Consider the following 70,078-nt stretch of genomic DNA (forward strand, 5'->3'; position numbering starts at 1 on the left):
TGTATAACGTAGTAGCGTAGTGGGTACGTCGATAAAACTCCGCCGGAAGATATACGCCAGGCTGTAGGGTGTCCGCTCACTGGAAGTTGCGCTCACGTAGTCATTATGGACTATGGGAACGGGTGTTTATGGGGGTTTTTATGGGGTAAAAATTGGTTTTTCCCATTATTTGCCCTAAAAACTCAAAATTTTTCAATTTCCTTTCAAACCATTTTGTAGAGCTTAAAAAAAGAAATTTTGTATACTGGAGCTTTGTTGTATGCCTAGCGGTTACGGAGATAATAAAAAAAATGCAAATTTAAAATTCCCACGCTATTCTTATGGAGAATAGATAAACTGTTGTAGTTTGCTTGTTTATGGATATATTTTCATCAAATTTTGCCATTATATTTATTTCACATTAAGCTATTAATATTTCAATAAAAAAACACACCTCAATACATTCCCTGTAGCAGCACACCTAAGTACTCATTAAAATTAATGTTATTTAAATAGGAAATAAATCTGACAGTTTTAAGGGAATATTTTAGTAGAAATCCAGCCAGGTAAATGGAAATTCGCTTAGTCTGCAGGTTTGCTGCGGCGGGGGTATTGTTATATCTAAGTACATATCTTCATTGGGCATTTTAAATCAGCATAGCCTAATAGGACTAATTATAGTTTAAGTAAATCAAGATTTACGTACTTCAAATTGAACTGTGTGATTCTAAATTTATCTTATCTTAATCTTATTTTATTACATTAAATTCAGGTAAATCATTTGGCATCTTTCTTTTGACATTGACATATTACAATACATATTATAATAAACTTAACCTATTTCAGAGCAACAATTAAATTATCTAAATTATGTGTGTTTTAAAGTTAAAACCTAATACTGTATGCATACCATTCGAACCGGCACGACCACCCCTCCAGATCAAAGAGCTTAAGTTTAAAAGAGGAACTATGTATGTATGTATGTACGTTATGGACTCCAACACCACTCGACAGATTGTAATGAAACTTTCAGGCATTATTAAGCATTATTCAAGGATGGTTTGTGTGAAGTTTGGTGCATATCCGTCAAAGGAGCGCCGCCCCAAAGGGTTTTAAGTGGGCCAATGTCAGACTTTTTTTAACTACAATGTTTACAAATACATATAACTAGCTGTTACCCAGCAACTGTTTGTAGGTTTGAATAATCACAACATGCTGTATTAGTCATTATTTGAAATAGTGCCACAATGGTTCCACAGAGTGCAGCACAGAAAACTATTTTACTTTTGAATAAGTCCAAATATATTAAACCCCAATCGCAGCACACCTGTGCACTTAACGACCTTTAAATTCTCCAATGTTAAATATGTAAAGATTAAATCATTTGTCAAAGTATTATAAACACTAAATGGGATGGCAATGCGTTAACATTTTTATCTTTTGTTCTATACCCACAGTGATGGTAGGTACGCCTAAAAACTTATGTATTTATACACCTAATTAAAAAACAAAAAACATTGTTTATCCACTGGCAATTAAGTAAAAAATTCTATTAGCGAATTTCCCTATAGGGAAGTAGCTATTACCGTAGGTGGCATGGTAAGACCTAGGCCCGGGACCGATTTACTTTTTCATTTTGATGTCCCCAGAGGCCAAAAACACCATTCGCTAAAATTTTGGAAATTTGGTTTAAAGGTGTAAGGCGGGATAAACTTGAATGAGTTCGCGAACCAGTATGATCGGACCATGGGAACGAGGTTTTACGGGGGGTTTTATGGGGTAAAAATTGGTTTTCGTAATTTTTGACCCCCAAAACACAAAATTTCCCAATTTCTCTCTAGACCTTTTTAAAGAGCTTAAAAAACAAATAATTTAGTATACAAAAGTGGTTTGTACGGTTATTGGTAACGGAGAAAATTAAAAAAAAATGAAAATTGAAAATTCCCATGTTATTTTTGTGGAGAATATTGTAAAATGATATAGTTAGCTTGTTTATGGATATATTTTTATCAAACTTGGCAATTTTATTTATTTTATACTAAGCTATTAATATTTTACTAGAAAACTCACTTTATTAGATCCCCTGTTGCAGCAAACCTAGGTACTCGTTAAACCTAATGTTAAACAGATTTAATTGAAAATCATTTCAGATAAATGGAAATTCGCTTAGTCGGCAGGTGTGCTGCGGTGGGGGTATTTTTATTTTTGCTATACACTTTTATTATTCATCGTAAAGAACAAATTACCATTTAAAATAATAACTGTTAAGCGCAGCAACGCGCGCCGGGTAACTGCTAGCATTTGTCTATGCTGCTAGTCACTTATAAGAAGAAACAGACACATGTAACACATTAAAAATAAAAATTTAACTCAAAATTAGAATTTCTGTCAAACTTAATCCAACCTTTGTTTCAGGGTCGGAACAACTCTGAAGTAGCTGTTAAACAATAATTTGGGCACTTCTTGAATTCTAATCAACAATTAGTAAAGTTTACAATTTTACTGCTGTACGATTTGGGTGAAATGAGGGGTATAGTGGATTCCTAGATAAACATTAATTTCCCTTTATTGAAACCATAGACAGATAGAATTAAAAATATACCGAAAACAGTACTGCAGTTAGCATAAGTTCTGGCGTCCACCGCTGGGAGTGCCGTGTAGTTACGTTTCTCGTGCGCAGCAACTACACGGAGCTCCCAGCGGTGGCCGCTAGAACTAATGATAAATGCTCACTGCTGTCGGTCTATATTTAATTCTATTTGTCTATGGTTAAAACGCACAGTATTATCCCATAGTGCGTTTTAACGAACAATTCAAAACTATATTTTGTAAAAAAATCCATATCAGCACGAGGAAAATCCATCACTTCAACTTGGAAACCAAAAATATCCGCCTTGATCTAAAAATATCAGGTAGCGGTTCGGAATTGTAAACGGTATTTTGCGTCATTCCAGATCTAGACCATGAGCGTATGTATAATGAGAATGCGTGGTGCGTTGGGAACAGCTGACACGCCACCCGTCCTCCTTACACTAGTTCCTACTTCTTTGTCCCGGCTATCACTATCATAGAGTATCTATACTTATAAAAGGCAAAGCCCTCACTGACACACTCACTCACTCACTCACTCATCACTAATTCTCCCACTTCCCATTTACCTAGGAGGCTGAAATTTGGCACACCGATTCTTTAGGTATTAAATAGGAAAACTAAGTTGTTTTTATTCTGATCGGACCCTCGGGCTCCGCCCCAGTGGCTCTGGAGTTTCCCATGTTAACCTTATGATTTTTCATATTTAAAAGGAATTAATGAATCTTATCAGCTGTTTCAATTAAACAAGTTGGTTCTGTTCTATGATGTTCAATAGCATTAAAGTTACAAGGATTACCAACAGGGTGCAGCACTATTATTTTTTTTAATTTATGACAACAGCTAATTTGCAACCAAAAGGTGAGTGAGCGTAGCGAACGAACTTCAACCTGGAGGCGAGTTATCGTAGCGAACGAGCTCCAACCTAAAGGTGAGTGAGCGTAGCGAACGAACTTCAACCAGGACGTAATTGAGCCATGCGAACGAGCTCATCTTGAAAATTAAGAAGTTAAACGGGGCAAAGCCCGCGGGTACAGCTAGTCTAGGTATATGTTACTGGTGTCAATCTGTATATTCTTATTTGTCATGGATATAAACATTTACAACACGCTAAAAAATATTTAAATTGACGCCACGCGTCCTCCTTATTTACAAATGCCTACCTCTTTGTCACGGGTATCAAAGAGTATCTACCTATCTGTCACTGATATCAACACTTAAAACATACCACCCACCCTCCTTATCTACAAGTGTCTAATTCTTCGCCATAGGTGTCAATTATTGAAATGTAAGTTAACCTGAGCAATGTGTTATCGATTACAATTTGTAACGTGCAAATGCTTGTATCGTGAAGAAGACAGATATTTTATTTTTGCAGTCCTCTTCCTATATTTATCGATATATTTGATGACATATAATGACAGTTAGTTATTGTGTCTCTTTATTAGTTTGGAATAATTTACCACCCCAATCACCTGCAAAAGTATAAAGTATAAGAATGGGTTTTCCTAAATACTACGGTGTGGATATACTTCCATACCTTAGCTTATGCTGTCTACTTCACTAAAAGTTCACGCCTACTCATTCATAAAGAGATCATAATTCATATAACATTCATACGTGACCTTGAAAATACAAAAATCCGTCGAGACGCAGGATATGAATTTCTTATTCTGAATAAGAATGAATCTTCCGGCGATTTTTCTTCCGCCTTTGAATGCATCGGTCACCTTGGCCATGACAGAACTGCTTCATATGTGCGACGGTTTTGGTAATATATAAAACAACGATTACTAATATTTGTTTTCAGACATATCAAAATTACTGAAAGTAAATAAAATAAACGTCTTATAACTTTTAAAACATATATTTAGGCCTACTCTTATGCTGTTTTAGTCACAAGACGGTAAATATACAATACCCCCGCCGCAGCAAACCTGCCGACTAAGCGAATTTCCATTTGTCTGAATTGATTTTCAATTAAATATATTTTAATAACATTAGGTTTAACGAGTACCTAGGTTCGCTGCTACAAGGAAACTAATAAAGTGTGTTTTTTAGTAAAATATTGATAGCTTAGTACAAAATAATTAAATTTGCCAAGTTTTATCAAAATATATCCATAAACAAGCAAACTACCTACAACATTTGACAATATTCTCCATAAGAATAACATGGGAATTTTTAAATTCACAATTTTTTTAATTTTCTCTTTTACTAATAACAAAACAAAAATACTTTTATATACTAAATTATTTGTTTTTTTAAGCTCTTTAAAAAGGTCTAAAGATAAATTGGGAAATTTTGTGTTTTCAGGGTCAAAAGTGAGAAAAACCAATTTTTACCCCATAAAACCCCCCGTAAAGCCCCGTTCCCATGGTCCGATCATGCTGGTTCGCGAACTCATTCAAGTTTATCCCGCTTTACACCTTTAAACCAAATTTCATCAAAATCGGACAAAAATTACTCAAGTTATCGCGTTCACGGACACGGATTTTTATTTATAAAAATTTGAACGAATAGTGTTTTTGGCCCATGGGGACATCAAAATGAAAAAGTAAATCGGTCCCGTGTCTAGGTCTTACCGTGCCACCTACGGTAATAGCTACTTCCCTATAGGGAAATTCGCTAAAAATATGGTAAGTGGGATATGAAAATTACGCATACGAGTATTATATTGTTTGTATTAAGGTCAAATCTAAGGGACAAGGTAAACGTTTCCCATATAGCCTATTAGCCAAACCTATTCTAATTCTTGGAATCCATTGAAGTCCACCAATGCAGTCCATCACTGTACTGAATCAAATAATAGCACATTAAAAGAATGGTGTATGCTACTCGTACATTAACCTATTGTGAATCAGCGTCGAATGGGCTGAAAGTATGAATGAGAGACATATGGCACTCTTGGACAGCCCTGGCCCCATTCAGCCACCCGTGCCGTGCCATCTTCTGTAACATGCAAGGAGCACTCATTTGCAACTCTGTGGCTGTTTGACAATCGCCTGATACCGCTTAAGCACCTGTTTACAATTGAAATGTCCAAAACCGGAGCCGACTCGTAGCACGTGAGCTCTCAGCACAGGTCTGGCGAGGCTCGGCCTTGGAGGCAAGGTCTGATCACCAACGCCTCTTGTATAATAGAGCTGATTGGCTTTCTATTATTGAGTTTTCCTCCTGCCAAGGTGGAATTCCATCCTGTAATGGCGTAAGTGATGACCCACTTACGATAGACGATAGTTCCCCAGTTGACCTTTTTTCTTTTGCTGGAGGGAAATCAATTTATTTTCCTTTTGGGGCTGGTAAGTCTGAACTAAAAGAAAATCGAGGCCTTTGACCCTGGCAGACCGTCAATAGGAGGAGACGGACCGTGGACTGAAGGGACAAAGAGCCGTTTTACTGCTTTGTCGAAGGAAGACTGCGTCTCAATCGTGATACGATGCGTTGAGGTGGTTGCTCCAAGGAATTCAAGCCCCAAATCCCTTATGTTTTCTCAGTGGACCATTAAGAATTAATTGAATTAAAATATATTAAATTCGTAGAATATTGAGAAAAATTATGACCGTCGAATTGTTGTGCACCTTTTTTGTTCTGACTGGACGTTAATCATAACTCCAGATGCAAAGCAAGGTTCGAGTGGATTATCACCATTAGTTGATTGAGATCACTAATTTCAAGAGATGTAATGTAGCATTGACTTAAGAACCTGCAAATATATTTTCCATTTAAGTGGACCAGGCTTAATTATAGTCATATTAATTGAGCGGAGTGAGCGAAGCTCTTATACTACACTCCTGATTTTGATTTCCACATACTCCTCCTGAACGGCTGAAGCGATCCGCATGAAATTTGGTACAGTCATAGTAACCAACTATGGGAAGGTATAAATCTGAAATGGTACAAATCGGACAACAGGGCTTTTCCCTACATGAATTCAAACTTTTAGAAATTTAACATAGGTCTTGTGAACTTATTGCGCCATGAAATTATTTGCAAGGTCAAAAAAGGTAAACAAAAGAGTCATAACATATGTTAGACGATTAATCATCTAAACTAGTGCATTACAAAATTCAGAACAAAAGAAAATAGCAATCGGATTAATATCTTTGAGCATAATTTACTACAAAATGAATAACTAATTATGGTCGACGGAATTAGGCTAATACACCATTGACTTTAAATACTCCAAATAGCCATTCCATTTTTGCATTTTTGTGAACCAAATATAGCCTTCCATTGACTTTGGATCCTGAAAGTAGATATATCTAATTTATGTGAACCAGATGTACCATTGACTTAAGATACTGCAAGTAGAGATCTCATTTACGAAAAACAGATGAAGCATTGACTTTGGATGCGGTACTGAAACCCCATCCCATTTATACACACACATCCCATTTATGTGAAATTGACTTGGATACTGTAAGGAGACATCTCATTTACGTGAACTAGATTTAGCATTGACTTATGATACTGCAAGTATAAATCCCATTTATATTAACTAAATGTAGCATTGACTTTGAAAAATTATTGGATTAATATGGTAGTCCAGCTCAATATATTGCAAACTGGCAACAGCACTGTAACTTACACCTAGTCTATTTTTTACAAAACATCCTCTCAGAATCAAGAATAGTCGTTATTTAGTTCATTGTCAAGTTAATGTTTGTAAAAGATTTTGACATCATAAAAGATGAGTAATCTCGACGAATAGTAACTTTGATGAGGTATAAATTAAGTTTACGAACAGACACATAATACTTTTATTTTACACAACACTTAATGGACAAAGCTTCTTCAAAACCACATTTGATAAGTAATACAAAACATACGCTAAAATGGGCTACAAACTGAAAATGTGATTTTAAAAGTTTTAGAAATTCCATTACAGAAACCCATTTTATAGGCCTAACACTTAACACTAAAAATAGGTTGGGATCCCAGACACAATAACAGACCCATCTTCACCAACAGAAACGACCCGATTGCACTCCGAGTTAAAACCGACACCCCAAACCTTATCTAGATGGTCACTGAAAGTGTGTAGACACCGATGAGTGGCGAAATCCCAAATTTTAACACATTTATCAGCACTCGCCGAAGCGTAGAATCTTCCATCGTTTGAAAACGCAGCCGACAAAACCCAAGAAGAGTGTCCACAAATAGATGTGGTATTCCCTGACACCATGTCGGTGAAGTTCATTTGATTGTCGTCTGAGCAAGTCAACAACAGTTTTGAATCTGGAGAGAAAATCAAACAGCGAATCGGTTTCGCATGCTTCGCCATTTTCTGCACAAGATTCCCTGTTACGTATTCGTGGATGTAGATGAACCCGTCCTCGTCTCCGGATGCGACGTGTTTTCCGTCTGGACTGACGGCAACGGCTAGCAAAAATCTTTCTCTTGGATTTACCAGTTGACGTTCCTGCAGTTTCGTCTTGACGTTATACATTCTAAGCTTCCCGTGATGGCTACCTGTCACGACGTATCTATCGTCGTGAGAGAACGTAACGTTGCTTGTGTCACTAGGAGCTATGTCCATCTTACTTACACAACTGCCTTTTGCGACATTCCAAATTCGAAGACTCGCGTCCATCCCGGTCGAGGCTATAAGAGTTCCGTCCTTGTTAAAATTTACAGACACAACTCCTAAACCGTGTCCTTCCAAAATGCTACGTTCTTTGAGTCCGTCATTGTGTAGTTCCCAAATCTTGATCAACCCATCGAGCCCTCCTGTGACGATGACTTCGGCCTGTTTCGATAGATAAGATCCAACGTTGGCTGTATTTGTGCCGTTTAACCGTTTGCAAGCCAAGCTCCAAATACCGCCCTCGTGCGCTTGAAACTCTTGGAAGAGTAAGCAATACTTACTGACACGTGTTTCCATTGTTGACGATAATTAATGTAGACAAATGTAATAAACAACACTAAAATAATTGGCAAGAACACTCAGAATCTAGACAGTTTATGTACTTTTCACACTTCAAATAACAAAATGTAAAGGACAACAATGCTAGTGTTGATTCAGTGAAATAACCGAGGTAGTAATATCAGCTGATAAATCATGGTTACCAGGGAGGTATTATTAACGGTAAGTAACATAAATTTATGACGTAGTTCTGATGTGAGCTGTAATGGAACTACTTTTTGAGCGCGCCCATCGTTTTACAGGACATAGCAATTTTTGGAGCCATAAAGGACTTTCGGTTATAAACTACTAGCTGTACCCGCGGGCTTTGCCCCGTTTAACTTCATATGTGAGCTCGTTCGCATGGCTCAATCACGTCCTGGTTGAAGTTCGTTCGCTACGCTCACTCACCTTTAGGTTGGAGCTCGTTCGCTGCGCTCACACGTCCTGGTTGAAGTTCGTTCGCTACGCTCACTCACCTTTACGGTTGGAGCTCGTTCGCTGCGCTCACTTGCCTTCAGGTTAGCTCGTTCGCTACGCTAACTCGCCTCCGGGTTGAAGTTCGTTCGCTACGCTCACTCACCTTTTGGTTGCAAATTAGCTGTTGTCATAAATTAAAAAAATAATAGTGCTGCACTCTGTTGGTAATCCTTGTAACTTTAATGCTATTGAATATCACAGAACAGAACCAACTTGTTAAATTGAAACAGCTGTTATGATTCAATAATTCCATTTAAATATGAGTACTCATTAGGTTAACATGGGAAACTCCAGAGCCACTGGGGCGGAGCCCGAGAGTCCGATCAGAATAAAAACCACTTAGTTTTCCTATTTAATGCCTAAAGAATCAGTGTACCAAATTTCAGCCTCCTAGATAAGTGGGAAGTGGGAGAATTAGTGATGAGTGAGTGAGTGTGTCAGTGAGTCAGTCAGTCAGTCAGTGAGGGCTTTGGCTTTTATATTATACACTAGCTGTACCCGCGGGCTTTGCCCCGTTTAACTTCTTAATTTTCAAGATAAGCTCGTTTGAATGGTTCAATCACGTCCTGGTTGAAGTTCGTTCGCTACTCTCACTCACTTTTAGGTTGGAGCTCGTTCGCTGCGCTCACTTGCCTTCAGGTTAGCTCGTTCGCTACGCTAACTCGCCTCCAGGTTGAAGTTCGTTCGCTACGCTCACTCACCTTTTGGTTGGAAATTAGCTGTTGTTATAAATAAAAAAAGAATTATAGTGCTGCACCCTGTTGGTAATCCTTGTAACTTTAATGCTATTGCACATCATAGAACAGAACCAACTTGTTTAATTGAAACAGCTGTTAAGATTCATTAATTCCATTTAAATATGAGTACTCATAAGGTTAACATGGGAAACTCCAGAGCCACTGGGGCGGAGCCCGAGAGTCCGATCAGAATAAAAACTACTTAGTTTTCCTATTTAATGCCTAAAGAGTCAGTGTACCAAATTTCAGCCTCCTAGGTAAATGGGAAGTGGGAGAATTAGTGATGAGTGAGTGAGTGAGTCAGTCAGTCAGTCAGTCAGTCAGTCAGTCAGTGAGGGCTTTGCCTTTTATATATATAGAAGATAGATAGATACTTACAAAGTTAAATTATAAAGAATAAAGATGAAACTAAAACAATTTAATAAAATTATATAAATTATAATTACAAAATTATTTGTTTTGCTTAATCTTTGACCTGCTCATTGGATTTATCGTGTCAGTTTAGAACGAAACTTACTTTTCAGATATGATTGCTTTAGATGTCATTTGGGTATTATCAACGTTCGTTAGTCATTTTCTTTTTCAATCTTGATTTAAAAAGTTCTTGGTTTGTATTTTAATTTTGGTGAAAGTGAGATTTTGTTTAGTGAATTTCCCATATAAGTGTTATTTTTTGCCTACAGTTATTGGTTACGGAGGGGAAAAATCTAAATTTAAAATTACCATGTCGTTATTATAGAGATTAAGAGGAAACTGTTGTAGTTTGCTTGTTTATGGATATATTTGGTTTAAACTTGGGAAATTCATTTAACTTAAACTTAACTATTATTTTACAAAAAAAAAACTAACATTATTACCCTCCCTGTAGCAGTAAACCTAGGTAAACTTAATGTTATTGAAATACAGTACATTTAATTGAAAATCAAATCAGGCACATGGAAACTTGCTTAGGCTGCAGGTTTCCTGCGGCGGGGATATTTACTTCTTGTGATGAAATCACTGAAATATTCCGCCACATTCTCCTAAGTAACACAATAAGTTTTTACAACCAAGCCAAGAACATTTGGTGGCAGCAGAGTGTGACCTTGGTGGCAGTAGGTAACTTCAAGAAATGGCCACAAAGGGAAGTTTTTCAACAAGTTGTTTATTCTGTATCTTTACGGCACTGCATTACAAATAAATGTTAAGATAATGTCATCGAATCAAGCGAAAATTGTATGTATTAGGTACCTAGGATATGCATGTAAGCGCCCTGGATCATTAGAATTCATCTAGGAACCAACTGATCTACGTAGTAACAAAGTTTTATCTAATTCATTGCTCATCTTCTCCTTATCCACACGTACAATGGAAGTATGTAATTTCATTGTTTAGTATGTACCCATATTCTTTCTAATATAAGTCACGGTCATTTTACAACTGTTTAACCATACGTCAAAAACTCAGGTCTAAATGCAACAAATGCGGAGAGAATGACTCGTATTACATCAAGAGGTCCCACTTCTGCGGCCTGTGGTTGGTCGCCAGTTTCGACATGAATGTATAAACCTCTGAATCTCTTTATCCGTAGTCTACTTTCGACAACACAATGGGTTATATTTGTCCCATCAATTGATCAAACTATCACACTTTACGTACAGATCAGGTACAATACGGTATTCCTTGGACTAAACTAGGAAAAAAATTAATATTTTTCGATGGAGATGAGTAAATTATACAGCTATAAGTACAGTTTATAAAGTACAGCCTACTTATGATAGCTATAATGTGATTACTATTCCAATTCTACTATTCCAAATTTTTAATAGAACAACGTAACGATCTATAGAGAGTTCGAGGTATTCTCGCGATAATCTATAATTAATTATGATAGTGTATTTGCGATTATACACCGTGTCCAAAAAAAAACTGAACAATTTTATTTACTTATAAAAAGTTTATTAACAATCACACGATGAACTACTTACATTTCAACTGACACAAATATTCCTAAGTTTTGTTTGATATCATATGTGTTAATTATTTTCAACATGGTTGCCATTGATGGCAAAAAGATAGTCAATACGGCTGTCCAATTCAGCCCACACTCTATGGCGCATTTCGTCAGTAATGTTAGTAAAGGCTGCATTTATTCTTTGCCTCAATTCTCGGACATCAGAAACTTCTGTCTTATAAACTTATAATTTTGACAAATTTAACTCACATGCTGCACAGCGAACAGACTTTCGAGGGTCGTGAAGAAATAATTGTTGCACGTTTTCAATCAATTCATTTTGGATTTTTGGCCTACCTTTACCTTTTAAATGTTGTAAGCTTCCAGTTAACATAAATTTGTCATACCAGGCTCGAATGCTGTTCTGTGATGGAGGACGTTGACCATAGCGTCTTCTAAATGTTCTTTGCACTGCAATATCTTATTTACTTTGAATGTACCACTCAACGCATTGCGCTTTCTCTCGTGCGTTTATGGTGCCTGCTTAATGACAGGGCAATGTTTTTAAATTTCAAGTTTCAAGCGACAACAATGAATCAGCTGATAGTTACAATTGATATTGAACAAAACTTCATGAGCTCAGTTATCATATGATCACCTTCAAAGTAGACTAGGTATGCCTGGACGTATTATATAACAATTTAAAATTGTTCAGTTTTTTTTTTGGGACACGGTGTATATATTTGTATATATTATACTATCACTGCTAAATTTCAAATATTTTTATAACAACCGATCATCCACTGCCACTACACATTATACTCACCATACGATTATACATTGTGAGTATACAAATCAAAGATCAATAGTAAATTGATAAAAAAGAAAATACATTTTTATTGACCAAGCAATTTTCAATTAATGTACAAGAGACTGCTTCGGTGTGTTCTGAGTATTGTACAGCATCCACTATAATAACCATAGACTGTGTAGCTGTGCTGCGGTTAGCACATGTCCCTGCGTCCACCGCTAGGAGTGCCGTGTAGTTACGGCGCACACCGGTGCAGCGTCTGCTGGTAGCATACGGCTCCTTGCCCACGGCACTCCTACCGGCACATCGCGGAACCTTCCTTTGACAGTCTATATTTATTCTATGTGTCTATGTTATAACACAATGGTGACTATTATAATCATCTTGCAAACTGTATCCACCGTACTGTAGTATTGTAGTCGTCACTGTTGTAGCTCTGTATGGAGTGATTGCATACACTGCAATCACTTGCACTCACTACAATTTATCTTGTTAATCTTGTTGCAATCACCGCAATAAGACCATCGTTATTATGAGGTTGTACGATCCTTCTTCAACAACAACTTAACTCTTTTTGACATGAACTCTTTATTATGTGGTTTTAAAATTTAAGCCAATGGCATTTATATGTTTTTCAAGAAAATTGTCCAAGCCCCAGTCAATCATTTGTTAGATCGATGAAAAGTACCAGTAGTGGTAGTAGATTATCTAGTACCAGAACCAATCTAATCGGAATTGGACCAGATTCCTTCAGATTTGGAGGTGAGAACTTCAACACTCGCCTACACACCACACACTGCGATCATTGCGATCTTACTGCATTCGTCGATTTAGATAGTTATGTACTGGGATTCTTATCTTGTGTTACCCCTATCGAACTGTAATAACCCAATAAATATGGCTATGGGATTGCTGCTTTTTAAAATGCCGTATTTTATTATTTACTATTTGCTGTACCCGTGTTTTGCAACGGGAAGATGTACTATTAACCGTAGAAGTGAGAGAGAGATGGTAAAGATGGTACTCAGAGGTATACCAGAAGGAAGGAGACCATTAGGTAGACCAAGAATGCGATGGGTTGATGAGGTGACGAAGGACTTGAGAGGAATGGGAGCAGACTTGGAGCTGGCAGAGGATAGAAGAGCTTGGAGGCACATGGTTGGCGAGGCCAAAAACCACCTAGGTTTCCAATGGCCACAGGAGTAAGAGTAAGTAAGATGTACTATACCGCCTAATCCAAACATTTTTGTTAAGTAGTTCAAATTTATAAACAACTAGGTGGGCCGACAGACGTCGTCCTGTCCTAATGTGGTTTTATGTCAAATGCTCGTTCATTTTCAAGATGAGCTCGTTCGCATGGCTCAATCACGTCCTGATTGAGAACGTTCGCTAGGCTCACTCACCTTTAGGTTGGAGCTCGTTCGCTGCGCTCACTTGCCTTCAGGTTAGCTCGTTCGCTACGCTCACTCACATTCTGGTTGCAAATTAGCTGTTGTCATAAATAAAAAAAAATAATAATAATATTGCTGCACCCTGTTGGTAAACCTATTAACTTTTTAATGCTATTGAACATCACAGAATCCGATTGTTTAGTTGAACCAGCTGTTAAGATCCTTTAATTCCATTTAAATATGATTGCTCATAAGGTTAACATGGGAAATCCCAGAGCCACTGGGGCGGAGCCCTTTTGAAGGATCTGCACCAAACTTCACACAAACCATCCTTGAATAAAGCTTAATGATGCCTGAAGGTTTCATTACAATCTATCGAGCGGTTTTGGAGCCAATAAAGGACAAACAAACAAACATACATTGGATTTTATATATATAGAAGAAGAGCCACCGAATCTTAAAAAAAGTATGACCTGCATTCTAGTTTTCATACTGTTTACATTTAAATATACAACACAATTTTTCATAATCAATGACATAAATAAACCTACAACATAGTTCTGTAGTATATGTTATTCAAATTTTTTGGATCAGCTGTATGAAATTGTAAAATAAGCATTTAGCAGTTCTGATTGTTTACATTATAATGTCAACGCAAAGGTAAACACATAGTGTGAATTTTCTCATGCTTACGTGGAGACCAGTTAATATTTACTTTTGAAAACTTCACCTCAAAACCTTAGACATCCAAGGGGCGTAGCCCGGGAGGTGAACTCAGGGAAGTGAATAGGCCTATGACATTCCTAGATATGTGGACCATCTTTGTGCTGGCAGCCGCACAGGGGTAGCGGATGTCTACCCCCGGATATTTACCCCCATGAAAAAACGCCTACGTCATTTTGACGTCACGAGGGGCGGGGCCTATACACGGTCGAGAAACAGCCCGCGACTGGAAATTTACCCCCAATATATTATTAAATAATCAACATGTAATTGTTTGATTATAAAGTGATTTGCCATAGCACGGAAATCTACCCCCGGACATCTACCCCCAGAAATCCACCCCGGACATTTACCCCCGTATATCTACCCCCAGACATTTACCCCCGGATATCTACCCCCGGATATCTACCCCCGGAAATCTACCCCCGGACATCTACCCCCAGACATATACCCCCAGACATCTACCCCCGGACATCTACCCCCAGACATCTAACCCGGACATCTAACCCCAGACATCTACCCCCGGACATCTACCCCCGGAAATCAACGGCTCTTCGGTTAAGCATTGTCTTGTAATATCCAGTATAAAGCATGCGATATGTCAATGTCTTGTTTAACATTATCCATCTTCCTAATTCAATAAGCTGTAAGAGTCCTTTTTCACCCGACCTACTTCGCCGATTGTTACGATTGAGGTGTCATTTTAAAGCTTAAGATCTTGCGCAGAGCAAAATGGTAATTAAAAAGGATATTTTGATTAGGACTTCAAAAGGTTGACCCCTAAGCCTTTGATTTATTCCTAGAAGGTGCTTCCAATGGTTGACCAACTTTCACACTATACAGTAACAGTTTTAAAGGTGAAATATGAGCAGATTACTAATCAGTTCAATTTTTAAGTCAGGTTGAAAACCAGAATAGATCGTCTGCAACTGTAAACAAGAGATGGAACACTACCCCTAAACGGCTTTTCGTTCTCAATTGGCCCTCTATCAATGACCTGTGTTGCCTGTACAGCGAGGCATTTTGAGAAGGAGAAAACCGGCCGGATGAATGCTTTAGGTTTATCAATAACGAAGATAAACATGGTTTTAGTTACACACCGGTAATCTTTGAGTTGACTCTTTTAAACTCATTGTAAATATTCATTGTTATTCGTTTTGAAATAACTCCTTTAATACTTTGTAATTGCTCGAACTCGAGTAGCATGTACACTAGTTACATATTATTGCACTTACGATTTATTTTATCCGTTTATTTACGTGAGTCACAACGTTTTTAATCTTATTTGGTTTTGGATTTTATTACAAAACGTGATCGGAAATGGTTGCAGTATTTGTAAACAAAATGTAATAACAAATTTCCAGTGACAGCTAGAAAAAATCATCTTTATCCAGCTTTTCATCTTTCACAGCTGTTCGTTATTTCACAGATGTCGTATTCTCCAAACAAGTTATTAGTACCTATTTCATAAATTACTGGTAAACATTAAAAGTAGCTTAAACTTGACAAAAATGCAAAAAAATGGGGTTTGAACAAAATTTATTTTAATTCAAAAGTAGTGAAGCCATATTTTAATGGCTTAAGTTACTCGTGTCAATCCACCAAATCCAAAAAGACTATTTAAATCGAATAACGATCGTTGCTCTAGTTTTTGAGGAGAAGGTCACGTAAAATGCCTTCTGGGCCTTGACAGACAAGACAGAAATTGAAATAAAGACTTATTTTGGCTTCTTTGTATGAAACATAAAAATGACCAAAAAATATATAATTTTGAGCAATGTTCATACTAAACTCTAATTTCATTAAAATGAATTCGTAAAACCAAAAGAACCATGAGGTAAAAATACCTTCCCTATCCCAAAATATCCAATTTTATTCTCTTACATTATTCTCCGTTATTTCACAACCAGCATTGACAACCAGAACCAATCATAAAATATGTTTATGTTATATTTTTTACGATTAATTATTTGTGTAAACGACTAGACTTTTTAGCCAATGTAAAACTCCGGATAGTGTCTACGACATAGGGATTATGCTATTTCGTATTACTAGGAGGTAATTGATAGTGAAAACATTATTAATTCATTAATCAACCTGTGGCAGGCTTTTTATCAACATTTAATTGCATTTTTACCACTAGTAATCAGAAAATAACCTCCTTCAGTGATATATTTTAAATTTCACGATCTGATTTGCTCTCGTACATGTGCCGTTAGCTATGAGTGTATGTGAAAATTGGGCAACCATATAAATCACTGTCTGAAAATAAATAAAATGCTTATGGGTTAAACTTTTGGAGCCCTTTATCAAAATATCCTTTTTAATTACCATTTGCGTTGCACTGAATCTTAAGCTTAAAAATTACACCTAAATCAGTTAAAGCCTAATGAATTGGAAATATAGATGACATTAAACAAGACAACGACATATCACATGCTTAATACTAGATATTAGAGGGTAGTTATTAAACGAAGAGCCATTGATTATTTTTATAAACCAATTACTAAAATCAACTACAACAATGAATATTGGCCGATACGTAGTGTAGCACGGGGGGTAGATTTCCGGGGGTAGAATTCCGCGGGTAGATGTCCGGGGGTAGATGTCTGGGGGTAAATGTCCGGGGGTAGATGTCCGGGGGTAGATGTCTGGGGGTAGATGTCCGGGGGTAGATGTCCGGGGGTGGATGTCTGGGGGTAGATTTCCGGGGGTAAAGTTCCGGTGTCAGGTTTATTAGCATTTTGATTAATTACAACTGTTAAGTAAACCGTGAAATGCGAGTTGATTGAATATATAACAATTTATCCATCCTAAAAGTTCGCGGCCGGAAATCTACCCCCATACATGTGACGTCAAAGTGACGTAGGCGTTTTTTCATGGGGGTAAATATCCGGGGGTAGAAATCCGGCGACCCGCCGCACAGACAAACAAACAGACAGACGGTTCAATTTTATAATAGTATAGATAGATAGATAACAACTGGTTAAAATCTCCCATATCTAACCACCAAGCTACATCAGATCTCAGTTTACAATTGCATGCAATCTGAAAGCGTTCTTTGTCTTGTTTGCGATTTTTCAGTCTCCCCACCAACCTTTTTTGCAATTTCCCTCATACAATTCAACAATCAGGTTTTGACGTGAATTCATTCATCGTCAAAAGTATACCATCAGAGCGCTATTGACAATCACTATAGCCTAATTGAGGCCGCAGATCCGATAATCGCACAACCGATTAGCCTATATGTGGCCACCGATGTATATATTAAATAGGAACAAGGGTAAACTATGTATCGATGAATCGACAAAACGTTCCGATAGTCCTAATCGAATTATACAATATCGACCTGGCATTACATAACCAAGAAAGCGACAGTGTACCCTTACACTATTTGCTATTAACACACGCAAATTGGTTGCGGATTTGCGTATAGAATAGAACCCGGGGATTTGAATTTCAATGACGTAACTGGGGTAATTTACAATCATCATATTATTTTTGAAGGCCTTTGGAAGTTTATTTACAAGTACAACCACATCGGGCTTATTCATTACATTAAGGAAGGTGGCTCATATAAAGTAGCTTCCATAATAAGTTGTGAGTTGTTTTTATTGGTCTATTTAGTGCTTTGGTTTCGTAACAAGGGATGGAAATGGTTGAACTGTAGGGTCTGATTCAAATCGACTCTAAAAAGATGTGGTAAAAGATCTGTATATTTGCACATATGGGTCTAAATACATTTTTTCACAGAGATTAGATATTTATTTAATAACACTGTATAAATACAGTACTTTGATGCTAATTGATCTTTTTCCAACCAGAATATTGTTAGTTTAATTCCGGTACCAAATCTACATGTATGTTCTTATCTAATTACCATTAATAACATTTAATCAATCACCATTAATAACACATTAAATGAAAACTCTCTTCTCCGTCTATTTAATATCATCATCAAAAGTTTCATTTTCAAAAGTGGCATTAAAGTGTAAGCCAAATAGTCGAAACTATAGGAAATTTGGAACCAAACATTATCCCTAGAACTTCCTCCTCCATTACTAAAGTAAACTATGAGAATTTGAACATCGTCCCTGAAATTTCTATCTCAAAAACAAAACGTTTCGTTCAGAAACCAAAAATTGCCCCTAAAATGTTCACCTCATTCACTAGACTAAACCCGTATATATTAATCCCCCTAGTGAATGTCCACCTGAGCAATTGAATGTCTAAAAAATTCCAACTTTTACAAATGTAAACACAACACAAGAAATTGCGCCTAGAATTACTAGAAAAAGGTTTCAGACACTAAACGTCCAAAAACGTCGAACCTCTATGACTGAAATAAACTTTCAGAAACAACGTCACCTATCATTTTATCTAAAGTGGTTAATGACTTTAGTGGTTAATGATGAGGGGGTTGTCCTCAATGACACTCTTACTGACTAGACGAAACTTTCAGAAACTTAACCCCACCACAAAAATTTCATCCATAATATCGGACGGCAATGTTAATTCTTGAAATGAAATCATAATCGCAATAAACTATATTTTGAAGCTACCTCGAATGGCAGCATACTCGCTTTATGTAATATCAATAAGTATGGCAATCAATAAGTGTACCACCAATTGAGTTCAGGTTTATTGAATTATTATTAAAATGACAGCCAGTAGACAAGTCATGTTTGTTTTAGCGAGCGGACAAGTGTGCCAGTTACGTATATATCTGTCGGTTTTCCCCATTTCCCAGCGTCTCCTGAATTAAAGCTTTGTTAATTTCGTTGTATAACATTTATATAAGAGCCCGAGCTCCACCGCCTTTTGACAAATGATCAGATTAAAAATTCGTTACGTGGCTCTTATACTTGAGCTGGAGTACATTGTGGTATTAATCGGGCTAATGTACACTAAATAGCGCTATTAAATCGTCAATTATCAAAGTCAAATAAAAGAATAGTCAATTTCAGTACTGTACAACATTTCAATAACTATTTATTTACTCATTAACAATATTTTTTAATTTATTTGCGGATGATACTGCGATTTTGTCTGTTCATCGTGATCCATTTCAAGCTTCTCTAAATTTACAGCAAAATCTGAACATAATTACTGATTGGTTTATGACATGGAGGTTCAAAATTAATGAAACTAAATCTGTCCACATTTCTTTTACTCTAAATCAAAATTCTTGTCCTCCTGTCACAATAAACAACACCCAACTTCCCGAAGTAACTGAGGTTAAATACTTAGGTATCCATTTAGATAGGAAGTTAACTTGGAAAACACATATTTGGAGAAAACGGCAACAACTAAATTTAAAATCTAATCAGTTAAATTGGCTCATCGGAAGAAAATCAAAACTTAGTCTAGAAAATAAATTATTGCTATATAAAACTATATTGAAACCAATCTGGACATATGGAGTGCAACTATGGGGCTCAGCGAGTACTTCTAATATAGAAATTCTCCAAAGATACCAATCGACAATGCTGAGGAAGATAACAAATGCACCATGTCAGCAATAGAACACTACATCAAGACCTTAAGATGCCTACAGTTAAGGACGAAATCATGACCATAAGTGAACGATATATTACGAAATTGGAATCTCATCAAAATCATTTAGCTCTTCACTTATTAAACAACATGGATACAATTTACAGACTTAAGAGGCCATCAATTCTGGACCTGCCCTACAGATTTTTGTAAAGTGTTTTCATTGAAAAATTTGTTGTTGAGAGTGCTTAACAGCTATTTTTAATGTTCCAAAGTCAATTTTTCGTATTACATAGTATTTACTTATTGTTCAATATATAATAGAACAGATTGTAAAGTAAATAAAAAAAATATAAAAAAAATTAACAATATTAAAACAAGTGATAATTAATCTTCACAAATAAACCATACAACAGAAATATGAAGATTAATCAATGGTCATATATATGAAATTAGTCATTAACAAGCGCCTTCTTACATGAGATTAAATAGAAATTGATTAAATTCACTTTATTATCGTAGCCTAACAGTTTTTTAAAACACATCTTGAACTTAAAAAATCAGTTGTCCTTTATGCATTACATAACCATCCATCCGATCACCATGAAACATCGATAAATAATTAGTTTAAATATGCATGGAAAGATTTCTGTTTTATTCCCGGTTATCACTCATTATACACTGAATATACTGTAATGTGTAACACGAGCGCGAAGGCCCTTTGCTGCACTCGAGGAGCTTGGTTTTTAAAAAAGCAATAAATATAAATATGTTTATAGATATAATACAGAATACAAATGTTCCCACACTCTGCATTGATAACCTTTACTACTTTCTTCACCACTTCCTACGTTCGTCGTGAAGCTGTTTCCTTCCATTACCATAGCATTTTAGGATTGCCGATACATTAATCTAACTGCCACAAAGGGTTCCCACACTCAGCACCTTTAAACCTTTACTACTTCCTTCACCACTTCCTTCGTCATGGACCTGTTTCTCTCCCTTCCTAGTGCATTTAGCTACCCAAATCATATCTGTGTACCTATGAAAGTATGTTTTATCTATGATTGTACCTATTCGATCAGTGGTCGTTTCCAAATTCCGACTTAAATGTAGCCTAAACCCAAGACTTTCTCGATATTATTTGATCAGTTGTCGCATCATCCGAATTTTTTCCTTCGTACTGTGTTTAGGCCGTGGCTTGTTTTAACATATGCTATGATTCTTTGTTTTGTTTACATCTACGTCATTATTTAGTAACCATCATGGCAACCCATTAGGCCAATGTTAAAATTTTAAAAAACTTGGACTTATTTTAAAATTGTATGGGCATTATCAAAAATTGAAATTGGTTACGTCCAAACCATCCAAACATTTGACAAAACAACCTTGGTAAGATTGGCTAAAATATGTTCAGCCGTTATTGAGATTATGTGTTATAAATATTGCATTGAAGTTGATCCCAAAGAGCTTCGCTTCGCTCCGCTCAACTACTTGGATATGGATGAATGAATAAATAAATGAATGCATTATAAAATTATTTACAAATATTTCCACCACAGCAAGCCTGCAGACTAAGCGAATTTCCATTTGCCTGAATATTGATTTTTAATAAATCTATATAAATAACAGTTAGGTTTCACGAGTACCTAGGTTTGCTGCTACAGGGAGGCTAATACAGTGTGTTCTTTAGTAAATTGTGATAGCTTAGTATAAAATAAATAAATTTGCCAAGTTTGATCAAAATATATCCATAAACAAGCAAACTACACCATTTTACAATTCTCTATAAGGCTAACATGGGAATTTTAAATTTAACATTTTTTAATTTTCTCCGTAACCAATAACTATACAAAACACTTTGTACACTAAAGTTATTTGTTTTTTAAGCTCTTTAAAATGGTCTAGAAGGGAATATGAAAATTTGATGATATGAGGGTCAAAAATTAGAAACCCAATTTTTACCTTATAAAACCCCGTTTCCATGGTCCGATCATGCTGGTTCGCGAACTTATTCAAGTTTATCCCGCCTTTCACCTTCAAACTAAAGTTCACGGCCACACACACACATACAGTATATATAAAACATTTTGAACGGATGGTTTTTGGTCTCTGGGGATATCAAAATGAAAAAGCAAATAGGTCCCGGGCCAAGGTCTTACCGTGCCACCTACAGTAATAGCTACTTCCCTATAGGGAAATTCGCTAAAATGTACTAAACTATCCAATGGAGAAAACAAAAAACATAAATGTGAAATTAAAAGAAGTGTAAAATAAATTAACCATTTACATAACATCTATGTTTAACAAAAAAAATATGCATACAGTAGTTTTATGAAATAAGCTGACATGGGCAGTGAGCCTGTCGTGTTCGAGACTGTAGGCAAACTTCAAGGCCATCAACACCTTTTTAATACAGATTAATCGGAAATTGACAATACAAACATTTACACGTCTTAGTGTTCTCTTTCGTACCAACAAAAACGTGACCTACTGAATAAGGAAAGCAAAAAGGCGGAGAAAACCAGATAATTCGGTGTCAGTCATGCGGCTTGCCACGTGATGTGTCCTCCCCCTCAACCAATCAGAGGCGTCTTCGGCGACCCCATGACCTTCACAGCGGATTAATAAAGATAAGATAACAACCGCTTATACGGGTTTGTTTGCGACGATAATGTGATCCGGTTAACAGGCTGAGGGTGTATAAAGTGCTCACACACGTAGGACGTTGTCGAGGTTTTAGGGAAGGTCTTCAAAAGAGTAAAGCAGGGAAATGTTTAAATTAATGTAGGTCTACCGAATTACTTTCGCCATGATCTAGCAAACTTCTTAATGGTAAGACTTATTTCTTGGATTACTTGAATATTTCGTTTTATTGTCTTCCACAGATATTATACTTCATTCGCAAAATTTAGGTGGTTTGAGGGAAAGCGATTTCATCCCCTCCACTGCACCCTTACTTTGAAACGACATCAGACAGCTAATTAAGCTCAAAAAACAGTGGGGGAACCCCGGAAAACTTCTCCTTAAACCTCGTAAATATTGCGAACGGACTAAAGAACAGAAAACTGTATAGGTAAATTTGAGCATAACATACATAAACAAATTACGTCACTGATCTGAACCTGGTATTGTTTTAAATTTTGCTGAAATATGATTTTTTCGGACCAGTGATGTTATTTGTTTATATTCATTGTCCGTGCAGTTTCCTGATCCTGGGGTCTCCAGAAAAGGAAAAATCCGTTCAAATCGTTTGAAATAGTAAAACTGTTATTCTTTGTTAGGGGACAAGTTTGCTTTTGCATACTGAACTGTTTTAGCCAATACAATGAAAATTGATCTTAAGAATGAACTCCGGTGGTGAGGTGCAGGAATGGGAGCAACGGAAATTACAACAGCTCGAGGCCAAAGTGGAGTGCATCCTACCCCCCCCCCCCCCCCAACGGCTGCTCTGCAAATATTATTTCTTACCCTACCAGCCTCTGTTGCTTCTGGTGAGGGAGCTTCAGTAAACTGAGCCATTTGAGTATCATCTCAATTGAACATGAAAGCGCCAAAACCTTCATTTTCTGACATAATCCTATCTAGACGTGGAGTGTGTATAAGCAATATCAACAAATAATAATTGATCAATGATTTTTTCTCTTGCTATACCTACAGTTTTTCCATTGCAACAGAAGAAGTTTTTAATGTTTTAACATTATTGTTGAAGCTGTTTAAGGAGGCATCATACGCCCTATGATAACAATGTAAAATTAGCAACCTTAATTGTCCCATTTGCTTATAAACCACTAGAGCTATCAACCTGATTTTTTAAGGTTATAATTCATGCTTTTATATAAAACTGGCACCAAAATTATTTACTTTAAATAAAATTTTAATGTCAAAAAATTTTTTTTTAAAAACATACTTTAAATTTCACTTTTTTGTGTGTATAAATGGCAGTAAAATTTTTCTTAGGTTGAGTATATTAATTAATTTGGTACCACTTCTTTGAAATACCTTCAAATATATTGTGTAAAAATTTCATGGTTCTATCTCCTGAGAAAAAGGGACATTTGTATTACAAAAAGTTGTTTCCGGGGAAACAGACTTTAAAGTCAAGATCACTAGATTACTTATTACTCAAATGTAAGGAAAAACAACCGAGTAAGGAGAAAGGTTTCATTAACAAAATTATTTCTAAGTTTAGGATTTTTTTTAGAACCATAAATAAGGTGTAATCTTTGTTCAAGAAGTAACAGGCGTTAACTTAAACCAAAAATAAAAAAAATTATAGATTTTTTGCGTATGATACCCCTTTAAAGTTGAACTAAGATGTCGTTGAAATCTTCATGAAATTGACTAAATTTTAATGATCTTGCAATTTCTTTTTGTATAATAATAAAGAGTTTTCGTAAAAAGATTCTAAAATTATTTAGTATCAAATATTTTAAAATTTGAGCTATTTTTAACGGTTCAAAGGTTTTTTATTGATTCTTTAAAAAATAAATTCCAACTGTTTTCAACTTTGTTTTACAGTATACTGTATTCTCTATGGTTTAATTTAATGGGCCTATGTAGCAAAACAATGTTACTTCATTAGTCAACATTTAAAAAAGTTCAAGTCAAGTGCAAGTTAGTTGAAATAGAAGTAAACATATTACTAATTTTAGGGAACTACCAAACTGAACCACGCATCAAACATAAAAATACATACAATTTAACAATAAGTTTAAAGTCTGCTTGTATTATCCAAAGCCAATGATGAAAGAAGATGAGTAGCTATACCGCCATACCTCTTTGTAAAAACCCTTAGTTAATATTGTACTTTGATTTAAATTTAAAAATTAGAAATTTATTAACAAAGTAGCCTAAGCCTAACTGGTTTGTAAACATTATCTCGAAATTTAAAAATGCACATAGATTATCTCCTTGTAAAAAAACAACAACTATATCTTTGAGCTAAACAAAAATTATTAAAATAAATCAAGTTAGTAAAACATGCAAATTTTGTTGTTATAACTCAGTTTCCATGAAAATCGATCGATAAAATAATGTGATGAACTTAACTTTGAAAAATCAAGGGCAAAGCTGTGGTTGATACGGTATGGGTTGTAGAATCTTACTTTATTTCCAAAGTCAATGACCCCATCTTGTAATTTTAATGTGCAAATTTAAAAATGCACATAGATTAAGTTATCTCCTTGTAAAAAAAACAAAACCTATATCTTTGAGCTAAACAAAATTGTAAACAGAAATTATTAAAATAAATCAAATTAGTAAAACATGTAAATTTTGTTGTTATAACTCAGTTTCCATGAAAATCGATCGATAAAATAATGTAATGAACTTAACTTTGAAAACTCAAGGGCAAAGCTGTGGTTGATACAGCATGGGTTGTAGAATCTTACTTTATTTCCAAAGTCAATGACCCCATCTTGTAATTTTAATGTGCAAACCAGCTGTGTGGAATTGTGAAATAAATGCATTAGTCAGTTTGTCAACAAAAATGTAAACATTGTGAGTATTGTCATGGTTACCATGAAATTCAATCCTATACTCTAATACGAGCAAGGTTTGCTTGTATATGCTTGCACCAAGATCTCGAAAACGGCTCCGACGATTTTCTTCAAATGTTGTAAATAGTTTATTTCTGGCCTAAAAACGAGTTTACTGCAGTTAGAACTGCCAACAAAAATCTAAATACGTAGAAAAATGAAACTAAAAATCAAATTTTTTTAACATTAGTCTTATGGGTTGCTAGGTAACCATGTTGGCTGAAATTAATAACAAGGAAAAAGTAAACAAAAGACTTGTAATTTGTCTATCCACAGTACACTAGCAAAACAAAATACAGTACAAAAGGAAATACATCAGTTGTTATTATTGAGCAAAGATTATACTGAAGATTACTGGATTCTATAGTCAAGGGTAGCAGTGTGGAGTGTGGGATCTGTTTATGACGATTAGATTACGGTATCTGCAATCCTTAAATGCTATGGAAAGGGAGGAAAACAGGTCCACGACATAGGAAGTGGTGAAGGAAGTAGTAAAGGCGAGCAGTCTGGAGTGTGGGAACTGTTTATGACGATTAAATTAAGGTATCTGCAATCCTAAAATGTAATGGTAGGGAGGAAAACAGGTCCATGACGTAGGAAATGGGGAAGGAAGTTGTAAGGCTAGTAGTGCAGAGTGTGGGGGACCGTCTGTGGCATTTATGTATCTAGGGAAACAGGTCCGCGACGTAGGAAGTGATGAAGGAAGTAGTAAAGGCGAGCAGTCTGGAGTGTGAAAACTGTTTATGACGATTAGATTAAGGAATCTGCAATCCTAAAATGCTATGGGAATGGAGGGAAACAGGTCCGCGACGTAGGAAGTGATGAAGGAAGTAGTAAAGGCGAGCAGTCTGGAGCGTGAAAACTGTTTATGACGATTAGATTAATGAATCTGCAATCCTAAAGTGCTATGGGAATGGAGGGAAACAGGTCCGCGGCGTAGGAAGTGATGAAGGAAGTAGTAAATGCGAGCAGTCTGGAGTGTGAAAACTGTTTATGACGATTAGATTAAGGGAAGGAAGTAGTAAAGGCGAGCAGTCTGGAGCGTGAAAACTGTTTATGACGATTAGATTAATGAATCTGCAATCCTAAAGTGCTATGGGAATGGAGGGAAACAGGTCCGCGACGTAGGAAGTGATGAAGGAAGTAGTAAATGCGAGCAGTCTGGAGTGTGAAAACTGTTTATGACGATTAGATTAAGGAATCTGCAATCCTAAAGTGCTATAACGCATACTTGCACATGGAGATGGACGAAGACAGTGCCATCATGCAAACAATCAGTACTCACAAAGGGCTGTTTAAAGTGAACAGATTAATGTTTGGAGTAAAAGTGGCACCCTTGTTATGGCAAAGATTCATGGACAAAACATTACATAACTTAAAAGGCGTACAATGTTTCTTTGACGACGTAATTGTCCAAGGATCTAACAGGGAACAGCTTCTTCGCCGACTGGAACAGGTGTTTGAACGATTGAAGTTAAATGATTTGAGGTTAAATAGAGAGAAGTGCAAGTTTTTCCAGAACAAAATTGTGTACTTAGGTCATGTGATCGATAGCAAAGGACTACACAAGTCAGATGCTAAAATACAGAGCATTTTAAAATGTAAAAGACCAGAGAACGTAACTGAACTCCGAACTTTCCTAGGCCTTGCGAATTATTACAACAAATTCATAAAGAATTTGGCTACACTGCTACATCCTTTGAATCGGCTGCTACGAAAAGGAAACACTTTTACATGGAGCTTTGCTTGTGAACAGAGTTTTCTGAAGATTAAAGAAATTATTACAAGTGATGACGTGTTGGTACACTTTGATCCTAGCTTGCCTCTAGTCTTAGCTACTGATGCTTCGCCGGTAGGTGTAGGAGCCGTTCTTTCGCACCGCTATAAGGATGGAACAGACAGGCCAATTGCCTTCGCCTCTCGATCTTTATCAAAATCAGAACAAAAATACTCTCAAATCGATAAGGAAGCCTTGGGAATATATTGGGGCCTGAAAAAGTTTTTCCCGTTTTGTTATGGCCGCAAATTTACTTTGATCACTGATCACAAACCGCTGGTGTCAATTTTTAATCCAGCAAAGACCTTACCAACAATCTAGGCAACACGGGTATTCAACTATGCTCACTTTCTCTCCGGGTTCGACTATGACATAGAGTACAGGCAAACTGCTCATCATTGCAATGCAGATTATCTCTCTCGATTCCCTATCGAAGTTGTACAAGAACATTCTGTAGATGACCTCTCGAAGTACCACATAAATCAACTGGAAACACTCAATATCAACAGTACCGTGGTGGCTAAGGAAACTCTCAACGATTCTGTTTTGGGTCCAGTCCTACAGGCCTTGAAATCGGGACAATCTGTTGAACAATACGGATTTCACGATAACGAGCTGTCCATTCAAGATGATTGTGTACTGAAGGGCTGTAGAGTCATGATACCTCAATCTCTCAGACCTCATGTGCTTCGAGAACTACACGTAGCTCATTTAGGAGGAATAAAAATGAAGGCTTTAGCTCGCAGTGTCCGCGACGTAGGAAGTGGTAAAGGAAGTAGTAAAGGCAAGCAGTCTGGAGTGTGAAAACTGTTTATGACGATTAGATTAAGGAATCTAGAATCCTAAAATGCTATAGGAATGGAGGGAAACAGGTCCGTGACGTAGGAAGTGATGAAGGAAGTAGTAAAGGCGAGCAGTCTGGAGTGTGAAAACTGTTTATGACGATTAGATTAAGGAATCTGCAATCCTAAAATGCTATGGGAATGGAGGGAAACAGGTCCGCGACGTAGGAAGTGATGAAGGAAGTAGTAAAGGCGAGCAGTCTGGAGCATGAAAACTGTTTATGACGATTAGATTAATGAATCTGCAATCCTAAAGTGCTATGGGAATGGAGGGAAACAGGTCCGCGACGTAGGAAGTGATGAAGGAAGTAGTAAATGCAAGCAGTCTGGAGTGTGAAAACTGTTTATGACGATTAGATTAAGGAATCTGCAATCCTAAAGTGCTATGGGAATGGAGGGAAACAGGTCCGCGACGTAGGAAGTGATGAAGGAAGTAGTAAAGGCGAGAAGTCTGGAGTGTGAAAACTGTTTATGACGATTAGATTAAGGAATCTGCAATCCTAAAATGCTATGGGAATGGAGGGAAACAGGTCCGCGACGTAGGAAGTGGTAAAGGAAGTAGTAAGGCGAGCAATCTGGAGTGTGAAAACTGTTTATGACGATTAGATTAAGGAATCTAGAATCCTAAAATGCTATGGGAATGGAGGGAAACAGGTCCGCGACGTAGGAAGTGGTGAAGGAAGTAGTAAAGGTGAGCAGTCTGGAGTCTGGGAACTGTTTATGGGAATTACATTAAGGTATCTACAATCCTAAAATGCTACGAGAAGGGGGAAAACAGGTCCATGACGTAGGAAATTGTGTAGGAAGTAGTAATGCTAGCAGTGCAGAGTGTGGGAACTGTCTGTGGCATTGATGTATCTGCAATTCTAAAATGGTATAGTGAAGGAGGGCAAACAGGTTCACGACGTAGGAAGTGGTGAAGGAAGTAGTAAAGGTGAGCAGTCCGGAGTGTGGGAACTGTTAATAACGATTAGACCAAGTTATCTACAATCCTAAAATGCTATGGGAATGGAGGGAAACAGGTCTGCGACGTAGGAAGAGGTGAAGGAAGTAGTAAAGGCAAGCAGCCCGGAGTGTTGGAACTGTTAATGACGATTAGATTAGGGTATCTGCAATCCTAAAATGCCATTGGAAGGGAGAGAAACATGTCCGCGACGTAGGAAGTGGTGAAGGAAGTAGTAAAGGTGAGCAGTCTGGAGTCTGGGAACTGTTTATGGGAATTACATTAAAAGGTATCTACAATCCTAAAATGCTACGAGAAGGGAGTAAAACATGTCCATGACGTAGGAAATGGTGTAGGAAGTAGTAATGCTAGCAGTGCAGAGTGTGGGAACTGTCTGTGGCATTTATGTATCTTCATTTCTAAAATGGTATAGGGAAGGAGGGCAAACAGGTCCACGACGTAGGGAGTGGTGAAGTAAGTAGTGAAGGTTAGCAGTTTGGAGATTGGGAGTGGATTAATGTATCTGCAATACTTTTCAGAGTAAACTAATAATTTCCCCCGAGCAAAGCTCGGTCCCCAGGTACTAAATGTTTAATTTGAAAAACCTCACCTCATATATTTGAAAGCCTGTGGAGTAGAGCCCAAGGTAATTATCAAAGTGGAAATAGTCTTAATTTGGAGTGCATCCCAGTAGCAGTCTACCTACTACTACAACCATGAGAGAGTGGTCATTGAGAAACCGTGGTACATACCAACACACACTCTATATCGATCTATCGTGAAAAACCGTATATTAATTAATCTATTAGCACGTTGCTTTTGGACTTAATTGTACGTCCAAAGTGCCTGGATTTAGTACTTTTCCATTAACATACACTTATATTACATCAGGAACAAGTAGAAAATTACAGTGGAATAGTAAACAAGATGATTAAAAAGGTATAAATGTTTATTACACTTTACACAATATTTCCCCAAACATTCTCTTTTCACTGTCATCTTCAATGTTTTCAGTCCTAAAACAAAAATGACTCCATTAAAAATTACATTTAGACAGATATTTTTGAACAGCAGTATCATATATTCCAAATGCTTTTTTCAAGGAGAGTCATAAAAAACGTACACTTTACACCGTGTTACACTTTAATTAAAAAATAAAAACCCATATGCACAATGGGTTAATTGAATCACAAATCATGAGGAAATGAAAATAGTTCATATTCATTTACAATTCATACTTAAAGCGAAAAATTTGTTATTTTACCAAGGGTTGATAAACATACTTCAACAAGACAATGTTTGCTAGATGGTTTGTCACTTCTCTGCTGAGCTTCTCTCCTTCTATCAGCTCCCGCAGAGTTTTGACAATCAACTCGTCAAAGTCAGTAACCCAGTACAACAGGTTCGCTATCATTTTCTTGCCGTCTCCGTTTTTGTCTCCAGTGACTTTTATACTTGGAAGATTAGCTGTAAAAGTCATCGAAAATTAATACTGAAAAATGATGTAAATGTTATAAAAATAAGGTATGTCTATCTGTTCACCAGGCCAGGGTAGGTGCACAATATTACCATAGAGGACTCATCTGTGTTTTGAAATTGACTTGGTCAATATAAGCACAACAAGACAAATTAACAAGACAGAAGATTTGACAATGCGGCTGTTTGCCTCGAAACTATAGTCATAAAAAAAGACTTGGATTGAAGACGTAAATAAGGTATTTAACCTATTATTAGTACTCTTTATCAATCCAGAAGGCAAAAACATGGATAAATTAAAACGAAAAACGTGGGGCGCATGCAATAGGTAATAATAAAGAGGGGGTAGCTCTCAATAGGAAACAAACATATTCACAGTTTGTATGATTTACATCTATAGCCTATTTCCTAATTGAGGTTAAAATATCTAATAATTCAATAGGCGAAGATTAGCTATTGCATTTCGTTTTAAATCTTACAAGTATTTTCATAGCTACAACATATTTACAATCACTAATTGTCTAGACAATCTATATGTGGAAAGAACAAATTAATTAATGATTTGTAGTATGATTTAAAACGTGGTATTTTAAACAGTTATTATTTCTAAATTATTGATTTTAATCAGATTGACTGCTGATTGAAAACACGCAACAAGAACCCTTTGTATGAGTGGGGATAAAAGGGACCCATAAAAAGGTATTTTGATTTTGTCTAATACATGAAACGGGTGTAGGCACATGTCCCAGGCTGTAATCCTCTTAATCACGGTCGGTTGACCTGTCAGTTCTAGGTTGGTGTCGAACGCTTCCGCATCATACCGTACATAAGCCGAACTTTTCGCGGCAAATTGTTAGCTCTATCGCCATCGCTGTCAAAACGGATCGTTTGTAGGTTAAATTTAAATTTAATTTAACTGTCATGACCTAACCAAACGAACCAAACTTGCTGATAACGAAAAATCTAATGATGATTTATTAATAAAAAAATAGTTCCGTTCATAAAATAAAATTACAAATGCCTAAAATTCGTTTTAATAATTTTTAAATTATAAAATCAAACTATCATAACCTAACCAAACCAAAAAACTTGCTGATAATGACAAAATCGAATAAAGGTCTACTAATCGAAAAAATATTTCTGATCATAAATGCCTTAAATTCGAACAAAAGATAGTGTACAGTTAAAAAGTAATCGCATTCTAAGCAAAATCTTTGACAAAAAGTTAACGCCTCCGGTGGAATTCAGAATTCTCGATCCTGACACACCCATCCTCCGGTGACCACTACCCTCAGGCCATAAATCAGTCGATTAACCCAAACAAAGATCTGGGACGCTGTCCGTCTCCCACATGAAACGTTGTTTCCTGTCTGGACTTGGTTTTTTCTTGTTTTGCTTTTTCCCATATACTAAGATAGAATAGGATAGGATAATCTATTACAAAATAACAATAACAGTGATACATAAGAGGCTTTAGAACAACAGTAGACAGGGAAAAAATCCCCATACAAAGACTGTTCATCTGGGTGTGGGGAGAGTTCTTCAAGTTGAACAATTTTTATATACATCATCAAATTTGAATATTTTCTGTTTATTGAATATGAATTGTTATCTATTCTACAAATTAGCTTGTAATTTTATTACAATACTAGCTGTAACCCGCGGGCTTTGCCCCGTTTAACTTCTTAATTTTCAAGATTATCTCGTTCGCATGGCTCAATCACGTCCTGGTTGAAGTTTGTTCGCTACGCTCACTCACCTTTAGGTTGGAGCTCGTTCGCTACGCTCACTCACCTTTAGGTTAGAACTCGTTCGCTACGCTCACTCACCTTTAGGTTGGAGCTCGTTCGCTGCGCTCACTTGCCTTCAGGTTAGCTCGTTCGCTACGCTAACTCGCCTCCAGGTTGAAGTTCGTTCGCTACGCTCACTCACCTTTTGGTTGCAAATTAGCTGTTGTCATAAATGTAAAAGAAATAATAGTGCTGCACCCTGTTGGTAATCCTTGTAACTTTAATGCTATTGAACATCATAGAACAGAACCAACTTGTTTAATTGAAACAGCTGTTAAGATTCAATAATTCCATTTCTCATAAGGTTAACATGGGAAACTCCAGAGCCACTGGGGCGGAGCCCGAAAGGATTTTTGAAATAAGAATATGCCTATATGTTAATCGGGAATGTGAGCTATCATCATGCCAAATTTCAGCCCAATCTGACCAGTATTTTTCGAGTTTACTTTTCCCATACACACATACAGCAACCACCTCTTTTTTATAATAGTATAGATTTTGGATCTACACAACATGTTAAGCCCATTTAATTGTGACTAAGACAACAAATACTTGTTACATTTTAAATTTACCCAATATTTCCTCTATCCAGCCATCCAGACTGTTGACGAGTGCTGGGTGTTTACACCTGGCGATGTTGGCGACATTCACAACAGCTGATAAAGGCACGGACGGACGACACAGCAGGCCTGGCAGGGAGTCCAGCCACGTTGTGAAGTGTTTATCACTACAATGCCAATAATTATAACATTACTTTTAAAATGTATAAGTCAATCTTATACTCCAATAAACACATTTAGGCAGCATTAGAAGAAGAGACCTATCCAACCCACTTGACCAGCTGATGTTTATTTATTTGGCAAACCGTCATGGCTGCATAAGATAAACATAATTTAAGTTTCTGAGTAAACTATTGATGAGCTGATGAACTGCTCAAAAGATGGTTTTGAACCACCAAAACATATGTAGCAAGTAAAATTCTACACTAGTACATATTAAGGACTAGCAGAGTACCCGTCCTTCGTACGGGGTGGCATATAAGTAAAAAAATGTTTATAGCAGTTATACTCAACTCAAGCTTTGAACTTGCAATGGGGAAGGACACATTTTAAAAAAATTTGCTTCTTTAAAGTTACGGTATATTATAGTAAAAACACATCTACCATAGCCATAATATTCCACCACTTAATCTAACAATAGAGAAAAATAAATTATTAAAAGTTCACAAAATATCAAAAATTATTCATGAAATTAAAAACATAAACACAACTGTAAACAATCCTACTTTGACAGTTCTCATTGCATATCACAGTTTGTTGTTGCTGCTTAGTTAAAATTAGCTGTTTTCATAAATGCAAAAAAATATAGTGCTGTACCCTGTTGGTAAATCTTAAAACCTTTAATGATTTTGCATATCATAGAACCAACTTTTTTAGTTGAACCAGCTGACTAAATTATTTAATTCCCTTTAAATATGAATACTCATAAGGTTAACATGAGAAACTACAGAGCCACTGGGGCGGAGCCCGAAAGGATTTTTGACATAAGGATATGCTTATATGTTAATCGGGAACATGAGCTACCATCATGCCAAATTTCAGCCCAATCCGTCCAGTAGTTAATGCAAGATTGAACTTCAAACAAACAAACAAACACACAAACTTTCACATTTATAATATTAGTAAGATTGTCTGACAAGGTGCGTTTTTACCATTCTTAGAAGCAATCTTAATTACAAATGGGCAAAATGTTGTTGGTGTTGATAGTGAGCTACTTAGAAACACTTTTTCGGGCTGCCTATACAAAATTATACATTTATTATGACAGCTAACAAAAAATCCCCCCCCAAAATCCCCCTAAAAAAGCCTTCCCCCCCAAAAAAAAATCCTGTGTTCCACAGTACCCCACCTCTGGGCGCCCTGGTAAGGCATTTTCGGCGATTTTGCAGTCATATTTTCAAAAACTCATATAAACTAAACCAACAGAGCAAACCTATTGAACCGTATACTTGAATTGTTCGTAATGAAATGAAGAATTTGAAAATGGCTAAATAAATATTATGAACAGTAATTATTGACATTAGGTAGGGACAGGGTGTCTAGTTTATTTCCATTATAAAATTCAAGACTAATTCCAGACTTTTCAAGACTAATTCCAGATTTTTCAAGACTAGTTTTTTCAATAATTAGTGCGTGTTGATACCAAAATGTATCGATTCTAGATTCTTCATACCGATACCAATTTTTATAGCTTAACCAAATTTTCTGAATAATACTACACCAACCCCTGTCTTTGTCATAAAGTAGTATTGTGATAATGTGGTGTTTTCAAGTAAAGAAATAATGTAGCAATAAAAAATTCTAACTAGCAAATTTGTTTTTTTTTTATCATGAAATCTTCCACATACCATACGTTTAGACACCATCATTAACTGCAGCGGTTACAGAAAAGTGATCGTCGTCGTCCGCAATCACGGCAAAATCATGAACATTTCCCGCGGCCTTGTAGACATCAATGACATCATCGTCGTATCCTGCTGTCTCAGAAACGTCATCGTCATCGTCCGCGATCGCGGCAAAATCATGAACATTTCCCGCGGCCGTGAAGACATCATCGTCGACTCCCGCGGTCACGGAAACGTCATCGTCGAATCCCGCGGTCACGGAAACGTCGTCATTGTCATCTCCCGCGGTCACGGAAACGTCATCGTCATCTCCCGCGGTCACGGAAACGTCATCGTCGTCGTCCGCGATCGCGACAAACTCATGAACATTTCCCGCGGCCGAGCAGATATCATCGTCGTCTCCCGCGGTCACGGATTCGTCATCGTCGTCTCCCGCGGTCACGGAAACGTCATCGTTATCTCCAGCGGTCACGGAAACGTCATCGTCATCTCCCGCGATCGCGACAAAATCATGAACATTTCCTGCGGCCGAGCAGATACCACCGTCGTCTCCCGCGGTAACGGAAACGTCATCGTCGTCGTCCGCAATCGCGGCAAAATCATAAACATTTCCCGCGGCCGTGTAGACATCATCGTCGTCTCCCGCGGTCACGGAATCGTCATCGTCGTCGTCCGCGATCGTGACATAATCATGAACACTTCCCGCGGCCGAGCAAATATCATCGTCGTCTCCCGCGGTCACGGAAACGTCATCGTTGTCGTCCGCGATCGCGGCAAAATCATGCACATTTCCCGCGGCCGTGTAGACATCATCGTCGTCTCCCGCTGTCACGGAAACGTCATCGTCATCTCCCGCGGTTACGGAAACGTCATCGTCGTCGTCCGCAATCGTGACAAAATCATGAACACTTCTCGCGGCCGAGCAGATATCATCGTCATCTCCTGCGGTCACGGAAACGTCATCGTCGTCTCCCGCGCTCACGGAAACGTCATCGTCGTCGTCCGCGATCGTGACATAATCATAAACATTTCCCGCAGCCGAGCATATATCATCGTCGTCTCCCGCGGTCACGGAAACGTCATCGTAGTCTCCCGCTGTCACGGAAACGTCATCGTCGTCTCCCGCGGTCACGGAAAGGTCATCGAAGTCTCCCGCTGTCACTGAAACGTCATCGTCGTCTCTCGTGGTTTCGGAAACGTCAACGTCGTCGTCCACTATCGCGGCAAAATCGTGAACATTTCCCGAGGCCGTGTAGACATCCTCATTGGCTTTTGCGGTTACGTAAACGCAAGACGACGATCGCGGCAAAATCATTAAAATTCCCGACTTTAAAATCAAATTTTAGACTAAATCCCGACTTTCAAGACCATTTTGAAATTCAATACTAATTCCCGACTTTCCCGATTTTCCCGACTACTAGACACCCTGTAGGGAAAAAAATTGCTTTATTAATTTTGAAGTTAAACTTTGCTGCATGTACCAAAAACTTGTTATGTCAAATTCAAGATATACAAAATGTATGGAATGTATTTCCCTACATGGAAATGTAAAAAGATTTTAATAACCATTTTTTAACAAAGTTATGATGACCCAAAAACAATAAAATGACAAGTTTCACGATTTTGCACTACAAATTTCAAACAAAAAACAAATATATGTGTTATCAAGAAATGTAGTAAAAAAGTATACATTTTTGTAAAGGTAATAACATTGGAGATCAATTATGTAAGAGTCGTTCATGGAAATTGGTTATTACAATAAATATTTATGACTTTTATAAATGTTTATATTTATCTAAGCTAAAATAGATAATTGGAAATGGATAAAATGGGAATTGGAAAAACTCAGAGAAAAAACTTATTACTTTTGAAAATAAAGTCCTGCGCAAAATCTTTGGCCCTACAAAAGAAGGAGATGTGTGGAGGATTAAACATAATCAGGAACTAAGAGGCCTGTTCAAGGAGCCAGATAAAATTGCAGAGGCTAAAAGCAGGAGGCTTCGCTGGACCGGCCACATCATTAGAAGAGAGGAAACTAGCACACTTTATCAAATATGGAACAATGACCCACTGGGGAGGAGACCAACAGGGAAACCGAGGAAACGCTGGATGGATGAAGTAAAGAAAGATATGGCCAGGATGGAAGTTAATGAAGATACCGCAAGAGACAGGGCGACGTGGAGACAGTGTGTTGGTGAGGCCAAGTACCACTTGGGGTACAAATGGCCATGGGAGTAAGTAAGTAAGTATTTATCTAAGCAGTCTTCAATATGGTCCAAGAAGATGTCATATGATCCTGACGGTGGTCTATACCCGGCTACAAGCAACTTATCGTCACAACCGATTTCGACTGACATTGCCGATAATTCGCATTCTCCTTCCACACTCAAATTGACAGTGTCAAGGGGTTGATATTTCAGGTGTGGGCAGCACCAAATAGCAACACCTCCACCATCCGTTTCTGTTCTGCAGAAAGATGACACATAGTCAAAATTTTGTATCTCTAGGTTCTCAATTTCATGAAATAAAAAAAATTCTCAGATATGCATAAAACATCAGGGGTTTCGTCATCAATAAATGTCTAGAATAACAAGTTTGTTAAGTAAGCTCTTGTATAATATAAACAGTTCCATAGATGTACCTACATTAAATCATCAATTTAAACTTAAATACTGATAGCCTACAGTACAGCATGAGACCTAGATGCCATTTGTCTTTGGGCCGTCAATTAATTACTGATCGAACAAAAGGTTGGATGTTTGACAGGATCAAGACAATAGTTTATACAACATCGGCATTTACCATAAGACTACTTTACCAACCTGTGTAGAGGATGAGTGAACCTGAGAGCAATCCTGGTTAGGAAGTCTGCAGCCCGTGTGTTGTCGGGGTCACTGAGTATCCCACAGTTAGACAAGACTCCCAGCAGAGTAGAGTCACAAGATTCTGATGTAGCCTCTAGACATTGGCAGAGCACATCCTTCTCATCAGACTGCAGTGACGACCCTCCTCTTAAACTACCTGGATTGTGAACAAGTAGAATATGTCAATAATGGATTTCCAGATTTGTTAATGATCTTATTTGAGGGATTATTGTGGAAATATTCCATCAGGATTGGTGAAAAACTAGTTTTAGTTTTAAAAACGTTTCAGGACCTTAAATCTGATACAGTCCTCAGATAAGAAAGTACCTGAAATATAACAAAATTAGTACACAAATCCAGCCAAAGCTGGGAAGTTGCAAAAAAAATTAAACATAGAAGTAAACAGAAGTCAATATAAGAAACAAAAAAGGTACTGAGATAATTTAGGTACTTTCTTACCTGAGGATGGGATTAGATTTCAGATTACAAAACGTCAAAAATGATTTTGTAGTAACTTATGTTGGCATAAACTACTTAAATAACTAAAAATAAAAATTATAATTATTTAAAAGGGTACTAAAACAAAGCTAGATGAAGCCCCATCAAAGTTGGAAGAGTCATTTGCAAAGCTGGTAAAGGCTTCAGCAAAGTTTGTGAAAGCCTCAGGTAACCTCAGCAAATCTGTTTGGAAAAAGATTAAGTAAAATGTTAAGATAGTTGTCAAGACCAAACCAAACATAACTTTTCAATTATTTGGGATTGAGTTTTTTTAAACATATTTAATCTAAACGTTTTCTATTTGTCAATGAATCCTTTTTATTTCCTTTAACTAAAGCAGTTATTTTAGTCTGCATTTTGAATTAACTTACAAGCACTTTTTAGGAAAAGAGGTAATTTTATATGGATATGCTTTGGATCAAACCTGTGCTGCCTCCACCTACGTCCTACATAATTTACATTATTATGTTTGATTGCAAAACAACTACTAACATTTGATAAACCCAATGCATCTTGTCCACAAATCATCAGGCTTGCTGAGCAGGAAAGTTAGCAGGCAGAGTCGCAGATTGAGCAACAGACACGACTGTTCCTTGGTGACTTGTAGAGCTGACAACACGTGGGATGCGTTACGTTGTCTCTTGCGGTTGCCTGCAGAGAGAGCGTACGGGAACCTTCCTACCAACATCCTGGTCACCACAGAACTGCCCCAGGTCTTGACAAACCAGTCGGACTGGAAAATACAATTAGGCTACAGTGTGAAGAGTGGTCTACAGCGTTTCCCAACCTTTTATTGTGGCCACCACTTCACGAGACACAATATAATTTGCTCACTACTTATTCACAAGGAGGTTTTCTTATGAATGGATTATCTTTATTATTCCAAAAGAAATAATAATGGCTTTGCAAACCAGACTGACTGTTTCCTACCATATCTACCCATTTTGCGACTATAAGTATGGACCTTTTTCAAGAAGGTAATTTTGTCAATATTGATAAATGAATACCTGAGTGAAGTACTTAGAACTGGGTGAAAAAGTTTTAATTGTGCTCATCATACTACTAATAAACAAAACAAAATGATGTTGATACACCAGCTCAACAAAATACTGACATAAAACACTTGAACTTGTGATGTCATCACTTACCACCACAGTGGCTTCTGCATACCACAGGTTGGAACACACTTTGCAAGCCTATACTATAACTACCTTGATAAAAGCTACTTATAACAAGTATTTCTAGGGAGCAATCCACATAATTTTATCTTAACTGCTTCAATTAGGCCTAACATTAGCATTTCATTACATTGAGGTGTATGAAAACACTTGTTAGACGTGTATCAACAATATATTTTTGGCTTCACCTTATAGGTATGACACAATATTGCTCAGTAATTGTTCAGAAATAATGGATCATGCCATCATTCACCTAGATATTAAACCTAACACAAGTTGTTTTTCAATAACTTACTAAGTTTTCATCCAACGAAGATAGTTTTAACAGGTTCCAAAGATGCAACACAACTTCAACAATGGTTTGTAAAATGGCTAATGAGTCAGCGCCTATTACACATCCTAGAAGAAAAAATCAATCCAGTATGTTTTTATCAATTCTTTAATGATTTCTGTCATTTCTGTTTAGAAATAGAAATACAGATTTACTATGTTTTACACAGATTAAATAAATATGGCACTGTTATAAATGTATCCTTTTGCCATGGATTGAATATACACTCTTAAATAGATTAATCATCCTTAACAATTGGTTATAGACAATGTTCAAGGTATGTTTCCGTCCGGTATGAAGAGTGTGTTTTGATGTTTACTATTTACGTGTTTTTATTTTACTAACTCTAAGACTATTTCAAATTGTACAAAATGCTTCTTGCCTAATGGTGTAAGTAAAATGTAAAGTGTACAGAGTAAAACTAACTAAAACAATAAAAGAAAATCCCAAACTTTACTGGAACTTTGAATGGAACTGTCTGAAATTACTCATTTATATTATATTTTACATTTAAGCAAGCCTACTCACCAGTTTCAGGATCTTCAAGGTCTTGTTTAGGTACAGCTTCAATGAATGTGTCAAGTAAAAGAGGCATCAGTAGGGTTGTGTAGTCCTAAACATTTAAAATAGTTTAAGATAATTCTCCGAACAAAGGTTTGATCATGAAACTGAAATATTTAATAGACGATGAGTACAAGCATAAGGGGCGAGGTTTTAAGGATTTTTTTTACGATAGCAAACTTATCAGAATTGGAAAGAGTTCTTGTGGCACAAGAAACACAACTTACACCATACCAATGACTGTGGATGGATACTGAAGTAGGGATCCCATCTATATGGACCAGCTGTCACCAATTCTCAAAAAGAACATTGTTGGATGAGCCAGTTATTATTCCAAATTATTTTTTTTATGACTGAGATACTTTTACTTTTTTAATACTTTAATCTGAAATGGCTGCCACATGAATGTAGGTATTTTAAGCCAAGTATGAATGGAGGTGAGTGACACCATCTTGTAGTTTTGTTACTTTGTTAGTGACTAAGGCTGATATATTCCTTAGACACAGCTGTTAATTAATAGCCCATACAGCCAACAGCATCTAAGGAACCGACAGTTTAAAATAGAATCCTAACCACATTTTTGCCTTGTAATTAACGAGTTGATCTAATATCAGGATTTTGAAAAACAAATAGTGATGAGTAATTTAGAAATGGTTAACCAACCATTGCCTGTACGATTTAGAAATGGATGTCAAACTTTTCTTATATAGGCTACTAAAAAACTTTTGCAAATCTTATGACAGCTAGCCTTACCACACAACTAGACTGAATTACATGCGGCTGGTATTAAATGAAAGATATTTTCCTGCAGATGTGCAGAATCCCAAAAATAAGCACAACAAATTAGTTTGAAATTTAAAAAAAATTAACATGGGTCTTATGGGTTGCCATGCTGGTGACATAATAACAACAAAATATAAACAGAAAATTAAAAAGTTTGCACAAAACATACTTTTGGTTGAGTTTTCGGCCACGGGACGAGCTCTCGTTTTTAAAACTAAAATAATTACTGCTAATATCCCTGAGATCTTGATTTTTAAAATAGTAATATCATACTAATATTAAAAACTAGCAATTACCCGGCGAGCGTTGCTGTGCTAACAACTATTATGTTAAATGGTAATTTGTTCTTTACACCTGCAAAAGAGACCAAGCACAGTTCGGCAGATGAATTGCAGACCAGTAGAATGAAAAATGTATATCAAAAACAAAAATAGAATATTTATTTTGTTGGACTTTCACTCATGATCTGTACATAAGATAGCATGTGACTATTAATTTTATTTAAGTCATATGTTTATATTTTTATATTTGATTGTTTTTTCCTTGATTCTATTAAACACTAGTTTTCTATTCTGCATAAATTTAATTTAATATTCATGAGTTGTAAAGTCAATTCCATATTAAATATGCTCTCCCCTTTAGGTTATGGGCCCAGAGGGTTCTAGACTCATGAATTTAATATATTCCCAAGTAAAATTTTTTTCAATCTAAATAATTTATCAGTCAGCCTAGGTTGAAGTGTAAAGTTTTGTTCTTGTAACATCTCATAACATTTTCACAAAATGACTAGTACTTATTTCAACCCGTCAACAAACAGAAAATCATTCACAGGATATTGTTTCATGTATGCTAATGGAAGTATTATTTGGGCATCTCGAAAACAGAAGAGTACATCTCTTTCAACTGCTGAAGAAAATTTTACTCTATCACAGAAGCTACTAAAGAAGCACTTCACTTAAGAAGATTAATTCATGATATGGGAGATTCTCATGAGAAGATAACAATTTACAATGACAATCAAGCAGCGCAACACATAGCCTCAAATCCTGTCGTCAGTGCAAAATCAAAACATATAGACATTAGATTACACTTTGTTCGAGAAAAAATTGAAGAAGGATCTATTGAACTGAAGCAGCCTGATGTGTCAGCCTGATGTGTCTTCAGAGGAACTGCTTCGTAGGTCCGGTCGGTGTGAAGCTCGCCTTGAATGGAAATATGTGTCCAGTGAGGAGGTTATAAGTGAAGTGCGGGCCATGAAAGCTTCAAAAAGTAAAGATGTGTTTGGCCTATCGGGTTACATAATCCGGTATATTCTGAGTGCAATATTGCTTCCTTTGGTGTTGTGTATCAATGCGATTTTTAGGGAGGGAGTTTTCCCAGAAGTGCTGAAAATAGCACGAGTGGTTCCTATTCACAAAAAGGGTTGCAAAAGTGATGTCAAGAATTATCGACCAGTGTCATTAGTGCCTATTTTAGGTAAACTAATTGAACGGATTGTAAAGCACCAGGTATGTACACACTTTGATAGATTTAAGCTTTTTTCTGCATATCAGTTTGGTTTTCTGAGTGGAAGGTCAACTACGGATGCCATTGATTGCTTTGCTTCTGGGATTTTGGAAGCTTTTGAGGGAAGGAGTCTTGCTCAGGTGACTGCGTGTGATTTGAGCAAGGCTTTTGATTGTGTCGATCATGGTCTCTTGCTGTGTAAATTGGAGCACTATGGCATCCGTGGTTGTCCTCTCCAATTTTTTAAGTCTTATTTAAGTGGTCGTTCACAGTTTGTTGATGCAAAGGGTGTGCATTCCAGGTGCATTGAAGTTAAAACTGGGGTTCCCCAAGGCTCGGTCCTTGGTCCCCTACTATTTTTTATTTCTGTCAATGATTTACCACTTAGTATTGAGGGTTCTCAAACCACAATGTTTGCAGATGATACAACGTTCCTAACTGTTCACCCTGATCTCAATAGATTGAAGTTATCTGTAGAACATACAATGAAACAAGCTGGGGATTGGTTTAGTGCCAATAAACTCCTTCTTAATGTAGACAAGACACAACACCTAGTTTGCCATACTAAAAACAAAGATTTGGGCTCAGGTGTAATTTGTAAAGAGGTTAGGCCCATAAAAGTCCTGGGTGTGTTGATTGACAGCAGCCTATCTTGGTCAGCTCACATTGATTTAGTATGTTCAAAACTGTCAAGAGTTATTTATTTAGTGAATAGGTTAAAAACTGTTGTTTCTGAGAAATATATCCGAGTAGCCTATTTTGCATTTTTTCAGTCAGTGTTGAGCTATGGTCTGATTCTCTGGGGTAACGGTAGTAATATAAGTGATGTTTTGTTACTTCAGAAAAAGGCACTTAGAATAGTAACCAAATCAGCTCTCAAAGCCCATTGTAGACCTTTGTTTATAAAAACTAGGATATTGACTGTCATTAACCTGTACATATATGTGTGTTTACTTGATGTTAAATTAAAATTAGGAGACTTGGCTGTTAGAAAAGATTTCCATTCTCATTACACTAGATCTAACTCTCTACTTGAAATTCCGTCCCATAGACTAAGTAAATGTGCCAGTAACCATTCAATCATGAGCTTAAAGTTATTCAATGTATTGCACTCTGAGTCAAGAGCGTTGCCTGAGTTGGTTTTTAAAGATAGGCTATACAACTGGCTTGTTGAACATCCTTTTTATGTAATTAAAGAGTTTTTTGATGTAAAAGTTGTTAAGTTTTGATGTTTAATAGTTTATTTAGTATATTCTCCACCCAGCCTACAGCCTTCTTTTACTTTTAAACTTTTAAATTTTTACCTGTTATTGTCTGTGATATTAGCTTATTAATCTAGTCTGACTGGGTTACTGTGTAACCCTATTTTACCATAATATGTGACTATGTCTATTGCAAGATTGTTTTGCTTAAGGACAATAAAGGATTTCTGATTTCTGAAGTATCTTCCTACAGAGTCAATGACGGCTGATGTTCTTACCAAAGCTCTTGCAAAACCTAATTTTGAAAGACATGTGACACAACTTGGACTTAAATAACTTCACCAAGATCATTCGTGAGGAGGAGTGTTGGACTTTCACTCATGATCTGTACATAAGATAGCATGTGACTATTAATTTTATTTAAGTCATATGTTTATATTTTTATATTTGATTATTGCCTGTTTGTTTTTTCCTTGATTCTATTAAACACTAGTTTTCTATCCTGCACAAATTTAATTTAATATTCATGAGTTTTAAAGTCAATTCCATATTAAATATGCTCTCCCCTTTATATTTAACTTAATTGCCAGTGGATAAACAATGTTTTTTCCTACAGTTACCTAACAATGTACATGTTCTCTCACTGATTTGAGAAAGCAAAGTGGCCAATTCGCTCATCAGTGAGACAATTTTAACATTGTCTTACTCTAATTACTTTGTCTCCCTCCCCTCCAGATTTGCAACGTGAAGGCACGAAAGTGGAAAATATGCTCATCAGTGAGACAATGTCAATTTCACGGTCCTGAAAACATAACATTTCCCAATTTCTCTATAGACCATTTTGAAGAGCTTCAAAAAACAAATAATTCAGTATATTGAAGTGTTTTTGTATGGTTTATTAGTTTTTGATGGATGCAAAATGGATTGTAAATTTAAAACTCTCTTGTTATTTTTATGGAGAATAAGTAAACTGTTGTAGTTTGCTTGTTTGTTTATGTATATATTTTGATCAAAATTGGCAAATCTATTTCTTTTATACTAAGCCATTAAGTAAACTTTTGTAGTTTGCTTGTTTATGTATATATTTTGATCAAACTTGGCAAATCTATTTCTTTTATACTAAGCTATTAATGTTTTACTTTATTACCACTTTATAAACACACTTTATTACCCTCCCTGTAGCAGCAAACCTAGGTAATCGTTATACCTAATATTATTGAAATAGATTTATATGCAAATCCAATCAGGCAAATGGAAATTCGCTTAGTCTGCAGGTTTGCTGCGGCGGGGGTATTATAGTTTATAATACTGAGATATTAAAGGTTTTTACTTTTTATGTTTACATAGTTAATAGTGCAGAATTTAAACGTTATTGAGAGCACAGGTGTGCTGCAATTCGGGTTTAATATATTTGGACTTATCCAAAAGTAAAATAGTTTTCTGTGCTGCATTCTGTTGAAACAGTGTGGCACTATTTCAAATCATGACTAATACAGTATGTTGTGATTATTCATACCTACAAAACAGTTGGTGAAAGTAAACATCTGCTTTTAATTTATATTTATTTGTAAACATTCCAAAAGGGTACAGCAATATTAGTTTTTTGCATTATTTTATAACAACAGCTAATTTGAACCATAGACAAAAATATTTAAATACAAGAGGTTCTACCCGCAAATTCACGGGTGTACAGAAGCCACCATTAAATTAATTTAATCAACTTTGACTTTATATTTCATTTAAAGGGCCCAAGTTCGAGAAATTGTCATCCGAAAGGATGTTAAAAGCAGTGGAACCGTCATACCCTACGTCCTAAGGTGGCCGAGGTAGGTACAGTTAGTTGTACCTGAACTTGCCGCTCTCTTTCACGACGTCTTTACCTAATACTTTTCAATGAAATGGTGTCCTGTTAAAGATCGGTGACAGCCTCTTGCAACGAACAACATACATGGTTTGTTAATCTCATATTCATCGAGTTTCTAACACCTTTAATCACTCACTTGTATCAAACAGGGACTTTGTATCCTTCACTGTCCATTCACCGCACCTCTTTTAAGAACATAAAAGTAACTAATAAAATAAGTAAACAAAAATGTAAACAAACAAACAAACAAACTATATTGTCAATTGTATTGGCCAGCTGTTTTTCCCTAAATTAATCGGATAACGTTAACTTCCAAAACATGCAAGGCGAAGCCCATTGGAAATCACTGAAATCAGCCTGTGGGACAAAGCCCTTAGGGAGTTCGTCCATATCAATACTTTTCGGCAAATCTACACACTCTAAGCTTAATTTTGATGTGCCATATGCCTATATATTTATTTGGTAAATGGCCTTAACCGTTTACATAAAATTTGATTGTATCACTTTAATAATATAATAGATAGACCGTCAGCTGTGCTGGTAACTGCTACCATAGGTTCTGGCGCACACCGCCAGAATCAATTTCATTTACTAATTTAATTTGGGTTGGCGTAAATATTACAATGGATAAAAGCGAGAGGGCCTGGATAATTTAATATAGTAAAAATAAAACTGAATTAACACTGTACTGCATTTATCAATTATCAATTATCAATCGTTGAGATGGGGACGCCACCTTCTTGGTAATCAATCAAGAATCAAGAGTTTTATTGCCATTGACCTTTCTTTCATTGAAAGAGCCGATTTGCAAACTATGAAAACATAGGAAAGTTATAGAACACCACCAAGGAGAAGAAACTGAAATAATGGGTTTTTTTAAGAATTTATAATCGTTATTATGGACAACCTAATGCGGCTATGAGTAAGGCTATTTGTAGAAAACACTTAAAAACAAGATCAGCTTTTGAAAAATGATAAGATATTTACAAGAAATGTTGATTATATTGAACTGTTATGTACATCATGACTTTGAGTTGAATCTTTTTTAAGTCATCAGAAATTATGAGTGTTATTCGTTTTAAAGTAACGCCTGTAATACTTAGCAATTGCTCAAATTCGAGCAACAGGTACACTAGTTTATAATTATTATGAAAAAATAATATAATGGACAGAGCACACTGCAGACAGAGCATTAAAATGGAAAGATGAGCCTGCTGGAATGAGTTGTTCTGGTGAAAAAGTTTCTTTACCTGTATGAGAAGAGCCGATACAGCTATGAAAGAACTAAACCTTGGAGAAAGAGTCGCAGCATTTTCAGTTTTAAGATTTTATATTGTAAGATTTTTTTAAGATTTAACATATTGTTTTTTGTTGGTTTTTATTCGGCTTTTAATTGTAATTCAATCGCAAATAATTATAATAAATTATTCTTATGATCGTTGGCGAAGCCACTACGGATAATTATTAGCAAAAGCGTAAGAGAACTAAAGACATACACCTCAACAAAAAGATAAGGTAAACAAATATTAGAGAAGTTCAAGCATCCAGTTGTGTCACATGTTTTGATTTAGATTGTAACACTATCGCAGGCGAAGCCTTGGGTCTAAGCTAGTTTCTTCCATAAAGTTATTTTGATTGGGAGAGCAACAATAAAACTACACACAGTAAAATATATTTCAAATCACCTTAATTGGTAGACTCAAAGCAGCTTCTTCAAGATTGGAGTTATTATTTTGTGAAATTGGATCATAAAGACCAACATATAAAGGTCTGTCATATGGCCATTTCACTGATTGTTTTTTCTCTTTTTTACCTAAAAGAAAAAAAAACAGTATCAGCAATCTGACTCATATACTTTCTCCCATCAAATCATCCAAGGAATATAATATTAGGTTTAACAAATTTAAATATTACTAATGGCTTGTAGGGACGCAAGTCCCTAAAAAGCTCAAATGTAAAACAAATTATTCTAATATTTAAACAAACTCAGAATTAAATTATCTATGGGTCAGACGGAATAGATATCCCTGTACACCATATCTTTTGTGTACACTGCAGTTTGTTGTTTGTTTTCTTTTTTTTTGATGATGTTATTTTCAATAAATACTGTAATTTGAATCACTCCATAGGTTTAACTCTACTGGTAAATTCTGGTTTACTAAGGTTTGGTCTGTGGTTAATGGTGATAAAAAGGGCATCCCTGATTGGAATTTTGGAAATTGTCTTCGTCAAATATGAAAAGGCAAATATAGGTGTGTTGATGTAAGCTTAGTTCTTGGCCAAAACCGCTACATTAGCCTCCCTACCCAGGTAATATTTCTAAGTTTATACTCCTTTTGCAAAGGTTTAACAAAATAAAGGCATCCCATTAACCAAACTTAACCCTATATTTGTTCTCAGATCAACATTAAAAAACTACAATTAGTGTAAGTAAGTTTATGTGGTGGTATTCCTCTTAAAGGTGTGTTTGACTTTACATATTCTATCAAAATAGGCTTAATCATCGGCTGATTCCTAACTCTTTGGCAACTGGTTAGGGTTCCATTACCCAGTTATCAAAACCAATTACGAAATTACTTTTCATCAGCATTTACATGCATATTATTGGTTTGTTTAAGAAACAAAAATAAAACGGAAAAAACTACCTTTAGGCTTTACTGTTATAGTGTTATATGTGGATGCTCCCTTTACTATTATAGCCTATACCATACATGCTAGGCTATTTATTATTTTAACCTTTTTTGCTTGGAGCAACAGACAGTACCTGTTTAAAATCTCCTCCAAACAATATTGTTTTTTTTTTCAACAAATATTGGAATTGTCATAGTACTTACTTAATTAACAAATATATTACCCGAACGAACCTATTCCATCTTTATTTCCAGGTTATTTTCTAAGAGTAGCCGTTGAGGTTATTCCACTTCATACAAAATATTGATTAAACACTACAATAAATCTCAAATTAAAAAAGTTAATAAATTTACAAAGAAATAAGTGTAGAATAAATCTCGAACATATGTATTGAAATAAAAACAAAGCAGAAGTTAACTCCATTTTATCTTGAATCGTTAATTATTTATTTAGTCAATGTGGTTATTTCTTGTTAAACGTTAAAAATAAAAATACACAAATTTGAAAAGTTTCACAGTAAAATAATTTATTTCAACATTCTATGGCGTAACTAAAAAGTCTTAATTATTATAGGTAACGTTATCCCTGGTTTTATATAGTAGGCTACATTGCAGAATTGACTGGAAAATAAGTCATCCACATTTAATATTGCGTACCAGCTAAATGATAAATCACGATCAGCTTTATTGAAGTAAACAAAAATCAGCAGTAAATGGTTTCTAATGCTATTCTTAAGGAAAACATTTTATGTTATATCTAATTTTGTGTTAAAATTTTGGGTATTGCACTATTTTTCCCGCTGTCACGGGATCCAGAACTTTAATTTGAGCCCTCTCCCATCATTCTATGACTTCTCAGTCACCCACAATTATGACGCAAAGAATCGGCTTACGTAATTTATATATAGATATATGTAGGCCTATATATATGTAAAATATTTACTTAGGTTAGTGTTATTTTGTTTTAATGGTTAACTCGTTTGAAGTTTTGTTTAAATTACCGTACTACATTTTGTTGTAAACCAGTTTATTATTATAATGTAATTTTCTTGTGTCTTTAAAACTTAAATGTACATAGGCTAGGGTTAGTTTTTTTGTGCTTAGTAACTGTACCCCTACAGTAGTCTCTTTTGAATGACAACAGTTTGTTGTAAACCATTTCATATACAGTAGAGTCCCGTTAGTCCGAAATGGTTGGGACCGGGCCCATTTCGGATTACCAAATATTTCGAATTAAACACATTTTTTATTTTGAAAAAAAAAATTTTTTTTTGAATTTTTTTTTGTCTTAGGACGCAGGCACGAGCTCGGGATTGTTTTTCACATTACTTAAGGCTAGACCTAGTGGCTGCAGCATTATCACTTACAGTAATAAAATCCATTTGTGATTTGGCGGACGAATATGAAAATTGTTACAGTAATAACAAAAATGGTGAAATACTAAAATACTCTACAAAAAAGTCTATCTCGCCCGGCCGCTACAGAATACGTTGACAAGGTACAGCTAACTGTGTTAAAAGTTTAATAAAAAAAAACTTTAAAAAAACTAAAAAATTTCAAAAAAATTTAAAAAATATTTTTTATTTGGTTTTTGATTAGGCGGACTTTCGGATTACCGAAGTTCGGATTATCGGGACTCCACTGTATTAGGAATCAAATTTTCTTGTGTCTTAGAGATATCTATCTACCCATAAACTTAGTACAATACAATAGTACGTAATAATTAATAAGGGGTTTCTCTGTAACACTGCTTTTTCAGCTAAATGTCAGCACAAATTTATGTTTTATTGCCTCTTGCGTCTTAGGAATATATTATTTAGAAGAAAACATATTTTAAATTTTTTTGTTTATTTTTAGTAATAAAGTATTTTTTTATATTTGTGGATTAAAAGAAAACATTAAATATAAACTATTTTAAAGGTGTGTCATTTCCTGTGATCAAAAAATCATTTTTTGTACTTACAACTAAAAAAATGTTGGAGTAAACTGAATTTTATGAAGTTACGGCCAGCACTTTTTGATAGCCTAAAACAGCAATATTGAACACATATTTTTCAAAATTTTTAGGGACCTCCCCTTTTGATGGGGGGAATTCCATACCCCCCAGGCACCCCGGAGAAGCCATAGCCACTGGTTGCCCCCCCCCCCCCCCCCCCCGAGAATCTATCCTGGAGCCGCCCCTGATCTAACGGTCTTGATTTTAGCATAAGATATGGTAGTTGTATGTGCAATCAGTGTCAACTGTATAGATTTTACTCACTTCCCACAGAGTGTTCTGAAATCACAGTGAACAGTTTGTTCAATCGTCCAATGACTTTGCCTCGCCACTTGTCTGATGTAACCTTCCCCTCTAGGTGTAGAGAGAGCGCTCGGGTCCCCGTGTCTCCGCCTCGGTGTGATATTAAGTCCAGGAAGTGTGGCAGCAGTGCTTGCGTATGATTGGCTGTCAGTCTTGGCAGTGTTGCCAACATTGTGTCTAACAGCAATAGCGAGTCGTTACGTACAGCTGGCTCTATGTGGGTCATCGCGCAGGTTAGGTGACAAACAACAGAAGGGTATAAAGGTGCCAGCTCATCTTCTTCTACCTGTGAAATTTAAAATAATGTTTGTTAAACATTTAGAAATTACATGATATTTTGATATACTTGCTCTTGTTTAGAGTCATTTGGTTATGAATCCGGAAAGTTCAGAGAGCCATACAAGTATGAAAAATACACATATTTACTCAACTGTGTATATAACTACACACATATTCATACTCTGCAAACAACTCCCAACCTGTTTGTCTAGTCCTTTTTGATTGCAGACAGAAGCAATTGGTGTATTTTTCTTTTGTAGGCCAATTGTTTAATATAGTACAAGTACCATAGGTAACCTATTTTGTACATGGCTTTGAAACAGAACCATTCAGCTGAAATGGTTGATCTTAATCAACAAATCTACACAGATCATATCACTTTATTCTAGGGTACTCAAATTCATATATTTCACTCAAATTCAGCTTAAAATATGCACCTAGTGTTGCAGTCAGTGTTTCAAAATGCAGGATTTTTAGACCATGTGGGCGATAAAAATTTAAACCAGATGTAGGATAAAACCAGGACATTTTACTCTGACACCTGATTTAATTCTTTTCCTGCTTTTCCAATAAAATCCATCCCAAATTGCTGGAACTATCTTATACAGTAGGCCTATATTATAGCAAGGATTGAAGAGATATTTATAAAAAAAACCATAATAGGTAAAAAATGTTACTTTGGATGAAACAGGAAAATTCAAGCCAGACATAGTTTTTTTAACTCGGTTAGTAGGATTTTTCTTTTGCTTTGAGTGGAAACACTCGGAGCGGTCTCAAAATCATAGACCCATCATTATGAGTGTAGAGAAGGAGTTAAATTTTACGTAGCTACATCTAACTCTTCAGAAACTTACCCGAGTAAAGACAGCTGCCAGCAGTTTGATAGTATCTGTACGGACGTCGCTCTCCTTGTCCACTGTGAGGCCCATGACAGCCTGTAGCATGGGAGACAGTGAGGGTAGTATAATGTCTGACCCATGAGTTACTATCAGCTCTCTCAGACCAGCCAGAGCCTCTTGTCTCATACCAGAGTTGTGGTGGCTCAGACGAGATATCAACTCCTACAAGAGGTACAATGTTAGTTCACTATCCTTGTCTACTGTGACAGCCTGTAGCATGGGAGACAGTGATGGCAGTATAATGTCTGACCCATGAGTTACTATCAGTTCTCTCTAACCAGCCAGAGCCTCTTGTCTCATACCAGCGTTGTGGTGGCTCAGATGAGATATCAACTCCTACAAGAGGTACCGGTACAATGTTAGTTCACTCTCTTTATATACTGTGACAGCCTATAGCATGTGAGACAGTGATGGCAGTATAATGTCTGACCCATGAGTTACTATCAGCTCTCTCAGACCAGCCAGAGCCTCTTGTCTCATACCAGAGTTGTGGTGGCTCAGATGAGATATCAACTCCTACAAGAGGTACAATGTTAGTTCACTCTCCTTGTCTACTGTGAAAGCCTATAAGAACCTATAAGAAGCCTATGAGAAAAGCAAACCCGAGGTAGATATCTCACCCCTAGCAAAAATGTCAGGTAGCCTATTCCAAAAATTTGATTGATGTAAAAAAGCCAAAAAGCACTAATTTTACAAATATGGAAACAAGTCTTATTTTTTTTTACTGGACAGATCGAAATATTCTGCTTGTGGCATTGATCCAAGGTTCTGGGATTCCACTGCGCCATTTTTGCTTCATTGTATTTCTCTTGACAAACCCTTTAAAATGAGGGGTCACTCAATAGGAATTGTTATTTGAAAAAAATCACCCCCTACCCATACTCCTGTTAAAAAATAGTGTAACAATTTTTTTTTATGTAAAGGATCACAAAATCTTTGTTAACAATCAATGCCATGTACATATTTCTATCTAGGCTTATTTAGGTTCTGAAAATACAGATTTTGTCCATAGGTACCTACCTATTTTAGGCTGTATATTTTTAAAACCCAAATACAGTAGATCCCCTCTTAACCGACCCCAATGGGACCGGACCTAGGTCGGATAACTCTTAAAAAGGTCGGTTAAAACGGGCAATCCCTAAAAATCATAACATAATGAAGTGCTATTCATTTGGAATTACATAATCATTATTTTGAACTCATACTTGCATTATTTATAAAATAAACTACTCTTATCTCCTTTTTCGTATTGATAGAAAAGTCACAAATAAACACAAAACACGGTTAAGTCAAATAGGCCTACTTTCAGTGGAATATATATTATAATACTAGGCAAGAGTCAATAAAAATTCCTATTTTAATGACTTTAGTACTGTAATATATTAATTGATGCTTTCCAAATCCATCGTAATACAGTACAGATCCTTTTGTCGAAATTAAAGATACAAGCAACCATTTTGTTACAAGACAGGATGTTTATTTATAGCCTCTCACTGGAAGCTCGAGGCACAAAAACTATCTTGACCTTAGAGTTGTTAACCCCCCTTCCCTGCCCTCCCTAAGAGTTGCGTTGTTTGTTTACTCCAGCGATAGGATAATCAGTTCTCAAAATCGTAACGCACTTTATGATGTTATAAATTTGCCCACAGATAACAAATCAGATCAGATGTGGGCGCTACGAACGATGATGACAAACTGACAATAGGCTATGCTATATTTTTTGTGATGAATACAAAATAACTTATTCTTAGTCATATCCTGTGGAGATAAGCGTAGGTCTATGGTTCAGTTCTCATCGCCCAGCGTGGGAGCGGAAATGCCGAGATTCCTAGAAAGCGGCGGTTAAGCAGAACTGCTCTCAAAGCAAGGTCGGTTAAAACAAACTGTATTATTTTACGATCGAAGGGGGATAATCCGATTATCGGTTAATACGAGGTCGGTTAAGAGGGGGTCTACTGTAGATAGAAATATTATGTTTAAATGGCATTGATTGTTAACAAAGGTTTTGGGATCTTTTACATCAAAAATATATTATGTAAATACATATAGGCCTGACTTAGCCTAACTGTTTTAATAAAAGGTTTACCGTAGGCTATTGTCAACAGCAATGTTAAAATCTAAATCAGTGACGAACTAATTGACAATTCGAGCAAATTAGACCTGTTAAATTAAGATGCTGTTTTCTGGAAACTAAGGCTACGGACTCATGCATGGGCATTTTTCCCGCATGAGCACAGCAAGAAAATACATCAAAAATTTGAGCAGCGTTAAAACAAAAACAAGCCCACTACTGCGTGAAACCACAATGCGTATAGCATTCCACATTACATTTAATGCTTTTCATATTGTTTAAGGTGTGTTTTATGCTGTGTTCGTTCTTGTGTGTGAAAAAAAAAACGCCCATTTGGGTGTAAGCTTACAGTAAAACAAAAGGTTTAAACCCATACAAAAGAGTTTTGGTGTTATAGAGTCTCCACATTTTGCCAAAATAAGAGCCACTAAAAATGAAAATATTAGGCTAATAAATATCCAGTCACAAAATGTTTATCATAAAGTGAAATAGGTTGGCTAAAAAAGAGATACGCTATGACACTTGTTTATTACAGAATAATGATTTCCATGGTTCAATGATTAAAATAGCCTAGATAGCATAGGATTCAAAAGACTTTCTTATCTTAATGCTGAAGAAAAAACTAACCTTAATACTTAAATGCTTTTTAGTGAGTAACTCGTTTTCTCCATGTTCTTTTAACTGCTCTTTTACAATGATTTTCTTCACTTTGAAGTTTGTATCTGTTACATTTTGACCCTTCGGTAGTATAGTTTTGTTCCCTTTCAGTTTAACTTTGGCTTTTTCTTGCTTTTTAAATCTCTTATACCCAGCTTTTCCCATGATGAAACTTCACCGAAAATAAGGGGGGTTCCTGAAACAAAAATATATATTTATTTTAAATCACTTGTAAGTGTCAGCGTCTTGCTCGGATCGAGACAATGTCAACCAGTACCGTGTGTGTGACTGGTCTGTGCATTATTGTAATTAGTCCTATTAATCTTAATGTACTTAGGACTCCATTTATCCATTTGTGGACTTTAATCCACAATATTGAAGATTGTTAATAAAGATTTCTCTCTCTCTCTAGGAAATATCTGTGTATGTTATGTTCAAACTTTGACGACACTGCTTCAGCTGATATTTTCATGTCTGATGATGGTATTGTGATGACAAAATTTACTTAAGCCTAGTCCAAAGCTGTGTTTACTTTCAATTTAATTTTTTTAGACAAACAATATTATTGTTCGAAATGAAATGAGATGTTGTTGTGCCGTGGTCTATATATTACACCCAAACTGTTTATAATCATTTTTAATTTAACTAAAAATGGCCCTTTAATTTATTTCAATAAAATGCTTACAAGAGATGGTTTATTTTATTCTTTATATTGGAAGGATATGTCTTTTATATAAATTTTCAAAAAAAACTAACATAAGTAACCCTACAAAATATAAAAAAAAATTTTATTTCTGCCCGAATTAAATTGGTGCTAAGTAGGCCACCAGATGCAAGTATTCTTTGAACCACGGGCTAAATAAAAACATAAGTTGTTATTAACAGAACAGTAGAAGCAGCAGTAATCAATTGTAGTTCAATTCCGTCAGCTCAGTTTGTTTTAACAGTATTAATCCTCGAACGTAACTCACATAAAAAAACCAAGCAAAAATCTGCCAAAGTCGGCCATCTTTATTTAACATGCCATACATTAGGCCTACATTGTTTTTCTTGGCGGAAAAAAGCAATGATTTATTATCTTTTTTGGATTGCTGACTTGGCGGGGAAAGTGTTACCACTTAGTGGTTTTTTGTTAGATTGGATATAGAAGAAGACATCCCATCTATATGGATCAGCTGTCAACAATTTTTTACTAAAAATGAATGTAGATGTGTGAGCCAGTCACACATTGCGCTAATATCAATGAATACACAAACTATAAAGAAGAACAGGTCCTATGGACAATATTCTAACAGTATTTTCAAATTTGGCGCCCGAAATATCTGTAGTTCTGCACTGAACCACCACTCAGCGCTGTAGTCAAGTTTAGCACGCGGTGAAGTGCGAGAGAGAGCGACATACACTGTTTTCGCCCTCTCTCTCTTTCTCTCGTGGCCTGGCCCACAGGGGACGAAAACAGTGTATGTCCCTCTCTCTCGCACTTCACCGCGTGCTAAACTTGACTACAGCACTGAGTGGTGGTTCAGTGCAGAACTACAGATATTTCGCGCGCCAAATTTGAAAATAATGCTAGAATATTGTCCATAGGACCTGTACTTCTTTATAGTTTGTGTATTCATTGCTAATGTAGTGTCTAAAACTCTATTTTGTGCCTTATTATTTTTTTTCTGACACAGTTGCTGGGTCATAACAGTTGCTATGGGGGGTACAGTTTCTTAACTGGGCTATGCTAATATCGATTGAAACTATCAAATTGAAAATATTGATTAATTATCGATATTTTTAAATATATTTATTATCAAATTAAACGGTATTTACTCAAGGGAGGTACAAGCTGTCAGATCTCCTCTTGAGGAAACACCATTACCGCAACGATACGGAATTCAGTCATCGGCCTCGGTGGTGTAGTGGATAGCGTGTCGGGCTGATAATCCGAAGGTGCCGTGTTCGAATCTCGCTGGCAGCACTAACTTTTTGTCAACAATTTTTTTTTTCATATCAGCAAGTTTGGTTGGTTTGGTTAGGTTATGACAGTTTAATTTTATAATTAAGAAATTAAATTAAGGCATTTAATTTTTATTTTATGAAAAAACTATTTTTTAGATTAGTAGCCTAAACCTTCATTCGATTTTTTCATTATCAGCACGTTTGGTTAGTTTGTTTAGGTTATGACAGTTTAATTTAATAATAGAAAAATGTTAAGATTAATTTTTAATTTTTCTTAATTTTATAATTAACTAGGCCTAATAATGAAGTAAAAATTACACGCTGTGCTCTCTAACTACAATGCTGTTAACGGAGGAATTTTTAACTAAACTATGATGTCATCGTTGCCTCATTTGTACCTCCCTTAAGTCAGACCCCAAATTAAACTATCTTAACCTAACCTAACCAACCAAACTTGCTGATGGTGTAAAATCGCACAAAGGTTTACTAATCGAATCGATAGTTTCAATCGATATTAGCATAGCCCAGTTAAGAAAATGTACCCGCTATAGGTAACTATATAACCTACTTAGCTCATAATAAGTCATTACATCGTTTTGACTTGGCGCCAATCATTGTAGATATTGTAAATAAATCTCTGAGAGAAGGAGTCTTTCCTGAGGCTCTGAAGATTAGTAGGACTGTACCTGTGTACAAAAAGGGACCAAAGGACAGTACTGTAAGTTACAGAACAATATCTATCATCCCCATCTTTGGTAAGGTGCTTGAAGCAGTCATGTTAGAGCAGCTGTACAGCTACTTTGAGAGGCATCGCCTTATTGTGCCCGCTCAATTTGGCTTCCAAAAAGGAAAGTCCACCGTTCAGGCTGTGGACTGTCTTGTTCAAGAAATCTTAAATGGTCTAGAGATTAGAAATTCTACTTCTGTTATAATGTGTGACCTATCCCGCGCTTTTGACTGTGTGTCACATAGTCTCCTGTTGTCAAAGCTCGAAAGGTACGGGGTACGAGGCGATGCTCTCTCACTGATTAAATCTTATCTTGAAGGGAGGTCTCAAGTTGTGACTTGGAATGGTAACTCTTCCAGTCCTCTCATGGTGAACAATGGAGTCCCGCAAGGGTCTATTATGGGTCCCTTCCTTTTTGTAATCTCAATCAATGACTTGTATCACAGTGTTGCAGGCAATGTCCTGCTATATGCAGATGATACAACTCTCTTTTCTAGTCACTCAGATTTTTCTGTATCTAAAGTTGCTGTGCAGGAATTATTAGATGTAGCTTCTATCTGGTTTCGCAACAATAAATTATGCCTGAACCAAGCCAAAACTCAAAACATCACTTTCAGTCTTTCTAGGGAACTGAGGAAAGAAAACACTGTAAAGCTGCTGGGCTTCACCCTTGACCCTCAGCTTGATTGGAACGATCATATTGAAATCCTGTGTGGTAAGCTAAGTCGTGTAATCCATTTGCTCAGACGGTTGAAGGCTGACATGCCATTTGAATTTGTTCGACTTGCGTACTTTGCTTTTTTCCATGCTCATATTCTGTATGGCACTAGGCTCTGGGGTCACTCCCCTGGAGTGCAAAAAGTCCTCAAACTACAGAAGAAAGCTGTCAGGGTCTTGTGTGGAGTCCATCAGCTTGAGCATTGTAAACCTCTGTTTGTTCAGCATGGTATAATGCCTGTACACAATGTATTTATTTACCAATGCCTGTTAGAGATTAAGAACAATGAATCAGCTTTTCCATTGGTTAATAATGTTCATCATTATAGCACTAGGAACAATGAAAATATTTTTAGAGATAGAGTTAGACTAGATTTAACTCTCAACTGCTTTCCTGTTGCAGGAATAAGGTTCTACAATGCCTTACCCATAACTGTAAGACAACTCTTACTGAACAAGTTTGCGACCACACTAAAAGCTTGGATGCTTGCCAATCCTTTCTATTCCATAAAAGAGTTTTGGAATGCACAGCTTGTTACTATTGGGTTGAACCCACAGTAGTCCAGTAGAGGTATTACAAAAATGTAAATTTATTTATTTTTCTCTGCCTTGCATGGCTTGCAGCATGTAGTTTTCATTTTTTTTTATTATTTTTAGTTGCATGCATTGCTTTGTATGTTTATATTGATTGAGATCCTGCATGTTTTTTTCAGCTTTTAATTTAATTTTGTTAGTCAAGAATGCTAGAAGAAGCTTGGCATGTTATTTATTGTATTGTTGACGTAGCCTATTGTCCTGTATGCACTGAATGGCCTAATAAATCATTTGAAGAACTATCGTGTAATCGGCAGAAATCAGTATACTTAATTTAGATCAGCGCAATCTGTAGATGGCTCACATCAACTAAACTTAAGACAAATTTTATTAAAAACCTGGCAACAACTTTAACATGGGGATGGAAAAAGGCAAGACCTGACTTACTCACTAGGCCTATTCACTAGGTCCAGTCTCGCACCAACTTCTAGGCCCTAATGTAATTTTGGTAAATTTCTGTGCAATTCTTTAGCCTATTGGGTTGGGTCTAACTCAGGCAAAAAGTGAAATTTGAGACCTTAAGCTTATTAGGCCTAATTATTGACGGAAGGCATGCAATATAATATTTATATAAGTTAGTAAATAAATTAAGTTACTGGTGGTTAAGTTTAACAGTTATAGAGGGTTAGGTAACTTAGTTGCTGGTTGAATCCAAACCACTAATTAATTTTCGCTTGCTCTTTCTTGTCTTTTCTAACTCTTCTGAGTCTATCAGTCTATGCCCTTGCCCTATGGAATGGTGTAACTTATGGTCTAGCCGTCTAGCCTAGGCTAGTCCTAGTCCTAGTTCCTTCCTTCCTACTTAGTCTGCTGGCCGCTGGGCTGGCTGCGCTGTGTGCTTGCTGGCTGAGGCCTGAGGGCTGAGGCTGGGCTGACTGATGAGGTTGAGGTTATGTTATTGTTTTACACGATTGATGAGTGGTCGGTTCGGTGGGTCGGTGCGGCACACGGGAGATTTTTCAAGTGCCGTTATGACGTCACTAACTGCTGCATCACTGGTCCACGCTGACACCGACTTGCACCAAGGCCCCACTAGAAAAAACTTGTACCGACACAGCGAGCGGGCATAGATTTCACAACAAGCGTCTACTCTCTCTAGTCTCTACAGCCTGACTGTTTTGTTTTGAGTTTTGACTGATCACTTTCACTTATTGCAAACGAAAAAAAACTGGCCGCTGAAGAAGAAGAACCATCTTGTTGATGACTGCGGTCTGTCTGTTACTTAGCAGCATAAACAAAGTAAAACAGAACAGACGCGAGCCTTTCATGACAGGAAAATGCCGCCCTTCTGCACTTGCGCTTAGCTGTCGATGTAGCAGCACTAGCAGCAGCTGATTTCATAAAGTCAAAGTCACACCACAGACAAGGGAAACAAAAAAAACTTTTGTTTCCTTAGTCAATGGCTGTATCTAAGGAATTAAAAAATGGGAAAGCTTGTGGAGTTGACAGAATATGTCCACAGTTTATAAAAAGTATTTTGCAGAACGAAGTGTTTATAACTATAAGGATGTTTGATTGTTTGAATTAATATTTAAGTTTAATGGCGGGAAAGTACCAAATGTATGGGTCAAGGGTATGATATACAGTCTATACAAAGGCAGTGGAGACAGACAAGATCCCAACTCGTATAGAGCCATTACTTTACTCCCAGTGTTAGGCAAGTGCTATGCAAAACTATTAAATAACCGAATTAGGGCTTGGGCAAACAAATACGAAAAAATATCATGTTTTCAGTGTGGTTTTAAGCAGGGCTATTCAACATATACAATGTATTTGTATTAAGGACACTTATAGATAGAGAGCTATAAAAAAGGGGCAAGCTGTATTGTTGTTTTGTGGACCTTAATAAGGCTTTCGATTCAATATCAAGAGAGGCCTTATTGTACCTATAAAATGCGCCCAGGGCAGCTTGCCCATGCGGTTGCCCCACCCCCTTTGGACGGTCCTGAAGAGCAGCAGTTTGGGCTTGTAATGTTTCCAATATTGCTTTGTTTTGTTCAGTCACTTCTTGAATATCCATTTAGAATGTCCCGTTCTCTTCAAGCTTGTAATTAAGTTCTCTTTAAGCTCTGAGTCGCCATTGTTACGTACTTATTGAATTAAATCATTACAACACATAATTTTATGAAACTGAAAATAATGTCTTGTTTTCATTCATTCCTCAATATTAAAATTGTAAACATTACATCAGCTGTAATACATTTAAAATAGGAATAAAATTAATTAATGAGTCCAGTAACGGATAACACATAGTCAGTCCATGTGCCTTATTTAAAGTCGTGGAAAAGGTAACTTACTTCGCTTTGATAGAGTAGATGCCCAAGTGAGCTACAACCAATCTTGGATAGTAATGCTTAGGTTTCTCATAAACATGATAATATAGAGCTTTTTTTTAGCGCGGATTTATGAGGTAACAAATCTAAAGGGCTTAGGGAAACTCAAATGAATACAACAGCACGTCCTGGTTCTAGTCCCTTAAAAGAACCGAATGAAAACTGATATTAACCGTTTCCTGTTGGTAACAAAATCAACACAACATAACCATTTATTGAAACCCGCAGTAAAGAAAAGATAACGGGTGATATTTTAAGATTGAATTCTTAAATATACATAGAACGGTTGGTAGGTATTTAAAAATGAAGGCAATGTCGTAAATAAAGAAATATAAAAGCTAATGAATTCATGCATTACTTACTTTTGACTTGTTCTTGTTTAGATTTCTTTAAAGTGAATACTGTGATTTCATCCAGGGAGTTATTTATCGTAGAAAGCACAGACTTAGTATATTGGTCACCATTGAAAAACAAAACACTCAGATTTGAGATATAAATATTCCTTTCTTTTGATTAATTTAATTCACATGTTTCAGCTGATCAAATAACGTTAATAAACATTTCAAGTTAAAATTACTTGCATAATGATATAATATAGATTGTTTTTATGAAAAACTACTGAAAAATTAGTGACATATCTTTCCCGGGTAGAAAGTAAAAAAGCTTTAGTGACACCTCATTTATGAAAATTGGTGAAGAAATTTGGTAAGTTAAGGTCTACGGACAAAAAAAGTACTTAAGAAATTAAAATATAGATATGATATAGATATCAGATGGATATAGATCATTAATGCAATTTCACACAGTGGAATAACATGAACAAGCAAACAGATGGAATCAGTTAGGTAAATTATTACACTCTAACAACTAGAGCTATTTTATGTATCAGAGAAGCTTACAAATCCTTGACCCCAAAATATTTTAGTGGTCTTTTGATATTTGTAAAAAACTACCTCAACTTTAAAAAAACTTGAAGAGGTTCTGAATGAGGGTTATTAAGTTTTAGAACAACCCCAGTGGGCTCACCATTCAACAGCGTGATCATGAGAAAAAAAGGATACCATACAAATTCTGTACATTTAATTTAACTAGAGGTCGTCCAGTGGTTAAGACTTGACAAAAAATATCTAACATAAATGCATGTACCAGACTTCTCTATTTTCAATTCTCACTGTAACTAAAACATCTGATTGGTATTTCTTCCATTTGTTAATTTGTTTTGATTTTCTGTTTATATTTTGTTGCTATTTTGTCACCAGCATGGTAACCCATAAGGACCATGTTACATTTTTTTAAATATTTAAGTCATGTTTTGTGCTTATTTTTGAGCCTATTTTAATTTATAAATGGATTCTGCACATCTACAGGAAAACACATTTCTAACAGTATGCATAGATTTTCCCTGGGATGCACACGAGCTGAGAAAAAAGGTTTTAAAGAAACATGCTTGCCTATTAATATATAGACTTTATCAAACCTCCAGACATCATGACAAAATCAAACAATAAATAAAACGTGAACAAAAATTTAATTTTAAAGAAAAACAGTACAGTACAAATTTTATAACTACTTTTTTAATATGTAAAGCTTTTCATACATTTATAAAATACAAATGCAAAACTCTCTTAAAATTTGATATGATATGATCTACATTTTTATAATACAATGTGAACATGGATATCTGTGTATAAAAGTGTAACAATGAATTAGAATAATTTATCAATACTATCAACAAATCAGTGTCTTACAACTCTATAAAAGAGCAAATTATAAATCCAAGCAACATAATAAATCGTAATATAAAAAATATAGCCTAAATCTCTGAAGAAAATAATATATTTATAAATTTACATAACGAAAGTAATAATAGCCTAATAATTCAAATGTGTTATGGATATAATGCTAACTTAGGTATAATATGGTACAACACGATTGTGAATTTCTAAAACTCTTTATTGCACCTACCTTAAATTATTTTTTAAAGTTTCTAAGGCTCTTGATTTAGAATAAGTTGATAGTAAAATACAAAAATATAGGTAAATTGAACTAATAAATTATGTGTTATAAATAAAAAAAGCATTGATCAAATATATGTAAACTAAATAGATATATAAAGTACATATTGTCATATCATTGGGAAATATGTTAATTTTAATTTAAGTACTACAGTAATTAGATATCACACAAAACCTAAATAGACGTACATTTTTCTTCAAAGTATTAAAAAATCTAAAAATTGTGATCAGAGTAGAGAACGATGTAAAACCTTAAAACTCATTGACTAGATTTTACTACTACTGCGATCTTTAGTTATGGCAACTTAGAACCATCAGATGCAACATTTTTAATGGATAAAATCTTATAAATCTTATTAACCAGGCATAAAAATCATCATTATTCTTTAGATTTGCTGCTAATACCACAAAAATAATGATATATCAAGTTAATGATATATTAAGTTATTAGAACACAGTGGCGGATCTAGAACAGTCACAAGGGTGGGGTGTCGAACCGGGGGAGTCGGGGGGTTCTGGGGTACTACCCCGAAAAATGTGTGTAAAATAAGCCTCCAAGATGGCAGTTATATACCATATCTTTTTCCAAAGTTACTGTGACAAATTATTTTACGCAATGTGTATGCACGAGTGTATTACATGCAGTAAAAAAATATATATATGTATGCCCTAGGGGGGGGGGTGGTCACCCCCTTCGCCCCTCCCTCTGGAACCGCCACTGTTACTGTCCGCGAGAGTAAAGAAGTCCCTTGAGCCAGAGCGATACGCAGCTATGTTTGGAGGGTATCGCGCACTATTTGCAGGCGCTAAGCATCTGAGTGCCTCGCCTCGATGTCTGTCTGTAAACAACTGTTGTAAACATAATTACTCATATCTTTGTTTTGTTAAGTGGATTATCATCATGTGGTCACGTCATTTGGTTCAGTGCAGTCTCGTATGATTGCGTATTGGAGTTCTGTTTTGTTTTGGACAGTCCTTGCAGCTATGGATTTATCAAAATGTGGTGCTACTATATATATAGTGGAGAGAGGGATTTAATTAGACGGGTGATTGAGTGTTGTGACAATGAATGTAAAGACAAAAAAATATTTGTTTGATTACGTCGGCAAAATCTAAAAAAGATAGTTAACATTCTTTTGCCGTGGTAAATAATGTAATGATGGATTTTCGCAGTTGATAGTTAACATTCTTTTGCCGTGGTAAATAATGTAATGATGGATTTTCGCAGTTGATAAACATGGAACGAAAACAGGTTATTTCACAGTAGTGTTGCGAAAAAAACTATTATCTGTTTTGAGAGAAAGGATTAATTTTAAATGGTACGAATGGGCACTTCGGCGTCTTTTCAAAGATATGGGGTTAAAGTGGAAGAAATGCGATTCCAAAAGAAAATGTTTGATTGAAAGGCCTGACATTATTAATTGGAGGTTTAAGTATTTGCGAGAGATGAGGAAGCTAAGGGAACAAAATAAGACAATTTTCTATCTGGACGAAACTTGGATGGGCAATTATTTAACGTTCCAGAAATGTTGGCAAAGTGTAGACGTCGATGGTGAGTTACCTTATATGAACGCGTCATACCTCATGAAGAGTGAAGACGGCTCTATAAAAAAAAATAATTGTCCCGCGAAACGTTCAAGCGTAACGCCTTCAAACTACGAATAGGCCGGAGCTCAGGGGACTTCTTTACTCTCGCGGACAGTAAGAACATACAATAAGTGTATATATTTTTCAAATTTATTTTATAGTTAAATTATTAAATTGCGTTTTTTTTATATTTCTAGTATGAATGTGTGTTAATATTATGTACTTTTACAGATTACATGCTTATCTGCGTCTCAAAACACACACAGTATTCTTTTAAATAACTACAAATTAATTTAGATTTTTTCACAAACAACCTGCACATGGAATTTAACCAGATACATACCGGTAATTTATTAATATTTGTGTAGAAATAGAAATTTATACATTCACCTACCGGTACTTATTTTCTAACCACTCTAGCATCAATGGAATTTCATTGGGGAAATATATGGCAGTGAAACTTTACAGTAACAAAGTCACAGTTATAATTTCTTAGAAAAAAAAAAAACAAAACACTTATAATCTGATTTCTCAACATGTTCCTTTGTTTTCCTTGACACATTATATTTAAATTTGTTTAAAGAATTATAAAATGTTCCGAACTTGCATTGTTTACGAGTGATTTTAACCTCATACTGTATTAAGAGAATAAAGACAAACAATAATAAAAAAAACTGTATATCATACAATTTTGAAATCAAACAAAATCTATAGGTAAGGAGTTAAGACACTAGTATCATCTTCTTATTATCGTGTTCTTAGCTCAGCACAAGAAGGCCAATTCTTAGACAGTGAGATTGTCTCAACACGCACAAGATTTGCTTTCTTGTTCTGACTTGCCATCCAGGGGGAACTTTCCTCCATCTCGCCCAGAATCTCTTCCGTTCTGGCTGGATTTGTCATTTTGTAAAATCTGTAAATAAAATTTGGAGTTTAAATAAACTTGGCGTGGTTCTCAACTATGTTTGCTCAAAAGGAAAATAAATAAATTATCAAAATCTACATGGTATGCTTAGAAATGGAATGACACATGCAGTAAAACTCTTGGTTGGAGAGCTAAACACAGACCACAGAATAGCTTGAATCAACAGAAGAGACAAAAACAGCGTCAGAAGAGAAAAAAGGGATGGATTAATAAAACACTTCTGAAGTGGCATTTTTTGAAAGATGCTGAAGGTTTATTTGTGGAGACAAGCTCAACATAGGAACACAAAATTTGAGTGTGAGGCAAAGATCATGTTGTTTTCCTTTTCCAAATATAATTTGGCTTAGCCCTATTTGGGAATAAATAGAGCAAGTGCCGGAAAAGGACTTTTGGTACCTACAAGTCATGAAGCCTTTCATCAGGATACTCAAATTAATTGGGTTGTGTAATTTTTTGTTTATATTTTGACTAAAAACATAGGATTTGATTTTAAGAATAGAAACTGAATATTGAAACAGTTAAGAACGATTAACTAGTGCGCACAGTGCTCCATTTCTAAAAGTGAAGAAAAACATGCAACAATATTGTTTATACCACACTACACTGTTTTAACCAACTTCCCACAAAAGGATTTGGCCCAGAAAACAGCACCAGCTTAATCAAATGTGGTTTCATTACGTATTACTACAATACGTACTACTGTAATGTGTTATTACCGGACACCAGCCGATTATATTTGGCGATGAGTTTTTATAAACAGGTAACCTCTCTTAGAGGTTCATGAGCAGTGATTGTTTGTACTTTAGTCGGTGGGAATATAAAAGGATTTCTATAGGGTTTTTATTGTTAAGTTATCTTAGAGTAGTATAGCATAATAGCTATTTATATTACAAGTGTAGTAAGAGCGTTTTTACATCACGCAGGTGAATGTTGCGCAACGAGCGGAAGCGAGTTGCATAATTCACCTAAGTGATGTAAACACGCTCTTGCGTAACGCGTAACGTACACAGGGCCGGCTTAAGGGCCGGGCAACCCGGGCGGCTGCCCGGGGCGCCGTGGGTTAGGGGGCGCCGAAACGCCGAAAAATTTTTTTTTTTTTTAAATAATATTTTGCACACAATTAATTGTTCTGTCGCGGGGGCGAAAGCGCCCGCCATAAGAGATCATGAAAATAACTTGCATTACATTTTTAGAACTTAAAGCAACGTAAACTTTGATAATATGGGTCCATAACATAACAGTTGTTTAGTAGTTTTGCATAGGCTACCTCATATAAAATACTAAATATTTACAAGCTTACTCGAGCTCAATACATAATAGCGGCCAGGTTACGTTACGTGCGCCCCACCCCCTTTTAGAATCATAGACTCGTCCGATGACTCATGCAACCAGTGGTGAGTGAAACGTCAAATGGACAGCTCTTAATCCGCACGCTGCGTTGCAGGTTGAATTAAGATTACAATTAATTATACGTATCTAATTGTGTTAAGTGTGTGTGTATGTCATGTGAGTATTTACGTGTGCTACAAACAAATTGGAAATGTCCGGTAATAAAAAACCTTCGGGAGCATTTCACCGCAAAAGGAAACTAGAGCGTTCTAAAGAAGATGAGAAGCAATCCAAAGTGTTGCAAAAGTTCTTGACAACTGCATCATCAAGTGAGAAAATTGACAATACTACAAATAAGGTAACAAAACCCGATGGAAACGAAAAGGAGATATTATCTGAGAATACTTCGCTTCTTCCTGAACCACCAGTTATTGACAAATCCGTTGAAGTAAGTAAAGAGATCATGATATGTGTTTTTATTTTAGTACTTAGGATTAAGGGTGCGCTAGACCTGGGCTCAAAAGTCTCAGCACGATGTTGCTAACCGCCGCTAGGAACGGGGAGTACGAAAATCAGTCGGAACGCTGTACAGTACAGGAATTGGGGGGGGGGGGGGGCGACTGAAAGAGCGGCGCGGACGGAGGGGAAATTGACAAGATGGCGGCGGTAGTCTGGAGCTCCTGTCGCCCCTATTCACCCGCACGCGCATTGTCACACCGATCCGTTCCATCCGCGGCCTGGTCTCCGATCCGGGCATGAGATCGGGGACTTCTTTTACGCTTATTGAGTACCGTAAAACAGAGAACCATTAACACTCGTAATTTGGGTCTATTATTTTTTTTATGTACCTGTAGGTTTCTTTTTTTAAACGTAAATTTAAAAAGGCTTAATTTCCTACGACTAGTAGGACTGTCACTAATGTCAATCGAATATGACGTGTTACAAAAAATAGATATAGACACTTTTATTAAGGACTTTGCGGAAAAGAAAGCTCGAAAAGTTTCATTCTAACTTTCATTTATCTCTGTCCGTGTCCGTAGGATTAAGTTTGTTTATGTAAAATAAAATTCTATGTTGAATTATACATTGTTTATAATATCTTCATCTAACCCCGAAAAATACTTTCGAACAACTCTTAAACGCAAAACATACACTTTAATGTTTGCACAAAATTGATGGACATTTTTCTACAATAATTTTTCTATTTTGCTAAAGTATTGTTTTTTTTTTTTACTTAAAACTAATTCAACTAAGTAATATGTTCAAATTGAAAACTATATCACTGAAAATTATTATAAACTCACTGTTAGTTTTAATGCTTCAAAAAACCAGTTGGAGGGTATATTTCTCCCATTGCTTGATTTTGATTCAACCGGGAGCATCACCGGGGAGGGGGGGGGGCGCCAAAACAGCAGTTTGCCCGGGTTAGTATTTTGCCTTGAGCCGGCCCTGAACGTACAAGATTTTACCTGACCCGACAATATATATGGGTTTACGAACAATATTTTTCATTATCCATTTCACTCATCTTCTAACAGTAACGTTCTTTTACAAACAAAAGCTAGGTTAGGAAAATACTTCAAAACATAACAATAACATTCAAGCACACAGCTGATTTCTAGCGTTGAATGTCGTTGGCCCCATAGAGGTATATTTTTTAAGATAAGCACTCAATGTTATTTAAATGGGTTTCTTTACATCACCGAGTGAGTTTTTGATACTTTACATCACTCGAGAAGTAAAGAAGTTGTATACATCACGCTTGGGATAGGGAAGTTTAACATGGCGGGTTAGGTAAAATATCGTACGTCACTCGTCCAAAATGTGTTTACCGGACTCATACGGTAATCCCGTTCTCGAGTTTGTCTTGCACAGGGAACCACACTCGTCCGGTAACACCTATTTTCAAGACTAGTAACGTAATATAGCCTACTATTACGTTAATTATATTTTAGTCTCAGGCTTCTAGTTTTGAACCAAAATTTTCATGTTCAATTTTCTTTCCTTCATAAAATTAAGACAATGGTCTATTGTAAAAAATGAAACTGTTGTTTTGAGGCTTTTTGCCGAAGTCCAAACTACGATTGACAACCTAAGGTATCAGTTTATTTATTTATATTAGGTCAAAAATCAAACCTGGAGGCAACGATAAATACATTTTGCTAAAATACAATACTTACATTAATTTCTTATGATGGACGGTCTCTGATTGTCAAAATTAATAAAAGAATGTTAAGAGACAGCGGTTTTTTGTGTCAGATTAATCTGTTATAGTTCAATTAAACTGTAGCCGTTTTGTGCTGAGAAAGCCAGCTCAAACTTTTGGTGTTCCTGATCCAAGCAATTTCTCAACTTTTTGCAGCTCAAAATACTTTTCTGGTCCCTACAAATTGTTATTTCTAAGAATTTGAAGTTTCATTTTGATTTCCACTTAAGTTACTTTCATTATTAGTGACGGCTACTTTATGAAATATCTGCAAATATATCCATACTAAAACAGAGAAATCAGTGGACAGGTTTTTTACCTGTGTAACTAAGCTTTTTGCAGCCTCGTCTATGTTGATATTTTCTTTGGCAGATGTTTCGAACCAAGCAGAGAAGTTATTTTCTTTACAATACTCGTCCATCTTGGCCGGAGTATTTACAATTCCCTCCTTTTGTTGATCACACTGAAAAACAAAAAGGTTGCTTTACTTAGACTAGTATGGTCTAAGCATATATACAACTGTACATGGTCTTACATATTATATATGTAAACACCCTATATAAAATCATCACTGGATGACTAGTTTTAACCGAGCTGATGATATGTCATGGCTGGAATTGATTGTATGATAAGCTATATATTCAATACTAAAAGGTGAGTGGTCAATATCCATACCCGGAGATAAACAGAATAGAAAAGAATATAGGCTACATGTTTGAACAGGGGGAGAGTGGGGATCCTTGAGACAAGGGGCACGTTGAGACAAAGATAAATTTAGGGTAATTTAATGTTGCCGGTTGGAAACACTGAGCTCAAACTGTTGTTTTCTTTCTCCTATAACCCCAGTCTGCATATTGTATCTCTCTGAATGGTTGTGTCTGAGTTAGTGAGTTAAACGTATTTGTGAACATCAAAAGTAAATACTTGAGTCGTTGGGTAAGTTAATACTGTTAGTTTACTTTTAGTTCAAATTTGTTAAGATTTGTATTGTTGAACAGGCCATGTAACAGTGTATAATTGGCTGTGTTTTTATTCGCCAATTTCTATTCGTTTTAGTGGTAATGTTGGCTTTGTTTACAGATGCAGAGTGGGGAAGGTTGAGACAAAATTAGGCGGGGAAGGTTGAGACAAACAAACTTCGATGTAGAGCAGGTTGACCTAGAAGATTTTGTGCTTGTTAAGTTTGTTTTGGACAGAAAAGAAGTTTTCTATGCAGGAACAGTTCTTACAAAAACTGAAAATGGAGACTTCGTTGTT

At 36.1% G+C, this 70,078-nt stretch overlaps 2 protein-coding genes across 4 annotated transcripts in view; both read right to left on the bottom strand.

Annotated features, from left to right (window-relative positions):
* Positions 1-30,080: 30,080 nt before the first annotated feature.
* On the bottom strand, positions 30,081-59,454 carry LOC128991096 (testis-expressed protein 10-like). The gene is made up of 12 exons (XM_054413825.1): positions 59,229-59,454; positions 54,412-54,637; positions 51,669-51,875; positions 50,497-50,821; positions 47,292-47,419; positions 40,219-40,303; positions 39,655-39,758; positions 38,674-38,914; positions 37,642-37,840; positions 32,988-33,142; positions 30,433-30,616; positions 30,081-30,165 (listed from the first exon to the last, which is right to left on the bottom strand). The coding sequence occupies exons 2-12, from the start codon at positions 54,604-54,606 to the stop codon at positions 30,102-30,104; spliced, it is 1,887 nt and encodes a 628-aa protein (XP_054269800.1). The 5' UTR covers positions 54,607-54,637; positions 59,229-59,454; the 3' UTR covers positions 30,081-30,101.
* A 2,932-nt stretch (positions 59,455-62,386) lies between these two features.
* Positions 62,387-70,078, bottom strand: part of LOC128988890 (dentin sialophosphoprotein-like) — a 15,459-nt gene continuing 7,767 nt past the window's right edge. For all 3 annotated transcript variants that reach the window (XM_054410642.1, XM_054410644.1, XM_054410641.1), the window contains 2 exons: positions 69,141-69,284; positions 62,387-65,274 (listed from right to left, as the gene is read on the bottom strand). In XM_054410642.1, coding sequence (XP_054266617.1) covers positions 65,164-65,274; positions 69,141-69,284 — 255 coding nt within the window. In that variant the 3' untranslated portion in view covers positions 62,387-65,163. The remainder of the gene's footprint in view (positions 65,275-69,140; positions 69,285-70,078) is intronic.

The sequence above is a fragment of the Macrosteles quadrilineatus genome, unplaced genomic scaffold (assembly GCF_028750875.1).
Source record: "Macrosteles quadrilineatus isolate MER2022 unplaced genomic scaffold, UCM_ALF_1.0 Scaffold_3__2_contigs__length_128488019, whole genome shotgun sequence".
Lineage (NCBI taxonomy): Eukaryota > Metazoa > Arthropoda > Insecta > Hemiptera > Cicadellidae > Macrosteles > Macrosteles quadrilineatus.

Bases quoted from the DNA above. Each gene is read 5' to 3' on its own strand.
- LOC128991096 (XM_054413825.1), bottom strand. From the start codon at position 54,606: ATGGGAAAAGCTGGGTATAAGAGATTTAAAAAGCAAGAAAAAGCCAAA. The intron at 38,915-39,654 runs GTAAGTTATTGA...TGTATTTTCCAG, and splicing joins CTTCGTTGGATGAAAACTTA to TCCGACTGGTTTGTCAAGAC. The intron at 30,166-30,432 runs GTATGTTTATCA...TTTTTGTTTTAG, and splicing joins GCAAACATTGTCTTGTTGAA to GACTGAAAACATTGAAGATG.